The 72,089-nt window shown below is 40.9% G+C and overlaps 2 protein-coding genes and 1 pseudogene across 3 annotated transcripts; all 3 read right to left on the reverse strand.

Annotated features, from left to right (window-relative positions):
• Nucleotides 1-11,848: 11,848 nt before the first annotated feature.
• On the reverse strand, nucleotides 11,849-12,955 carry LOC148791525 (wall-associated receptor kinase 5 pseudogene; annotated as a pseudogene).
• Nucleotides 12,956-30,973: 18,018 nt separating this feature from the next.
• On the reverse strand, nucleotides 30,974-41,326 carry LOC148791526 (wall-associated receptor kinase 5-like). Of its 2 annotated transcripts, XM_088887328.1 has the most exons (7): nucleotides 40,361-41,326; nucleotides 39,269-39,430; nucleotides 38,112-38,782; nucleotides 36,371-36,529; nucleotides 33,605-34,456; nucleotides 32,453-32,617; nucleotides 30,974-32,296 (listed from the first exon to the last, which is right to left on the reverse strand). In XM_088887328.1, exons 2-7 carry the CDS (start codon nucleotides 39,274-39,276, stop codon nucleotides 31,110-31,112), a joined length of 3,042 nt encoding a protein of 1,013 aa, XP_088743454.1. In that variant the 5' UTR covers nucleotides 39,277-39,430; nucleotides 40,361-41,326; the 3' UTR covers nucleotides 30,974-31,109. The 2 variants fall into 2 exon arrangements, with proteins under 2 accessions (XP_088743454.1, XP_088743453.1); XM_088887327.1 differs by having other exon boundaries at nucleotides 38,112-39,430.
• LOC148791527 (wall-associated receptor kinase 2-like) lies at nucleotides 40,611-41,357 on the reverse strand. Its single transcript, XM_088888213.1, has one exon. It carries the CDS (start codon nucleotides 41,355-41,357, stop codon nucleotides 40,611-40,613), a length of 747 nt encoding a protein of 248 aa, XP_088744339.1.
• Nucleotides 41,358-72,089: the final 30,732 nt, after the last annotated feature.

Consider the following 72,089-nt stretch of genomic DNA (forward strand, 5'->3'; position numbering starts at 1 on the left):
AAATGTTGATTATTGGATTTGATGAATTCCATTTAACATTCCATTTTTCAATATTTTGTAAGTAATATTTATTTTTTTGTAAATAATAAATATGTTGTTATTACTTATTAATGTAATTTAAAATATTTTTAATAATTTATGAGAATACATTAAAATTTTAAGATACATATCACGTGAAAATTTAGAAATTTTAAGTATTAAAATAATTATCCAATAGTATTTTTTTGCATAAATTTCTTGATATTACAAATCATCCTTGTATATAAATACATATTTTATAGATTATTTATTATATTAATTTATAAAATATTATCTTTAAATATTGTTATTTTAAAATTTAGTTAGAATTATTAATGTGCTTTCTGTTTAAATTGCATACAGACACAAAATTTAACAAAATCTATTATTATATATTAAAATAAGGATGACCATGTTATATAGCCTCTCCTTTCTCCATGACCCAACAGAAAACTCCTAGAACTCTTCATTATACTGTTTCTTGCTCTCTCAGAAAGACACCTCATCAGTCCCCTCTCCCCTTCCCACCTTTCTCAAGTTGCCACCTCAAAAGCCTTCCCCACCTGCCACCTTCGTCACCAGCCGTAGAGACGGCTCCGACAAAAGGAGTAGTGGCGGTTCTGCCCGGCCAGAGGGGGTGACATCCGAACTGGCAGGGGCTCAGAGATAATCATGCCCGATCTGACAGAAGCCTGGAAGTGAGTGCGCGAAGTGGTTATAAAAGGCTCCCTACCCCCCAAGAACGAGGTATGCTAACTTTGCACTATTTGGCTTATCTTGCCTTTGAAGGATTCTAATTTGAGCTTCGTAGCCTTTACACCGGATTCTTCCCGGAGCTTCTTCATCTCCTACGTTTTAGGTCCCCCGCTACTCAATTCAGAGGCAAGATCGTTGACAGCTAAGACTGGCCGGATTGTGCATCATCAATTGGCGCCGTCTGTGGGAATAGCTTCAAAAAGCCTCCCTCCAAACTCTCATACCCTTTTCTTCATCTTTGAAAAACCCAACACCCATGGCCTCCTCCAGCAACGCCGGACGCGGCACGGAGACTAACACCACCGGGGAACAGCTTCAAGTTCCCGTGGTGTGCGTTGGGCAGTTCACCATCCCCCTTTCGATGGACGGAATCCCCAATCTGAATACGCCACAAGCAGTGGCGCCCGTAAACCTTCCTGCCACAAACATCCCCTTTCCTCCCCCCATTGAGACTACCTTTGCTGAACCAACCGCCGTCCCCCTGGCAGCTAGCCAAAACCGGTTGGACGACTTGATGCAGTGCATGCGGGCAATGCAAGCCCAGATGCAACAGTTCCAGCAACACCAGCTTCACCAGCACCAAGTGTTGCACAACATCTCCCAGTATCACTATCAACAGCAGTTCCCCCAACTGCCACTGAACCAACCACTACTTCCACCTCGCCACCTTGCTCCGAGACCGGTCAAGGCCTCTCCGCAGGATGGGCGCCCCCACCAAGGAAAGGCCTCCAGACCCCTGAACCCCCTAGCAGCCAGGCCTCGTCCCCAGGCCGAAGACAAAAAAAAGTCATCCCCACCTCGCAGCTCGCAGGCGGGTCGGGAACCTCGCCCGCGAGATCGGCACCTCGGCGCTCCAAACCAGAGTTCCCACTCACGGAAAACCAATTCGGCGCACAGGCAGCAGTAGACTACCAGCATCCCGGGCCCATCGAGCTCGGCAACACGGAGGCCAGCAGCGCCAGTACAAGACCCACTCAACAGCGAAGGCGCCGACGAAGTCGCCGAACCGCCAACCGTGTCCTGTCAGAACTCAGAGGCAAAGGCGAGACGAGCTCAGACGAGGTAGGAGTTGCCCCGATTCTCTCAGTTCCTTCCCCCCTCGCATCAGAACTCCTGGCGGTTCCCTTGCCTAGAGATTTCAAGCTCCCGCCTCTAGACAAGTATGACGGGTCCTTCGACCCCAACGACCACGTTGACGCTTTCCAGTCCCAAATGCACCTCACCAGGATCAGCGAATCATGCATGTGCGTGGCCTTCACCACCACCCTTAGAGGGGTAGCCTGCACTTGGTACAGGAACCTGGCCCCCGGGTCGATAAAGTGCTGGGCTCAGTTCGTGCAGGTCTTCACCTTACACTTTGTCACCAACAAACGATGCCCCAGAGCAGAGGAAAGCATCTTCGGAGTAGTCCAAAGGGAAGGAGAACCCATACGGGGCTACATCAAGCGATTCAATGAAGCATGCTTGTAGATACCACGGTTCGACCCCGCGGTGCAGCTCGCGGCAGGAAAAAGAGGGGTGACACACAAAGAATTCAAATGGCACATGGTAGCTAAGCAGCCCGCGACCGTGGCCGAATTCCTCAAGCTCACGGACAAGTTCATGAGGACGGAGGAAGAAATCAACCAACGAACTGAGGGCGGAAACGAGAAAAGAAAGAGGGATGGCGAACCCTCTAACTCAGTCGACCGGAAAAACCTGGCCCGAGATCCAAAGCCGAACCAGTCGTTCCGAGCTCCCCTAGCAGTTCGGACGGATTACACACCACTGAACACAAGGTGGACCGAGATCCTAATGACGATCAAGGACGCCCCATACGCGAAGTGGCCACCTCGCCTAAAGGGAAATCCGAACGAAAGAAATAAGAATTTGTATTGTAGTTTCCATAGGGACAATGGTCACAGTACCGAGCAGTGCAATAATCTCCGGGACGAGATAGAGGGGCTCATCCGTCGCAGACACTTGAGAAACTTTGTACAGCACAACAATAACAACAATAAGGCAGATCGGCCAGGCGAGCACGAAAAGGATGTCCCCGAGTCTAGCAGCAGGCCTGTCGAACCATTGCAGCGACAACCTCCGGTGGAGAGGCCAGTTCGGGGAACCATCCATGTGATTGTGGGAGGTTCGGTGGTAGTAGGGTGTACCTCGGCAGCAGCCCAGACTTCAGTTCGCGAAGCGGTGCTCGAGGAACGGAACCCTCCGAAAAGACCGAAGACCGAAGAACCAATCCTCTTCACGAAAGATGACGCGTGAGGAGTCTGCTACCCCCAAGATGACGCACTTGTCATTAAACTAAGGATCAGCGACTTCGAGGTCAGACACGTACTCGTAGATTCGGGCAGCTCGGTGGACATCCTCTTTAAATCAGCATTTGACCAGCTACAGCTACGGAGGAGCGAACTAAAGCCCGCAAACACTCCCCTGGTGGGTTTCAGCGGAGAGGAAGTCAGGCCCCTCGGAAATATAACGGTACTTGTGGAAGTCGGCACGTGGCCTTGTGTGGTTAGACTCAACCACGACTTCCTGGTGGTCGCGACCCCCTCCCCATACAATGCCATAATAGGCACGGCCGATCACGCATATCCTACGAGCGGTGGTCTCCACCTACTATTTGGCCATGAAGTTCCCACAGACTTCGGTGTGGGGGTAGCACGGGGTGACCAGCTCGAGTCCCGCAAGTGTTACGTGGCTGCCCTGAAGGGAAAGACCAAGGCAGCCGACGACCTCGATCTGGAGCGGCCTGCGGAACAAGGCGAGGAACGAGCTTCGCCCACGGAGGAAACAGTCGCAATCCCAACCTCGCCTACGGACCCAGATCGGTGCTTCCATCAAAGAACCCCTACAGATCGAACTGGTGAGTTTTTTACTTCAAAATTTAGATATTTTTGCATGGTCCGCGGCCGATATGCCCGGTATTGACCCTGGCCTTATAACTCACAAACTTAACACTGACCCTGTTGTTAGACCCGTTCGACAGAAGAAACGGAACTTAGCCCTAGAGCGTTGGAAGGCAGTCGACGAGGAGGTCGAGAAGCTCCTCGCGGCAGACTTCATAAGGGAAGTCCATTACCCGAGCTGGGTGGCCAACCCTATGCTGGTAAAGAAGGCGAACGGCAAGTGGCGCATGTGCGTCGACTACACCGACCTGAACTGAGCTTGCCCAAAAGACTGCTTCCCCCTCCCCAGAATTGACCGCCTAGTGGACGCGACCTCGGGACACGAGCTGCTAAGCTTCCTGGATGCCTACTCAGGCTACAACCAAATCCGAATGGACCAGTCCGATGAGGAAAAAACCAGCTTCATAACCGAGTTCGGTCTGTACTGTTACAAGGTCATGCCCTTCGGATTAAAAAATGCTGGGGCAACCTTCCAAAGGCTTGTAAATGGGCTATATTGGCCCCTGATTGGCACGAAGATAGAGTGTTATGTAGACGACATGGTCGTCAAGAACAGTTTTCACAAGAATTAATAAAAGACTTGGATTCTGTCTTCCAAATCCTGCGTCAGTTTAGCATGAAATTGAACCTCAACAAATGTGTCTTTGGCGTCACCTCCGGCAAATTCCTAGGCTACGTTGTCAATCGGCGCGGCATCGAGGCCAACCCGGACAAGGTAAAAGCCATCCTAGATATGAGACCACCTCGGAAAGTAAAAGAAGTCCAGAGGCTAAACGGCCGCATAGCTGCTCTAAGCCGCTTCATGTCCAAGTCAGTAGACCGCTGCCTACCTTTCTTCAAAGCAATCAAAGGCAAAGGGTTCGAGTGGACCCGAGACTGCCAGCTCACGTTTGACGAGCTAAAAGGTTATCTCGCCAGTGTGCCGATCTTAGCTCGGCCCGAGGAGGGCGAGGTCTTAGAACTGTACCTCTCAGCAAGCGACGAGGTGGCAGTTCGGTACTAGTAAAGGAAGCAGACCGGGTCCAACGACCCATATATTATGTCAGTAAAATCTTGCAGGGAGCAGAGACAAGGTACCCGTAGAAATAAAAGCTAGTGTATGCACTGGTGATAGCAGCGCGGAAACTCCGCCCGTACTTCCAGGCTCACACCATCATCGTCCTGACCGACAAACCTCTGAGACAAGTTCTACTCAAACCCGAGGTTTCCGGTCGACTGACGAAATGGGCCATCGAACTCAGCGAGTACGATCTCCAGTACAAGCCAAGAACTGCCATTAAGGCCCAAGCCTTGGCAGATTTTATCGCAGAATGCACGTTTAGCCTCGAAGCCCCTGAGCCGGTCGAGCCCGAGATCCCCAGTTCGGGCGAGCTCGGAGCTCCCAAGCCAGTCGAGTCCGAACCCCGTGAAGTAGCAACCAGTGTAGCATCTCTCTTGGTTAGACCAAGCGCGAACTGGGATGAGGAGCCCTGGATCCTTCACGTAGATGGTTCCTTGAACCAGCAAGGCAGCAGGGCTGGAATAGTGTTATGCGGCCCGAGCGGAACAAAGTTGGAATACGCACTATGCTTTGAGTTCGCGGCGTCCAACAATGAGGCGGAGTACGAGGCACTGATAGCCGGGCTGAACCTAGCGCACAAGGTTGGAGCAAAGCATGTAGTTATCTGCAGTGATTCCCAACTCGTGGTCAACCAAGTTACAGGCGAATACGAAGCGCACGAGCTCGCAATGATTGCATACTTGGCAAAGGTAAAGGAGGCTCTGCTCAACTTCCAGTCACACTTCATCAGGCAAGTCCCGAGGTTAGAGAACACTGAGGCTGACGCCCTATCCCGACTAGCCAGCACGAGCCACAACGCCATGAGAACCGTGTACGTAGAGGACTTACCTCAACCCAGCATTCTCGGTGGGGCAGAAGAGGTCGCTCCCGTCACTGAAGCAGAGCCGAGCTGGATCGACCCACTCGCGGGCTTCCAGATAGACGGAACCCTCCCCGCGGACCGCAACGCAGCCAAGAGGATGCAGCGCCAGGCAGCCAAATACGTCATGATAGATGAACGGTTGTACCGACGATCCTACACGCTCCCCTACCTGCGATGCTCGCGCCCAGCCGAAGCCGAACTGGTACTCCGCGACACTCATGAAGGCTTGTGCGGCAGAAACCTGGGGGGCAGAGCCCTCGCCCAAAAAGCACTTCGACAAGGATACTACTGGCCAACGATGAAGACAGAGGCCATCGAGCTCGTCAGAAGTTGCGACAAGTGTCAGAAGCATGCCAATATCCACCATCAGCCTGCTGCTGACCTCAAATACCTCACCAGTCCATGGCCCTTCGCCCAATGGGGAATCGACCTTCTAGGACCATTCCCACCAGTGATAGGCGGGAGAAAATTCCTAGTGGTAGCAGTAGATTACTTTACCAAGTGGATAGAAGTTGAACCTCTAGCAATACTTACCGCCCGAAACATACAGAACTTCTTTTGGAAGAACATTGTATGTCGCTTCGGGCTACCTCGAGTACTGATCTCCGACAACGACAAACAGTTCGAGGATATCAAGTTCTAAGAATGGTGCCAAAGTATGGGAATTAGTCAGAACTTCACGTCGGTCGCACACCCGTAGGCAAATGGCCAAACAGAAGTAATGAACAGAGTCATCCTCCGCGGACTGAAAGCACAACTAGACCGAGCCAAAGGGTTGTGGGCAGACGAACTACCAAGTGTTCTATGGGCCCACCGAACCACGAAAAAAACCGCCACAGGAGAGACCCCCTTTAACCTCACCTACGGCACCAAGGCGGTAATCCCGGCAGAAATCGAAGTACCTACGCTGCGACTAGAAGCATACGACGAATAGACAAACGAGGGCAAGTTACGCACCAACCTCGACCTACTGGACGAGGTGAGAGACCTCGCGCACATCCGAACTGTGGTCTACCAGCAAAAGGTAGCTCGGTACTATAACGCCAGAGTAAAGAAGAGGAACTTCCGTGTCAGTGACCTGGTTCTCCGTAAGATCATGGTGCCTGAACCCGGCGTAGGGAAATTTGGACCAAATTGGGAAGGACCCTATAGAGTAAAGAAAGCACTTGGGGGGGGCATACGAGCTCGAAACCCTAGAAGGAAAACAAGTACCCCGAGCATGGAACATTGTTAACTTAAGAAGGTACTACCTATAAACCACCAAGGCAAGTACCCCGAAGCCGAGGTAAAAAAAAAAAAAAACTAAAGGACCGAAATGGTCAGTTCGGCAACAAAACACAACCCGAAGACAGGACAACCAACACTTGAACAAAAAATCCATTTCATTTCAGATGATGAGGTTTACATTCAAAAAAAAAAAAAAAAGAGCCATCATCATTTCAGATGAGGAAGTGTACATTTCATTTTTACAAATCTGGGGCTACTTCATCATTATCAGAAGCTACTTCGACAACACCCGAAGGCCCTGCCTCCCCCTCGGAGTTCGATTCGGCATCCGCAGCATTGGCCATCTCTTGAGTATTGCGCGAAGTGGATATAGCGCTGGTGTCGAGCTCGGGGTACGTGTTCCGAATCATCCACCAGCTTAGCTTGAAACCCCTCCTGTAGGAGTCCACCATCAGATCATCGAAATCCGGCGAAGCAATATAATCGCTAACACCTTTCTTCTTCGCATCTTCGATGCCTTGAGAGAAGATCTGAGTCCGCTCCTTGATATCCTCCTGAAGATACTCGACCTGATGCTGCAGGTCGAGCTTCAATTCCGCCATATGCTTCACCACCACTCCCATGGCCTCAGCATCTCTCTGAGACCTCGCCTGCCTAGACCGCGCGAGGTGAGCAGCCTCCTCGGCAGCTCGCGCTTGCCTCGAGCACCTCTCCACCTAGTTCACCAAAAAGTGAATAGAAGAGTTCAACTACCAAAAGAAAACAAGTGATCAAAGGAACGAATAGAAGAATAAAAGCCGAAGAACTCTAAAGAAGGGAGATCACTTACCACCATGGCATGGGTAACGGCACGGCAAGCCACTTGGTGCAGAGGGAGCTCGGTCCACGCCGCGACTTCCTCGGGAAACATGGCCTCCTTACTCCTCTCAAGAGCGTGAATAGATGACAGCACACTCCTGAAGTCCCCCGGGGCCTCCGAGCTCGACGGCCCAGCTCGCGTATAGGCAGACCTGAAGTAAGTAGGAGCTCCTGTATGAGGGGCCCCCACCGGCTCCTGCATAGGAGGAATCATCTCGGGCTCCATAGGCTGACCCTCCGCAAGGTAGTCTGGAACCTCGGGCTCCGCACCCTGGGGCAGCTCGGCGCGAGCTCGCTTAGCCACCCGTTTTCTTCTCTTCATGCCCTGGAATAAGTGCCCACCTTGGGTCCCTCGAGAGTCCATCGCACCTGCAAAAAGAAGTTCGGCATCAGTAAAACAAGAAAAAGAAGAGCAAGACAGGATCGCCAGGGGAAGAACCTACCCGAACTCAGGCCAGTAGCAATAAGCTTGGCCTCCGTCAGATACTGTTGACACGTCAGCCCAAGCCGCGCCCATTGCCGGAGGCCCTTCACCGTCTCTTTATCAAGTGTAACGCCGGAGTCGGGAGCGGCCATCCCCCAGCTGTTCTGAAACGGCCACCCCAGCACACTTCGCACCCCGAAATAGTCCCGCTTCCACGCCGGGACCTTATTAGAGAGTTCGTGTAAGTGCTTGAAACCTAGGCGAGGAGACAGGTAGTATGCCCACCTACGCCCAGGAAGGGGACCCGCTTGCTTTTTTAGCACTAAAATAGAAGAAAAAATCTCCAAGTCCAAAGGAAAGTTCTCGTCGCAGAATAGGGAGATCGTCCCCACTAAATTCCTAATGGAGTTCGGGTGAAGCTGGCCGACCGTCACACCGAAGTGGTTCAGGACCTCGACAAGAAGAGGATGGAAAGGCAGCCGCAGCCCCGCAGCGAGCTGCTCCCGGAATATCACGATCTCATCAGGACCGTGTTCCCAAGGAAAGTTGCCCGTAGGGATAAAGTAGGCATACTCCCCGGGCAAGTTATAGTAAGTTATGAGGGATTGGAGTCCCTCAGGCGTCATGGCCGAAGGTCCGAACTGGTCCAGAACCCGACCTCGACGAGAGGTGGACGCAAAACTACCCGAAGCCCCTCGACCTACGGGTTCAACCTCTTCCTCAAAATCTACATCGGGCTCGCTAGAACTACCGGGGGATGCAAATCGGTTCGTAGAACCTGCATCAGACCCACTTGGACTGTCTGAACCCTCCGAGATAGACATCAAGGAATGGAAGACAGGGTTTCAGAAAAAGCACTCACCCGACAAGAAGACTGGAGTAGACCACGAAAGCTCGAACAAGCAGAAAGAACCTGGGACGCGAGCTGAAGAGCCTGGACGCGAACTGAAACTTAGACGCGAGCTCGAGAGGTACAGTGGTAGCGACTGGGGTCCCCCCCTCGATTTATATCCACAGCAACCGGAAAGCGACGGTCCAGATCGAAGCCAATCCAACGGACCACAGCCACGCTGACCGCACGTCCTCCGAAGCCGAGACGTGACCAGCGCACGTCTTTCTGAAACGGACGGCGCCGGCGCACGTCTTTTCAAAAACTGACGAGGCGTCATGCACGTCTTGCCGAAATGACGGGGTGCTGGCACACGTCTTTTCGAAACTGACAAGGTGTTAGCGCACGTCTCTTCGCAATAGAAGCGTCTGCGACACGACTCACAAAATTTGAGAAAACGGCTACCGACACGTCTCCCAAACGCACGCCATTTTGAAAAATCAAAATGCACGCCATCAGTTGAGTAAAATTCAAGGTACGGGCCAAAACCCTCCTGCTACCTTACGAAACTCCCCACGCCAAGACAGGACCCTTAGCGCAGGGAGTGGGGGGCAATTGATGAAGGGAAATTTGGCTCGACCTCGCAATCACCCGACACGTAGCAAAAGCGAGCAGCTCGAGGTAGCAGAGCGCCCAAAACACAGGCACCAAAGGTAACCTGCAGTCTAAGAACTCGAGCTCCCTACTAGGAGCCCGAGCTCCCTACTAAGAACCCGAGCTCCCTACTAGGAGCCCGAGCTCCCTACTAAAAACCCGAGCTCCCTACTAGGAGCCCGAGCTCCTTACTAAGAACCCGAGCTCCCTACTAGGAGCCCGAGCTCCCTACTAAGAACCCGAGCTCCCTGTAAGGAGCCCGAACTCTCTCTTAGGCCCTAAGCCTCACAAAGCCGTGACCCGAGCTAGTCCACGGCAGCTCGGAACACTCCCTAAACCGAACTCAAGACTCCATCTCGCTCGCCACCCCAGTACTTCGCCTCCGAAGCACCAGACTGACCAAACGTACCTGACACTAAGGAAGTCCGTATCCAAGGGCGGTGCGCCTGACTGATTTGGGATCTAACGCCTGACAGCCGCACTTCAAATGGTTTCCTGCCTGACACTGAGGAAGTCCGTATCCAAGGGCGGTGCGCCTGACTGATTTGGGATCTAACGCCTGACAGCCACACTTCAAATGGTCTCCTGCCACCTGCCACCGTCGTCACCAGCCGCAGAGACGGCTCCGACAAAAGGAGCAGTGGTGGTTCTGCCCGGCCAGAGGGGGTGACATCCGAACTGGCAGGGGCTCAGAGATAATCATGCCCGATCTGACAGAAGCCTGGAAGTGAATGCGCGAGGTTGTTATAAAAGGCTCCCTACCCCCCAAGAACGAGGTATGCTAACTTTGTGCTATCTGGCTTATCTTGCCTTTGAAGGATTCTAACTTGAGCTTCGGAGCCTTTACACCGGGTTCTTCCCGGAGCTTCTTCATCTCCTCCGTTTCAGGTCCCCCGCTACTCAATTCAGAGGCAAGATCGTTGACAGCTGAGACCGGCCAGATTGTGCATCATCACTAAAAAAAGTTAAAGGTAATAAAAAATACAAAAATAAAACAACCGTCTATACATTTTCAATAATGTGCAAAGATAAGAATAAGCAATTATTTGCAAAAAAAAGAAGTTTACAATGTCTTTCTTTTTATTCAAAAGGGACTCCAAAAAATTAAGAGGAAAGCAACCGAGTCGCCATCAATCTATCATTACCAATCATGACTTGATGCCAATAACTAGGGTTACCTTTGGCTGTTGGGGCCAAACAGAATAGGCTGTTGAGATAATTTCTGGGTTGGGCATGTTCTGGAAAGTTCACTTATTGAGGGTCATGTTTTACTTTTAGTCATGTTTTACTTTTAGTCAAAATAAATTAAGATATAATTACTAATTTATCCATTTTCATGATGACATAACATTCCCAGAAATTCTCTTAATAACATGGGGTGTTGACCCCAAATAGCTGCTAAAGTTTTTCCCCATCACTACCCATTATCGTACAATAGATTCTATTAGATATAAAAGCCATTGACGGTTTTATATAGAGTAGAGTACACGATTAATAGTAATGAATGATTGAGTCTTGATCGAGTTATTCTCTCCATCGTCTCCATTTCTCACAAATTAGCGGACTATCGTCTTTGAGCGGTACTTTGGCACTATGAGTTGACGGATTTTGTCCTTTCATTATTCTAAGAGAAATGGCATGCATCAAAAGCTTCATCGGAGCTAATGAAGTGATCATATTGGGAAAGAAAATAAGAGGGTATTTTGGGTATTATGTATTTGGGGCTTAAAGAAAAATATTTAAAATGATGTAACAGGAGTTAGTAATAAACAAATGATTAAATGATTATGGTGCGACAAACTTGCTGCCACGTTCTTATCTGCTGAGCCAATATTTCATACATGGACTAAATTGTAGAAATTCCACTAAACCTCTTTCCTCTCAAAGTTTACTTTTAGTTGAATAGAAATGCAAATATATAGAATACAAAACCTTTCTGACAATCTGACGGTTCAACATTTCCTATTTCATTTTGGAGAGGGTGTTACGAATAACTCTCTTTCAACATAAAGATAACACATATATACTCACGATTTTGTTGTATTATATTCAAATTTAAACTCTATATGGTTGTACTCACTTACATTTGGGAAAATTCACCCAAAACTCTGAGTTGTTTCACCCTCACATCAAATCTCAACTTAAAATAGATAAAATATAGAGGTAATAGATAAAAGAGAAGAGGTAAAATATAGGAGCACATTATTTTCAAATACCATGAACATAGAAAAAGAACATTATCCTTACGGGACACCATATCTTAGCGAGGGAAATTCATTGACAATATCATATCTTTTAGCAAAGTAGGTTGGTTAGATGTATCACCATCACCACCATGATATAGTTCTAAGGGTTTAGATAATAAGCTCACACTCTCTTCTTCCATTGGTTGAATCCATGGATGGTTTTTCGACTTTCTCAATCTTTGTAGCTCCATTGCAACTTCTTCCATAGTGGGCCTTTCTTCACCTTTTATACTGAGGCATCTTTTTGCTAGCTCAGCAACTACACAAAGTTCATCAACATTTTTCTCATCCACAAATCGATTTTCAATCATCTCGAAGAGACAATTTTCTTTCATTGATGAAATGAAATATGTAGCCAAGTTTCTTTGCTCTTGTGATCTTTCAAAACAAAGAGGTTTCTTACTTGTTAAGAGCTCTATAAGAACTACTCCAAAGCTATAAACATCGCTCTTCTCTGTTAATTGACTTGTGTGGAAATACTCTGGGTCCAAATAACCCAATGTCCCTTGAACCAATGTGGTTATTTGACTTTGATTCATAGGAAGTAACCTTGAGACTCCAAAATCAGATATTTTTGTTGTATAATTTTCATCTAATAAAATATTTGTAGATTTGATATCCCTATGAATGATTGGTGTAGAAACTGTAGAGTGAAGATAGGCAAGTGCACTGGCAGTTTCTGTTGCAATTCTTAATCGGTCTTCCCATGAAAGCAAGATGCCATTGTTTTGATGAATATGGTAAAAAAGGGTTCCATTAGAAACATATTCATAAACTAACAAAGGTACTTCGATCTCCAAGCAGCACCCCAAAAGCTTTACCACATTTCTGTGGTTAATTTGAGTGAGAATGAGAACCTCATTTATGAATTGCTCATTTTGGCTCTGATCCATTATTCTTGACATTTTAATGGCAACAGCTTGATGATTAGGTAAGATACCTTTGTATACTATACCTTGTCCTCCACGGCCTATGATACATTCTTCATTAAAGTTATTGGTTGCCAATTTTAACTCTTCAGTTGAAAAGATCTTTAAGAGCATTGAGCCTCCATTTGAAGTTAATTGTTGCTGTAGAAGGAAGCCACCATTTTGCCTAAAGTATTTCTCTTTCAATCTCATGAATTTTCTTTTCCTCGTGATGAAGTATAACCAAGGGATACAAATGAGTAAAAACAAGATGCAAAAGCTTGTACCTACATAGCATATATATAAATCAATCATTAGCAAACAAAATATCTATAGGAGAGAAAGGACTCGTACAAAATACTCATTGATATATTATAATTTTCTTACACAATTTCATAAAAACAAAAATAATTCCAAGGATCCGTATATATTCTTTTCTTCCAATTTAATTTATACAACATTAGGAATGTGCATGTATACAATAGATCCTATAGGATGGACAGGAGAAGTCCATTGTTGATGTTAATTCCAGTTAACTAGTAGTCCATATTTTGATTTTTTTTTTTATATTTTGTATTAATAATTTTTCTGTCCAGAATACTTGTCAGTGTTGTACTTGTTGTGAAATTGATGTAATGTTTATAGCTCACTCCCAAACCTTCAATGTAGAATTGCACAACATAAGAACTCATTTGGTTTTAAATTAATAGCAAAAACCATTGTACTACCATTAAATGATACAAAACATTATGAAAAAGGTAGACGTGAATATACCTTGAGTTTTCTTAAATTGACTTAAATGTACCCTGATTTTTTTACACATTCTAAAAGATATCCTGCACCATTTGTGGAGTCAATGCAATAAGTGTTGCGCCCACAGGCGTAACCAGTTGCATCTCTTCGTGCTTCCCTGCAAGTTTGGTTTCGAATTGCCCAATCCAATACTATGGAAGTATTGATCCGACCTTTAGAAGGTATTCAACGTTGTTTCTCATATCCCAGAGGTGTGAAACTTGTGAGTCAAATGTGTCCTGGTCGTTGGACATAAGAACAGCGAACCCACATCTACCAATATTCCAAGTGTTTGCGAAGTCGTTACGGCTCCTTATGATGCAGATATTCAGGGCCATTTGTTGAATTAGTGCAATAGGTGTTGTTACCATAGACAATAAAATTACTATCAACATTGTAGATAATCTAATCCTCCATGATAGGACGAAATACATTGAAGTGGATAAGAATTTTATTAGAGAAAAACTTATGAATGGAGAAGTGTGCACTCCATATGTCAGTTCAGAATAACAACTTTGTTGAAAAGCATAAAAGGTGGGCCAATCGGTGGTTCACCGAATTTGCAATCGATGGCCCACCAATGTGAGCCCACCATTCTATTCGGTGGCACACCATATTGAACAGTGGCACACCATTTGTTTGCTAATTATGAAGAAAATTTAAAAAAACCCCATTATACCCCTCAGCTCAAGTATAAATAGGATCCCCCCTATGTCATTTCAATATATACTCCATTTCATTTCAGTGTATAGTGTATACAGTGTGTTGAGAGGAGTATTGTATTTGGGTGTATTGAGTGTCGGGTACAGGTGTGATTCCGGTAAGGTCATCTTTGTATTTTCTCATGTTTATAAATAAGAAGGAAGATCCGAGTTGTTGCCCGTGGACGTAGGCATTTTGGCCGAACCACGTAAATCTGGTGTTCTCTCTTCTTGCTTTCTTTATTGCTATCTGTTTTTATTTTGTTTCTGTGCATGTACATATTACATTATTTCCGCTTTGCAATTCCAACAAACTTCCAGGCATCTTTACCAAATGTCTTCATCATGTGTAGCATAATGATTTATGTGACAAATTGGGCATGATTGACATCTATGCTCCAACTTGAGAGGGAGCGTTGAAATAATTTATTTTATTTTGTTAGAGTCTGTTTGGTTGGTTAAAGCTTTTTTATTTTTTCTATTATTGTACTTCACTTACAATAGGGACACAAAGGTCTTTTCCCTTTCTTTTTTTGTTGCCCTATATATTATAATAGAAGCTAGCGCCGTCAACACTATTCTATTGCCCCCAATCTTTCTTCTTCTCTTTTCTTCTCTTCTCTTCTCTTCTTCCTTATTTTTCAATCAGATTTATTGCCAAGATCATTGTCTTCTTCACTCAAGAGTCGACCTTTGGTGGTACTCTCCCCGACGAAACTCACCACACAAGAATTGTAACTTCTCTTCTAGTTTCTGTTTGTAATCTTCGGTCATCATTATTGTTCAAAGAAAAAGAGTTTTTAACAATAAATATAAACCATGCAATAACAAAAGTAAATAATCAAACACAAGGCAAATAATAGTAGTAGACACTAAATTTATGTGGAAAATCCCTCAATGTGAGGGTAACATTCTCATTTCACACATGCAGCGTAGCTATGATTTTATGGCCCCTGGCTTAAAGGTAAGTTATTGAAACGGTTTTCTAATTAACCGTTGTAATACCTCCTTAATTTTGACTAGGAAAATAAGAAATTGTGGCAAATTAATTGGGCGGGTTCTAAAACTTTTGGCAGCTTAGGAAAAATAAAGAGAAAATGAAATTACTCGCGCATTCCTTCTCCCACGTCTATCTCTCTCTCAACTCTCATAATCCCTCTTTCGTCTTCCATTCTCTCTATCTCTCTCTTCCCTCTTCTCTGTCTCTCTTTCTTGCTCTTTCAAGTTTAATTTTCTCATCATCATCAGTCGTCTGGGTTGCTGGTTCCAAGCATGCGATGGTACCCTCTCTAGTTGGTCTAGTGGTAGGCTTGACAGTAGGCCTTTACAACTGGTTTTCTTCTTCTTCTTCTTCTTCTTCTTCTTCTTCTTCTTGTACTCATCAGACACTTCATCTTCATTGTTGCCCTTCTCGAAATCGTCTTCATCGTCAATGGTTGATGGGGAGTTGTCATGGGGGTTTAGGGGTTCAAGCAGCGACGGACAATTATCAACGATGGTGTCGAATGCAACTCTACCACCATGGGCAAGTCTTTCATTAGGACAGTGACAAATGTGGGACCGATGAACTCAGTGTACAGAGTGAAGATTGAGCCCCTCCAATGCAAAGTTGAATAGAAGTTGGTTTCTCTGCTTATTTAGGCTTGTTTATTTGATGGGTCATCTTCTATATGTTTTTGTTATTATTTATTGTGGTATTTGTCAATGCTGGATTTTAATTCCTTTATTCGGTGTACAAAGGTTTGGATTTTAATTCCTTTTGTTCTATGTTTTTCTTTTGCTTAGAATACTTAAATAATATTGTCTTTGTAGTACAATGCCAAAGAAACCTCCATAAGACTTGCATATGAACCTCAGCCTCAACCAAGAGCAATTGCTTCTCTTACAGGAGAAACCATTGTCAAAGCTGCATGTGGAACAAACCATATAGGTTATTTCTCATTTCTTTCCCTTTGTTTTCCTCTATCTGCCTTCTCAACCCATGTCGTTGGATGCTTGTCTGTTTCATTTCATTTTTCTTAACACCCACTATTGTTTATGGAAGCCAGTTGTTGTGGATTCAAAATGATTGGTGCATACGTAAGCATCTGTTTCATTTCTTTAATTTACCCTAAATTAGTTTTGGTCGATTGGCAAACCGATGCACAAGTTCCATTGAAGAAATTAATCCTTTTTCCTTCATGTTGCATGTTCAGATGGGGATTTGGTGGCTATGGAAGGTTAGAATCTTAGCAATTGTTACTTCTTGTTTGTCATTCTTGTATTTGTTTTACTCATGATGTACCTACCATTTGTTTTTATTTGCGGTCATTTTTCATCAAGCACGTAACCATTCAGTTGGTGATCCTTGTTTGGCATGCTTTAGGAGAGTTAGTTCTGATGATTTCTTGATTCTAAGAATTAATTTTAAGTTTGGGTGTAAAGAGGTTACTGGAACAAATTCTTTTGATGGCTTAATGCTCATTCTGAGAATTGATTTGTTGACATGCTTTAAGAGAACTAATTTTTCCCCCGTTAATAGCTTAAAAAGTCCATTGTTTGAATGATGCTTCTTTGGAGCATAATCAAAGATTCCTTAAGTTTCTGAGTCTGTGTGTCCTCTTCCCCAAACTCAACCCCTGTACAACAACCAGTAGTTTCTGAAATCTGAATTGATGGAATCCCCTATACAAATAGGACATGAGAAGATGGCTAAAATGACCCCATTACTGCTTTTGTTCCTTTAATGCTGAAAATTTTGTGCTTGTTAACTTTAAGTTTGTTTTGCTATAGTTTTATGTTAATGTTAAGTCTTTTTCACCTCAATTGAGCTAAACTTGCTACTTTACAGCTTGGTTTTTCTATTGTTGGGGCAGGATTTTACAGGAAGTGCTGTCCATTGCTGGATTGTTCACCCGTCCCTGTTCCTTAATTTCACTCAAAGCTAGTTGAATCATTCAAACTGCATTCATGAATGCTAAATTGCTTGACTCAGGATGGCTCGTACTTAGATGGCAATGATATATGATGAAGTATGTTTTGGAATAATATTCCAAGTGGGTGGAGAGTAGCCCTATGGGTTGGTAGGGAGTAAACACTCTAACCTCATGAAGCTCCTTATTTTTATGCTTTTGTCTATTAAACTTTTAGTGGCAATTTTTGGATTATAGTTTTCTCTATTCAGGCTTCAATATCGTTTTTCCTTGGTTTTGATATCAAAATAAACTCCTGTGATTGCTCCTGGTACTGGATGCAACCTTTTCTACCACTTTTAGTGGAATTCAAATAATGTTTCATCTAGTTGAAATTCATCATTTTGGATTAATTGATGTGTCCTGTATGCTTTTGCATGATCACTCATTAAAAACATTTCAATTATCTTTCTTCCGTTCCTTTTTGAAAAAGTTGTTTCATATTTAATTTTTTAATAATTCATTGAACAATAGGGTGTTATTTATACTGATGGTGAAAAGAGTTATTCTAACTGCCTCTAGACTGGCCTGCAATCCAAGCAGGGGCAGCAAAGGTAGGTTCTGTTGAACTGTGGGAAGGGAATGGAATTGGTTTCATGAATAACCCTTGCAAATATAACTTAGCCCTAAGGCTTTGGGTTGGGGTTCTTTTGACAACTTTCTATCATATAAAATTCTGTTCAATAGGAGAAATTAGCTGAATTTTGCCTGAGATGATTCTTAGATAAAGTCACTTGTAGATGTTGTCTAATAGCAGTCCCAGAACAACTAGATCCGATGTGTAACCACAGTATGAATTCTTGCAGTTTGGAAATGATAGGAAGTAGCTTGCAGGGCATGTATTGGCCCCTCGTTATCCCTCTATTTTATTTGGGTTCCATTTTGTATGTCGCATGCATACCCTTGTGAATCTGAACCAAGTAGATCCTATTTTTTCTTTTATTTCTTCCTTGGCCGTGTACCAAGAGGAAAACGAATGAATCTGAACCACTGAATGTCGGCAGACCCTTGTGAGGTTTATACCCCTTTTTGTTTTCGATCGTGTGATCTTGTACCTGTGAAAGGTGACTGACTGTAGGTCACAGATGACCTGTTTTCTTTGCTTGTTGGCTTGATTTCATGTGTGTAAGGATCTATCTTAATGATCACTGCTTGTAGACCTTCTGGAAAACTAGTAGGTTGGGACTGTTATTCCATATAGGTCTGAAAATTAGTTTTGTCATATTTGTTTTTTGAAAATTGGTGTTGTTCTTGTGCTCAAATTAAGTCCACAACTGAAGTGTGTGGATTGGTCACTTGTTGTGTGTGGAGCTTTTTTTCTGATATAAGCAGGGATCCTAAGTTGGAAATTTAGATAAAAAATTCTGTGTTGACAGTCTAAACTAACTTGAATGGTCTAGGGGAATAAAACTCTACATTAGTGCTAGGGGAAAATAGGATACATCAATGGGAAAGTGAAGGAACCAAAGAATAGAAGTGGAATATGTTAGGTAGAACCAACAAAATAGTATGGTGATGTCATGGCTCTTGGTTTCCATGCTACCACAAGTAAGAAAGACATTTATGTGGGCTGAAATTGTTTGTGAAATATGGGAACAAACAAAGTTCACCTATTCAGAGCAGAGACACTATGCCAAGATATACCAACTGTAAGCTGAATCCTCTACTTGCAAGTAGGGGGAGAGAAGTCTCTCGGCGCACTATTTAGATCTGACATCGATACAGAAAGTACTTGATCACTATCAGAATGTGAATTGGAAGTTTGATGAAGATGCAAAGGTATACAAGCCACTTGTATCTTAGCAACGGGTATTTTCTTTTTTCTTTGGGCTAAATCCTTCATATGAGTCCACCAAGGTGTAGATCTTGGGAAGTAAAGACTTTCCATCAGTTCAGGAGGTTTATGCATTAGTTCAATCAAAAGAGAGTAGAAGAAGTGTGATGAATTGTATAGAGGGGGGGCTAGTTGCCCTAGCTGTCTGGGGAAGTTCAGATACTAATGTTAGAGGTGCTTTTAGAAAGGGTGAGTCTCAGAAGAGAACAAATGACAAGAGTAAACTTTGGTGCACTCTCTGCCAGAAGACAAGACACACCAGAGATACATGTTGGGACTTCATGGAAAACCTAAATAGGCATAGGATTTGGGTAAAGTCAACAACTGATCTGGTCAAGAAACCCAGTCAGCAGATTCAAAAAAAGTATAACTCAGCTAATATGGCATCTCAAGAGACTATACCCATGGTAACTCAAGAAAGGCATCCCAGTTTTGACCCTAAGGAAGAGATTATCAACTCCTTCTGTGACCATTTGGAGTTATATGGTAGGACTCTTTGCCATATAGATTCTGGTCTTACTCCTTCTACCTCTTTCAGATCAACATTAGGTAACCCTTCCACTACATTCCATGTGTCATCTCATACTTTTGATTCTCCTTGGGTAATTGACTCTAGAGCCTCAAAACCACATCATGACTAGTACGTTAAATTTATTTTAGGCATACAACCTTCTCTTTGGGAGTGATAAGGTGAGACTAGTTGATGGTTCATTTTCCGCCATAGCCGGCCAAGGAACCATATCTCTCTCAATTGACCTTACCCTTTCTAATGTACTGCATGTTCCTAAATTACCTATAAATTTGCTTTCCATTAGTAGTCTTATTTACTCATTGAATTGTTCAGTTACTTTCTTTCTGTCTTCATGTGTGTTTCATGATTTGGCCTTGGGGAAGATGATTGGTAGATGAAGCATAGTGGATGGTCTATATGTGTTGGAGAATAAAGCTGGTCTTATGGCTAAAGAGTCATTGAGTTCTTCTAGTGAGAGTCAAGCCTATTTATGGTACAATCGTTATGGTCATCTTTCTTTTGAGTCATTAAAAGTTATGTTTCCAAAGTTGTTTGAGTCTTTGTTAGTGAGTCAGTTGCAGTGTCGGACATGTTAATGGAGTAAACATTATAGAAGTTCTTTTCCTTCAAGAAATAAAAGATTTGAATTTACATTTCATATTGATTATTTTGATGTTTGGGGCCCTATGCGATCTAGAGATGAAGTCCCTAAAATTGTGAAAGACTTTCAATGCATGGTGTTCACTCAGTTCCAAACTGAGATTCATATTTTCCAGTCAAATAATGCAAATGAATACTTCCATAGTGATCTCACGGAATTCTTTGCTTCGAGTGGATTGCTTCAACAAAGCTCTTGTGCTAAGACACCCTAACAAAACAGTGTTGCTGAAAGGAAAAAACCGTCATCTTCTCAAAGTAGCTCGTGGCTTGTTAATCCATATGAATGTTCCAAAACGCTTTTGGATGGATGTTGTTCTGTGTGCTTTGTACATCATCAACTGTAAGCCATTTCGGTTACTAGAGTATAAGGTCCCACATCAGTTTTGGTTTCCTACAACTCCATTATCCCCCATTACAATGCGTGTTTTTGGGTGTAATTGCTTTGTTCATAACTTGTCCCCTACTCAGGGTAAACTTGATATCCGTGCTATTCCTTGTGTTTTCCCTGGTTACCCTTTATCTCAAAAGAAGTATCGTTGCTATGATCCCACCTCTTGCAAGTATTATATCTCCATCGACCTATCCTTCTTTGAGAATCAATCTTTCTTCTCGGTTTCTCCTCAGGAGGAGAGTAGGTTTAAGGAGAAACAGGCTCAGACTCAACTACCTCCTCTACCCGATCCTCCTCCATTCTGTGTCTTTCTTCGATACCACAAAAGCTAGTAGAGTTCAAAAGCCTTGGAACCTAACACTATGCAACCAACATCATCGGATTCACCGGAGCTAGATCCTTCTCATCAGCTAGGTACACTTGCTGCTATTGATATGCCTGTTCCTCTCAATGACACTATGCAACCAACATCATCGGATTCACCAGAGCTAGATCCTTCTCATCAGCTAGGTACACTTGCTACTATTGATATGCCTGTTCCTCTCAATGTTGATTTTCCTGTCATTATTGATCTTGATGTTCCTATTGCTAAGATAAAGGGTGTTAGATCTTGTACCACTAATCATTCTATCTCTTACTTTGTGTCTTATGACCATATTTGACCTTCATATCATGCATTCCTCTCTTCTATTAATATTATCTCTATTCCTAAGAATGTGGCATAAGTTTTATCCAAACCTGAATGGACAGATTCAATGAAGGAAGAAATTGATGCATTATACAAAAATGACACTTAGGAGTTGATGGATCTTTCTGAAGGGAAGGAACCAGTGGGTTGCAAGTGGATGTTCATAGTAGAACACAATGCTAATGGAACTATTAAAAGGTACAAGGCCAGACTAGTGGCAAAAGGTTTTACATAGGTATATGGAGTGGACCATGTAGAGACTTTTGCTCCAGTAGCCAAGTTGAAATCTATCAGGATTCTTCTTTCATTGGCAGCAAATCTTGTTTGTAATTTCATCAATTGAACACTAAAAATGCTTTTTTGACTGGTGACTTAGAAGAGGAAGTCTAGTAAAACACAATGCTAATGGAACTATTGAAAGGTACAAGGCCAGACTAGTGGCAAAAGATTTTACATAGGTATATGGAGTGGACTATGTAGAGACTTTTGCTCCAATAGCCAAGTTGAAATCTATCAGGATTCTTCTTTCATTGGCAGCAAATCTTGTTTGTAATTTCATCAATTGAACATTAAAAATGCTTTTTTGAATGGTGATTTAGAAGAGGAAGTGTACATAACCCAACCTCCAGGTTTTTGTGCCAAAGGCAGTGAACAAAAAGTGTATAGGTCAAAAAATCTTTATATTGGTTGAACAAACTCCTGTGATTGCTCCTAATACTGGATTCAACCTTTTTTACCACTTTTAGTGGAATTCAAATAATGCTGCATCTAATTGAAATTATCATTTTGGATTAATTGATGTATCCTGTATGCTTTTGCATGATCACTCATTAAAAACATTTCAATTATCTTTCTTCTGTTCCTTTTTGAATGTCTGATTCAGCAGTAAAAGATGTTTCATATTTGATTTTTTAATAATTCATTGAACAATAGGGTGTTGTTTCTACTGAAGGTGAAAAGAGTTCTTCTAACTGCCTCTAGACTGGCCTGCAATCCAAGCAGGGGCAGCAAAGGCAGGTTCTGTTGAACTGTGGGAAGGGAATGGGATTGATTTCACGAATATAACTTAGCCCTAAGGCTTTGGGTTGGGGTTCTTGTGACAACTTTCAATCATATAAATTTCTGTTAAATAGGAGAAATTAGCAGAATTTTGCCTGAGATGATTCTTAGATAAAGTCACTTGTAGATGTTGTCTAATAGCAGTCCCAGAACAAGTAGATCCGATGTATAACCACAGTATGAATTCTTGCAGTTTGGAAATGATAGGAAGTAGCTGGCAGGGAATGTGTTAGTCCCACGATATCCCTCTATTTTATTTGGGTTCCATTTTGTATGTCGCATGCATATTTTCTCTTCTTTTCAAAAGTGATCTTGTCATGTCTGGACTGAGTGGTATTTGTTAATGCTAGTTTTTATGGATTTGAGTCTTCGCAGTTTGGCGATTATGTTTCTAATTTGGTAATTGATATTATTTTATTCATTTTATGTTCTTAAACCGTTGGACAAGAAAATATTCCTTGGAATTATGTAAGAGATATAATAGTTGCCATTATAATCGGTGTGAATACTAGATTGGGGAATACTGGGCCCAGGGCCAAGTTTGTAATAGTATCACTTTCGAACCCTTTTATTAGTTTTGTCAGTCTTTAACTATTTCGTGGTTGTTTTTGTTTTTTGTTTTCTCAAACTTTTTAAATCTTTTGAAGAGTAGGGTTGTTACTACTCCTTTGCATCATCTTTTTTTTTTTTTGATTTTTTTGCTAATGATAGGAAAAGAAGATTGTAGGGTTGACTGGGCATTAAATCTGAATTTTTATGATTCCTCCAATTCAGGTTCATCATGTACATCTAGTTCCAGGAATTTGGTATTGGTCAAGAAGATGTAGCCCCACATGGAATGATAAAATGATAAAATGATAAAATGAACTGACACAAGAATTTAGCTAAATAGTTGGCTGAATTTCACTTGTATTGGCAATTCATTTTGATTATTTTTGTATTTTTCTTTCCTTTTTCACTCTAGACTTTTCTTTTTTACTTTAAAATTTAATTATCTTATTTTTTCTACATTTATTATTGGTGATGGTTCTCTTTCTTGCTGGGCTAGGCAATCCCAGTTTAAAGTGGAATTACTGATTTTTCTTTTTTCCTTTTTCTTCTAAACAGTGCATGATTAATGTAGCATATATGGGGATTTGGATCATAAGAGAAAATAGCTGAATTGAATGGATTAACTATACTTTACCTGGAATAGCCATTTTCAAATAAAAGACAAGTTTCATTAACATTTTGTCATTCCTTTTGAACACTAAGTTGTCTTGTGTCCAAATGAGTAAATGTTTATATTGGGTTTGCATTGTTTCAGTTTACTTAAATATGAAATGGATCTCCATTCCCTCTTTTGCAAGTAGGCTCATTATTATTCTTTTTTTTTTATATGATCATAATTTTTCTTTGTCAAAGAAAGTCCAACCCTCTTCTGTTGAGAATGTCAATTAATTTCTTATAAAAGAAAAGCCATTAGAAGAAGTACATATCACAATGTAGTTTTATTAATCAAGATATTAATGAATTAAATTTGGATCCGGGTATGTCCTATTTGGTCCTTTGAATCAAGTCTACTTATCTATATTGGTTTTGTAACATCACCCTTTGCTTTCTCTAGAGCTCAACAGTATTTCGATTGTTGAAAACTGCAGTGACCATACCAAGTGAAGCCCCATTAGTGATTGAAAACTACAGACCAAGCCCTGATATAGGCAGCCAATGGAACCATTGAGCTCCAAAACCGTAAGACCCGACAAACACTGTTTCAAGGAATTGTGTGAGTTAATCTTGATCCTCTGCTGCATGGAACTTGAAAAATTCAATTTCATAATGTTTTCTAATTGCATAAGCATAAACAGATATTTTAGATTATTGGATGGTTTTGACAATCCATTACTCAGTTATTAATTTTTGTAGATTCTTCTATTTTTGATATTAGGGATCTTGCATTCATTATAGAACCTTCCCTTTCTTTGTCTAAAAATTTGAATTTGGTTCTTATTAAGTCTTCTTGTCTACACAATAACAATTCCAAGCAAGGCAAAAGAGGTCCTGCAAAGAAGGATTTGAAGGTGGGCTGTACTGGTGTAGATTTCCTTTGTGCCAACCTTAGTTGTTGCAGATCTGGGAGCAGTATGATTTAAAATAATTTGATAACAAGAGCAAAAAATTCAAAGAACCTTCATTCAGACCCGAAAATCAACTGCAACAGAATGTAGAATGCTGCTACTTTTTCCACTTTACTATTTTTTATTAAATCAATGGTAAGTATATAATGCATATAAACTCTTACATTATTTAATTTATATAACTAATTATTGACATCAATCCTTATTTATTCATTTTTGTTGTATTTGACAGATCGAAGTTTATGATCCAAAGCGAAAGTCTTGAGTGTGATGCACATGTATATTTGCAATTATTCAGATGTGATGATGATAATTTTGTTAATTCTCTTTTCTTTTTGGGTGAGGAAAAGAATTTATAAAATGTGTATATTAAACAAAGACCATTATGGATATATTGTGTAAATGTGTACATGTTTTATCTGTAAAAACTTCATTTATCATACAGGTTTATGGTGAATATATATATATATATATATTGTAATAGCATTCATTCAAATTTAAATGAGAAATAAACATTTAATAACGGTTTTGACAGACCGTTGCTAAATGCTCCATTTAACAACAGTTTTACCAACGGTTTTTCTACCATAACCATAGCTATAAGAATGTTATAGCAACCACTAATATAAAAACCGTGGTAATATAAAAGAAATTTAATACTTTTAGTGACGGTTTTATCTAAAACCATTGCTTTTGCTAGTTATTCATCAATACCCCATATTCTATTGCCACGGGTAAAACCGTTGCTATATCAATTTTGTAGCAACGGTACATAATAAATCTGTTGCAATAAAGTTTTAAATTAGCGACAATTAAAAGTGGCTATATGTATATTTATAGCCACAGTGTACAATTTCTGTGGCTATAAGTTTTAGCCACACCAATATCCGCCACAAACAGAAAACCGTTGCTATAGCCTTTATCAATGGTTTTTGGGAGCTTTCTGCAACGGTTTTGTTCGTTGCTAAAACCAAATTTTCCTATAGTGCAAGGGTGGAAGCATAAGAAGGAACTAAGAGATGTTGAAAAAAGTGGATTTTTCTTCATTCCAATCCTTGTAATTTTTCTTCTTCTTCCCAAACCTTTTTCTTAGAAAACTCATTTTCTTTCTCTAATATTTTTCCTTAAAATGTCGTTAGAGTTGAGAGAGTAGAGAGTGAGCTATTTTTAATTAATTTGTTGGGTAGCCAAGGACATATTGCCTTGTAAGCCAATGCACAAAGTCTTTTCCCTTTCCAACCCTTTTTCTTTTGTCTTTTCTTATTTTTATTAGTAGGTCCCACCTCATAAGGAGGGAATTTCAATTATACCCTGGACCTTGGAGATAAATGGACAAAAATAGAAAGTCACACTTAACTTAGACTTAATTATGATACCCATTAGATCTTGGATTGAACTATCTTTGATATGCCAACCAATGAAATCCATTTAGAGTCAAATATCTGGGGTTTATTGGGGCAGTTTTGGAAATTAGCTAAGTGGGTGATCATTGTGATAAGGATCAACCCCTTTGTTAGACAAAGTGAATTTATGGTTGAATTTATACATTCTCTTATGGAAACCTAAACTACTAGTAGTAGATTTCAATTGTATTTGAAATATAATTTGAAAAATATATTTATATGTTATATTACTATATTATGAAAAATGTTTACAAAAAACTTTAATTACATGATCTATCAAAGTAGAGAGTGTCAGACAACATTTTGTAGTCAGGGAAAAGGTCATTTCATGCGAGTAATGTTCTAATGGTTATGAGCCAAGAGATTAGGTGTAAGAGACCATTATAGCCTGATGGTCTTTATCTTAAACAAATCTATTATCCTTGGGTCTTCATATGGTGGTTAAGTGCAAAAATCATTTATAAGTTTTGGGGTTAAACTCAATCCAAGATAATTGGGTCAGGAGTTCACTTCCCTTGAGTAGTGAATTCAGCCTAACCTCTTCCAAAGGTAAGGCCAAACCCTTGTGGACTTTTGTGAGACCTTTATGGATCCTATGCCATACAATATTCAGGGCCAAAGTGGCATTGCAACACCTTAGGACGTTAACCATTAACTAAAATGGGTATAAGGCCCATTACTAATGTTATTAGCTAAGAGATCACATGACAACTTGTCATGTGATTTGGGTTGAAAATGGGTATAGATCCACGTATGGAGAACCCATTCTCGTAAGAAGACAATGATTATTAATAAAAGATAAAGTCTTGATCAAGATTTTATTTGGATTAGCTCCTAATTAGCTTAGGAGAGTGCTCTATATAAGGGACTAAGAAATGAGGGGCGAATTCAATAGTTCTCTACAATCTCTTGCTCTCTTCTGTTCTCCCTAGCCTCCCAAAACCCTAATTCAACCCAACTATAATAGAGACTGATTTCCATCAATTCTCTACTATGTTTTTGCAAGAAAAACATTAGAGGATATTAGATTCACACACTTACGTTGATCTAAGAAAATTAGGAATTAGTCTTGTTGAAACGGTACTGTTGAATTGGCTTCACACACACACACACTACACCATCTTCAATTGGAGGTCAATTTTGGGACCGATATTAGGCATGAACTACCACTCTTGGAGTTGTACACTGTGGTATGTATCAGATACAATTAGTTTTAATTTGGGTTTCAAATCTAGTTTAGTTCAGTGCAACATCGGTCTTGAAATTTTAGATTTCAAAATCACCTAAAAATCGATTCCTGAGTTGGGTTCGAAAAATTTTAAAAATGCAGTCAACCACTAAACCTAGATTATCTATGTGAAATCTGATTTCTAACCATTCCAACACAAATGATTGTAGGGAGCACCACATTGATTGAGCTGTGTGCAACCACAACAGGGTTGCGAATGGGGCTGGCCGATGTTCCTTATTGCTGCACCCACTAGATTTTGACCTTAGCGATCACTTGAAGAAGTAGCAAGCTCACATGGGTCACGGCTCAACCCACTTGGGGTACTCCCAAAACCATCCACACCTCTCCTAGTTGAGGAAAACACACCCCAAGCTGAGGTCTTAGCACCAAAATATGATTGTAACTTCATTAACATCCATGCGATGCTTGGTGTTATTTGGGCCGAAATCAGGCAGGTGAAAGAAGGTAGAGTGACTACCTCCACCGGTCACCACAACTTGGTGAGTCACATGAAAGCCTTTTCTGATTCAATCACCATGGAGCCACTTCCAAAGGAATTTAAAGGCTTTGACTTTGGAGACTTACAATGGGATCACCGACCTGAAAGATCATCTAGAGAGCATCCATACCATCATGCTCCTCCATAGATTCTCTGATGCCTTTATGTGTAGAGCATTCTAGAAGACATTCAAGTGCGCTACTAGAAGGTGGTTCTCATGTCCCGCTCCACAGTCTATCAATTCATGGAACCAATTTGTAGAGCTCTTCCTGTCACGTTTCATGAGCAACTGACAATGCTAGAAAACTTTGATTGCACTCATGGTGATAAAGGAAAAGCCTAGTGAATCCCTGTAGATTTACATCCCATGCTTCAACAGTGAAGCGTTACAAGTCAAGGACCTTTACTAAGTGGTGGCCATTGCAGTTGATACAAAGACCTCCTATCATGTCCCTTCAACTTCTCCCTTGCCAAAAAATAACCTTGTAACATGGCTGAGTTATTGATGAGGGCTGAGAAGTACATCAATGCGGAGGAGATTGAAGCTAATAAGTGCCAACTGACCCATGACCAAATTGACACTAAGAGAAAAGATAGAGATAGCTTAAATGGCACGAAGGACAAGAAGCTAGTCATCATATCATACGATAGATACACTCAACTAAATGCTTCTCGAACTCACATCTTAATGCAAGTTGGGAAGCAGGAGTACATGAAGTGCCAACTAAAATGAAGAAAAAACCTAGAAGGGGTAACCGAGATAAGTACTGCAAAAACCATAGCGATGCCAATCATGACATGAAAGATTTTTGCTAGATCAAGAACGAGATATAATCCCTTATTAGACAAGGGCACTAGAAGGACTTCATCAAGGGTGAGACCCCATTGGTGTTGGCCTTGGAGCCAACTTATCCCCAACCTCACCGGCCCCTTGCAAGGGTCATTAGTGGCATCTTTTGAGGATTATCATCTAGTAGAGAAAGCTCCTCTATCCGAAAGGCCAATGCCTAGGGGTGGTCATTTTAGCCCGGCCCTGAAATTCAAGGCTTGGGCCGGGGTTTCGTAGTTAGGCCTGGCCCGGGCCCACATCAAGCCCGCAAATTTTAGTGTCGGGCTTGGGCTTAATACTTTAAGTCCGGTCTAGCCCGCATATATTTAAACTTACACATTTTGTGTATAATGTATACATATGTATACATGTTATTTTACATCATATTATATATTTTATATATAAGGATTATAACATGACATGTATAATTTGTATTATATAATGTATAAAATAAGTTTATATGCATATTTTGTCATTTAATATATAGATATGTAATGTTTTATGTATGAGTGACATTGGCCCGAAATCAAGCCCAACCCAACCAAGCCCGTATAGACCTGGACTAGGGCTTATGTTTCAGGCCCAAAACCCCATGCTGGGTCAGGCTTGGGCCTAAGCTATAGCCCTTATCATAAGTGCAAAGCCCGGCCCGGGCCCGGCCCATGATCACCCCTACCTATGCTCGATAGGTGCAAGTTGAATTCAGGCCACCAAAGAAATAGAAGCCAAAGGAGGTTATCACTTTCTTCGAGGATGATTTGAGAGGGATCGCCACACCCCATGATGATACATTGGTGGTCACTTTGATGATCACTAACTATGAAGTTAGAAGAATCCACGGGTAGTGGCTCTTTAGCCGACATCATGTTCTACAAGGCCTTCGAAAAAATGAAGTTGCCCCTCAATTGACTATAACCAACTGATGTTCCTCAAGTCGATTTCTTTGGGGCAGTTGTGATGCTAGAAGGGAAGATCACCTTACTACTAATGGTGGGGAATGAACCTTGACACACTACCTTGATGATTGAGTTTTTGATTGTCAATCAGCTCTCTATACAATGACATCCTCAACCAACTAACCCTACATACATTAAAGATAGTGGTATCCTCATACCTCCTAGTGATGAAATTGTTATCTGTCCATACAATGACATCCTCAACCAACCAACCCTGCATACATTAAAGATAGTGGTATCCTCATACCTCCTAGTGGTGAAGTTCCCCATGGAAACATGGCATTGGGATAGTTTGAGGTGACCAACAGGCAATAAGACATTGTTATGTAGTAGCACTAAAAGGAAAGAACAAAGAAGTTCTACTTGTAGAAGGGCTTAACCTTAGAGATGAACTGGCTAATTGAGGTCAACAAATGAAAGACCTTATCACCATACCTATAGACAAGGTTAAACACCAAAAAAAATTGTATAAGTCAGTTCTCTCCTTTACAACACACCTTATGAACAGGTTGAGAATGGAACCAAGCTATAAGCTGGTTTAGCAAAAGAAAATGATATTTGCACATGAACAATGGGAAGCTATTACTCAAAGCGAACTCTATAAAATAGGGGTACTACTCTGAGTAGTTAGCTAACGTGGTTATAGTAAGGAAGGCTAATGGAAAATAACAAATATGCATTGATTCTACAAATCTCAATAAGGATTACTCTAAAGATAGTTTTCCCTTGCCAAGTGTAGTTCGCCTCATCGATGTGACCTCGAGGTATGAATTTCTCAATTTTGCGGATGCCTTCTCCAACTACAACCAAATTAGGATGCACCTCGACAACTAAGAGAAGGCATCATTCATTACAAAGCATAACACATACTGCTACAAGGTGATGCTCTATTCGAACTAAAGAATGTTGGCACCAACTATCAGAGGCTATTTAACAAGGTGTTCAAGGATCGAATTGGCCACAATGTTAAAGCCATTGTTGGTGATATGGTGGTAAAAAGCCTCAAATCCATCTAGCACATTACAAACCTCAATGAGGTCTTCGACGTCTTGCAAAAGTACCAAATGAAGATGAACTCCATGAAGGGTGCCTTTGGGATAACCTCGAGAAAATTCCTTTGCTTCGTAGTCATATAACAAGAAATTAAGGCAAACTTTGGTAAGATTTAAGTCATCCTCAACATGTAACCTCTATGGTTGGCCAAGGAAATACAGAAGGTCACAAGCAATATAGCAGCCAAGGAATTTGCCCGAAGTAGAGCCAACCTTTATGAAGTTAACGGGTGTGGTCAAGGACACATGTTTCTTCTTCCTCATACCCGATCGAACTTCATATTTATCATCGTATTCAATGATGAGGCTGACATTCTTCTTACTTCCTTCACACGTTGGACTTTCTCTAGAGTATTCACTTCTTCAAATTAATACAAGAAAAAATTAGAGCCTTCTTCCATGTCTTGTATTACTGAATGTTGTTTTGGGGATATCTGGTTATTCACGAGCACTGTAATAGTGGAAGGTTGTGTGACATCTCATCAATAGGGCCAAGATCATGTCCAGCATTTGGGATAACTTGTTGGGCTAAATGTGTAAGAGTATTTTGATTTTAAAATATGAGAATAAATGTACCTATTTATTCATATATCTTATTGTTTACAATTCAACAAACATAAGAACATAATATTTTCATATACCATGAACTTAGAAAACACACAACATGAACCCTAAGGGATGTCTTAGATCATTTCAACGAGGGAAATTCATAGAAAATATCATATCTTTTTGCAAAGAAGACTGCTCAGATGTATCACCAACATAATGTCCTTGTGGTACATGGAGTTCTGAGTGCTTGGATAATAAGTTCATACTCTCTTCTTCTGTTTGTTGAATCCATGGGTGTTTTTCTAACCTCAATCCTTGTAGTTCCAATGCAACTTCTTTCATAGTGGGCCTTTTTTCACCTTTTACATTGAGGCATCTTCTTGCAAGCTCAGCAACTATAAGAAGTTCCTTCGTATTTTCCTCTGTACAAAGTTGACTTTCAATTAGTTGAAAGAGACGGTTCTCTTTCATTGATGCAATGAAGTATGTAGAAAGGTTTCTTTGTTCTTGTGATCTTTCAAAAGAAAGAGGTTTCTTCCCTGTTAAGAGCTCTACAAGAACGACTCCAAATCTATAAACATCACTCTTCTCTGTTAACTGGCTTGTGTGAAAATACTCTGGGTCCAGATACCCCAAGGTCCCTTGAACCAATGTGGTTATTTGGCTTTGATCCACAGGAAGTAATCTTGAAACTCCAAAATCAGATACTTTTGTTGTAAAATTTTCATCTAATAATATATTTGTGGATTTGATATCTCTGCGAATGATTGGTATAGAAACTGTAGAGTGTAGATAGGCAAGCGCCCCAGCAGTTTCTGTTGCAATCTTCAACCGGTCCTCCCAAGAAAGAAAGATGTCATGGTTTCTTTGAATGTGTTGAAAAAGGTTTCCATTGGAGACATATTCATAAACTAATAATGGTACTTCAGTCTCCAAACAACACCCCAGGAGCTTTACCACGTTTCGGTGGTTAATTTGAATAAGAATGACAATCTCATTTATGAATTGTTCAATCTGATTCTCATTCATCATTCTAGACATTTTAATTGCAACAACTTGATGATCAGATAAAATGCCTTTGTATACCGTACCTTGTCCACCTCGGCCTATGATGAATTCTTCATTATAATTATGGGTTGCCAACTTTAATTCTTCAGTTGAAAAGATCCTTAGGAGTTTTGAACCTCCAATTGAAGATAGTTGTTGTTGTAAAAACAGTCCACCATTTTTCTCAAAGAACTTCTCTTTTAATTTCATGAGTTTTCTTTTCCTTATGATGAAGTATAACCAAGAGATACAAATGAGTAAAAACAAGATGCTGAAGCTTACACCTGCATAGAATTAGATTACAGTTAATAGAAAGTAGAGGAGTCCTATAATATATTTATTGTCATGTTGTAATTTTCAAAGGAATACAGCACGAATGTGAATGAAGAAAATATGTTTATAGCACTTGGATTAAAATTGCAGTAGGACAAGAACATTACCTAGGATGACCTTAAATATATGGAAAACATTACTCTTGCAACCTTGGCCATCTTTCCTACCATCACCATAACTCCCCTTCGGGCAAGTGCAATGATAAGATCCAATTGTATTAGTGCAACGCCCTATACAAGGATATTTATTTGGATCTCCACATTCATTTATGTCTGGCAAGAAGACAATAAATGAAGCATTAGGTCAAGTATTCCATATAAAATAAATTTCACATCAAATCCGAAAATCTCGGAGAGAACATTATTAATTATTACTATTCAAACCCCATGTTAATATTGGTTAATGAATTTATTAGTCACATTTTAATTAAACCATATAATAAAAATATATAGTACCAATTAAACAATACTAATGGCATGTATTTGCTTTGGAGGGAATGGTTAATAATGAAAATTTTCCTACCAAGTAATGCAATGCTTTTTTTCATTATTTCAATGATATTATCACTATTTTAAATTCTTAAATTTACAATAATCGAAGCAAAAGCCGCAACAGTACGCGAGACATGCTGGGGTAGACTTAGAAAGGGGAAGGGGACGAAATGTTTCATCATAAATGTTTTGTCTTCTATCCTGGATTCGGTGGTTTATTCCTTTCTGTGTGCTTTTTTTGTTTTGGGCCAGGTGGGGGTTGTATGTCAGACCCAGGCCTTTTATTCAAGTTATCTTGGTTGTCTTGTCGTGGGTGTGGGCATTGGTTATGTCCGCTAGCTCTTGCCCTAGCTGTTGGGGTTCTTTCTTGTCTTCGGCTTGTGTTTGTTGGTTTTCTGGGCTCCCTTGGGCTGTGTTTGGCTTGAAGGAAAAGTAGAGAGAAAAAGGGAAAGATATAGAAACCTGTACAAGGTTGGTACTTGTCTTCCTTTTCTTTATTTTCATTTAATTTACCTTAACTTATACTAAAAAACAGTCTTACACTCATAAAATCAAATTTATATAAGTGATAGATAAATGTGAAACAAATTATAGAGTTTCCTGAATCCACTGAAGTGTCTATTAGAAGTGATCATAAAAATTATAAGCTTGGAAGGAGTAGACAATGAAGATAATTGATATGGTGCGGGAGTAGACTACCTTTTCTCATATGTTGATCTCATCTTAGCGTAAAGAATAAAGTAGAATGGTAAAGTTTAGAATAGTTACCTTGGCAACCATCGGAGAGGTAAGGGTTCCCATGAAAGCCTTTCTTACAATGGCAAAGGTATCCTGGGCCATTAATGGAGTTTGCACATTCTGTATTTTTCCCGCACGCATAGTCAAACTTTCCCCTCTGCACTTGATCGCAAGTCATGTTTCGAATTGCCCAATCAACAATCATTGTAGTTTTGAACTCACTGTTTACAAGAGTGTCCACCTTGTTTCTTAAATCCCACAGTTTATATGCATTCGAAAGGAACCATTCTTGGTCAGACAGAAAGGCAAAGCTGCATCTGCTGATATTCCAAGTGTAAGAGGAACTGGTGTCATCACTATACGTTTGAAGTTTTAGATTAAATGTACCAAGATCATGTGGTATTGCCGTCTGGCAGCATCCGATGCCATCACAAGATGACCCATTCACTTCTGTAGCATAAGGACAAAATGAAATGCAGCCGATGTGGAAGTATTTGTCATCGGAATCAGACATGATGCCAAGTGTGTTACAACCAATTGCCGTGAATTTGTTCCGGGTGTTGGAGAATCTGTATGCTTTTGGTAGATCGATGGTTGACGGGGTCCCCTGTAGGTCTTGATTCTCTCCCATGTGACAGGACGTAGTAGCCATCCGTGAGAATGTCAATTGGCCTTGTAGTGATATATTCAGAATGCTATGGTCATAGTGCCCATCGCCATAAATCGTCAAATTAGGAGGATCAGTGGCAGTGTTGCAAAACAACTTAAATTCATCTCTGTAACAGGTTGAATCATCACCAACTAGACCAAAGGGATACGGGATGCTAACATTCCCACATTTGTTTCGGCAGCCAGGTCTTGTCACTAATGATGTGGGCATTTCTGTTCCCATGCAAAAGCACCGTAAACCATTAATTGTATGTCAATTGTAACAATTAAAATGTATTTTCAATCTGCAAGTTGGTTGGTACTTGGTAGGGTCTCTGCAGGTCGTTGTAGAGACTTGGGTGCCTGTACCTCGGTTGGGATGCTAAAAAATTAAATAAAAATGTTTTTCCAATTTCTTTCATTTCAAGCGAACCCTTGTTAAAGCAGGGATATGGTGGAGGCGATGGTTTGGTTTCCGAAGCTCTGAACAAAAGATGACTATAATCGGTACGGAATGAAATAGAATGATCAGACCTTGAGATGGGCAGCTGTATGTACATTAATTGGGATCAATTCCGGTGGCTTTTTTCAGTGTAGTAGAGATTATTCCAAATCCACAGCTGTGGGTAGGGATGTAGGAACAGCTCTGGGGAGCTTATGCGTCTTTTCTTAGAAGTAAACTTAAAAAACGTTTATATGAAATAAAAGAAAAAAAAGGTGTTCAAGGGATTCACAGAAAGAAGGTATATTATAAATACCACCACAGTATGGGTCAGCGACAATTATCCCTCTGAACTTCCATGGGCTATAAAGGCCCACTCTACTATGGGTTATGGGTTTAGTGACAATTACCCTGGCGAATATTCATTTGCGACAAAGACCCTCCTGAACTTCCACTTTGTGACAAACGCCCCCTTCTTTAGAGTTACATCAATTAACTTCAAAAAAGATTCTCATTGAACTATTTAAATTTTTATATCCCCAAACTACCTTTTCTAATTTATTTGAACAGTTTATGATTTGATTAATTTTCTAAATATAATATTGAATTCCTCTCTATTACTTTAGTAGATTCTTCCAGATTTCTGACTGGGTTCAATGTTCAAATGAAATCATAGGGGTTTCTTTTTGATGGATATACATTTAGGCTATGTTTGGTTTGAAGGAAAATTTAGGGAAAGATAGAAAAACCTATACAAGATTTGTAAATCTTTCTCTACCTTTCCCTTTCCATACTTTTTCCTTCAAACTAGACACAACCTTAAGGTTTCATTTGGTTTTTCTTCATTTTTAAGAGAAAGGAGTGGATAACTTTTATATTTTAAGATGAAGAGAGAGATTTTTCTTAGTGAAATGAAGCAAGAATTTAAAGCAACTTTATTTTTCTCTATGCACGGTGCTGACTGGTTGGTTGTAAGGCCTCTTGCTGGGCAGAGGTTTGGGATCAAATCCCACCTGCACCTGGGGTTGGGGAGTTATGAAAAAAAAAACAAAACTTGTTTGTCTACACCACTAGAATGGCTCTTATTATTTTGACTGGTTTCTTTTAGGTTATGTTTGGTTTGAAGGAAAACGTAGGAAAATGAAGGAAAAGACAGGAATACCTATACAAACTAGGTTAATTTGTAAAGGTTTCTCTACCCTTTCCTTCATTTCCCTGCATTTTCCTTCAAACCAAACATAACCTTACAAAAAAATGGAGATATTTTTAAATCAGATTTTAAAAAAAAGGGTAAAGAAAAAAATAACAAAATCTCTAATGAGTATTTTTGTAATTTAACACATTCCGTTGTTTGACTTAATGGCCAGAAGTATTTGTTTCAAAGTAAAAGTTAAAAGGGAATCTTTTATCACAAATGAAAGTTTAAGGGAATAGTTGTCACTGACCGGTCATTAATGTAAATGAAAATTCAGGGTATAATAAAAAATCTTACCAACCACCTCAGAACCAATACTAACCATAAATCAACCACCGATTTGGAAAATGGGTCATATATGTTTTCTCTCTTTTCTAAGCTGGGGAATTATTCTAGAATTTTCCAGCATCTCTGTATAGGTGGCCATCTGTCAGTCACTCATCCATGCTATATTCATGACTGCTTTAGTTGAATATTACATTGGACCGAGCCAATTGGGACCGAGCCATACCTTGGCATCCATCAGGGAGATAAGGATTCCCACGGTAGCCTTTCATGCATTGGCAAATATATCCGGGGCTGTTGCTGGAGATGGAGCAGTCCGTGTTATTCCCGCATGCATAATTCATGGTTCCTTTCTCACATGTCTTTGCAATTGACCTGTCAAGGGCTATGTATCCAAAAAAAACATAGATTTTTAGTGGTGGTTTTTTTGTTTGTTTTTGTTTTTGGATTTAACTCAGTTTCACAGGAATAATGTAGAATGCAAAACTTTGTATTTTATATTATTTTGTATGTATTTATATTATATAAATTTATATTTATATTCTTACCAAACTGGGTCTAAATATCTAAATACATACAACAGTTGCTGTGCTTATTTGCAGCAGAACCCGGCTGCAATAGGTGAGCCCAAATTTACTGCAAACAAAAAGTGTGCTAACATTTATTCAAGACATGATGTTCCCGATGTATGGCCATGCCATGCCATGCTGTTAGCGTCTTCACAATTTTTGCTCGCAGCAGATCTATTCACCAACAAACAAATGTTATTATTCATTTCTTGCAATGTAAAGAGACCTTATCCTGAGGTTAGCCACTTGATTTTTCTCTGGAAACAATATGTGTAATGGGCTACTAATGGCCAATCAGAACAGACACATTAGTGATCCTTTCTAGCAAATCTGAACATCCGTTACGTTACTTTTTTATCCTTAAAGCTTTTAAGCATAAGAAAATCTTTAGGCTGTGTTTGATTTGAGGGAAGATTTTGATGGGATGGGATGAGAAAGGGAAAATGGGTGGAAGTTTTTCACATTACATTATTTACTTGTAAAAGAGAAAAGAGTGTGAAAATCAACCCAAATAATAATTATTAATTAATTAATTTGGTAATTAGTAAATTTATTTGTTACTTAATATTTAATTATCAATTATTAATTAGTTAATTAACTATAAGTTAAGAATTAATATCTGAGTTTTTAGTTAATATTTATTATGAATTCACAAAGAGTTTTTATATTTTAAAAGTATTTATTTTTTAACTAACATTTATTTATTTATTTATTAAATTAATAATAAAATAATTATTTCATTATTCATTAATTACATAATTTATCACTTAACTATTGACTATACTATTGTTAATTATTAAATAGTTATTATTAATAATTAATTAATTAATATTTAATTTTTAGTACTTTAAAAATTATTATTAATATTTATGACTTAATTAATAATTTTCATATATTTTTATTAATTAATAATTAATTTCTGAAATTTTTTATTGAATAAATATTTTTGTCAATTATTTCTTTTAATTTAATTAAACTATTTTCATTATATGTTATAAAATAATTAATAATTTATTAATGGTTCATGTGTCTAATATTAACTCCTAAAAATACTACAAGAATAGTGTTTTTTCTGTTAAACCAGCTTCCCCACCTTTCCCACTAGTTTCCCATCCCATCCCATCCCATCTCACGGCATCCCACAAATTAACCAAACATGGGAAGAGAAGAATATCCAAGAAAATTCCATTTTATCCCTTAACATCCTAGAAACTAAGCAAGAGTTGCTTTGGCTACTTTTGGTTTTGGAAAGTAAGATAGGGAAGGGTATTCGAGAAAATGGTTTAAAGTGCTTTTCCAAAATTTCAACTATTTTTATCACTTATATCTAAGGATTTGTAAGCATAGAATTTTCTACCATATATTCCAAATCAACAAATATACATTTGGGTTGCAAACCTTGGCATCCGCTTGGAAGATAAGGATTCCCTTGGTACCCTCCCAAACAATGGCAAAGATATCCAAGGCCATTTGTGGAGTTGGTGCAATAGGTATTGTTCCCGCAGGCATAACCAGGTATCCCCTCGCTTCTTTGAGCTTCCTCGCAACTCTTGTATCCGATGGCCCAGTCGAGTATTATTGGAGTTTGGATCCCAACGTTTAGGAGATATGAGACGTTGTTTCTTATACTCCAGAGGTGTGAAACTTGTGAGGCCATCAAATCCTTGTCGCACAGAAAGGCAAACCCGCATCTATTGATATTCCATGTGTAGGAGAAGTTGTGATCGTTTTGAATGTATAAATGAAAATCAGTGATACCCTTGGGTATAGTGGTCTCACAGCATCCAAGGCCCCGCCCACATGATAAACCTGTCACTTTAGTATCGTTCAAGCATTCTGAGGAGCAGCCGACGTAAAAGACCTCGCCATTGTAGTCATACAAATGGTTATATGTGTCGCAACCGACAGTCACCAATCTGTTTCTGGTGTCGGAGAGCTTGTATCTCTTTGAAAAATTATATCTAATACTATAGACTTGCAAGTCTTCGCTTGCCCCCATGTAACATTGGACAGCTCCCATAATGGAGGCCGTCAATTGGCCTTCAAGTGATATATTCAGAATGCTATGCCTATAATAACGATGGCCATAAATCGTCAATTTTGGAGGATGAGTATCAGTGTTGCAAAATAACATGAAGTCATCATTTTTGTAACAGGTAGGAACATTCCCACATTTGTTTTGGCAACCAGGTCTTGTATCCGGCGATATCAAGATTGCTGTTATCATCGTCAGTTTATTGCAGTAAAACAGATAGACGAGGTGAAACAAACAACAATCACGTTTAATTACCGTAAAATCATTACGGGATAGGTCACTGACAAAATGTGCTCGATGAAGATTCCATTAATCACATCTTAATGAACAAAGCTTCTAAATAGAAAATATAAATAATGAAAATAAAATACAGTAGAAATAAAAGAACCCATGAAAACGGTAGGAATGAAGGCAAGGTTGATTTATAGATACCCTGTATCAGATGGTTCATATTGGACAGACATAGCCAAGGTGGTGTGAAATTTCAGGCAAAATTCATAAAAGAGTGAAGAAGTCATACCTTGGCATCCATCGGGGAGATAAGGATTCCCATGATAACCTTACATACAATGACAATTATATCCAGGGCTGTTATTGGAGACATAGCAGTAAGTGTTACTCCCGCATGCATAATTCATGCTTCCTTTCTCACATGTCTTGTTTGCAATTGACCAGTCGGATACTAGGCATACAAAACAATATTTCAGTTGTTTCTTCACATATTGAGATAAAACAAGAAAAGGGAAAATTCTTAATTATTAGTACTCTATATTTTGGGCTTAGTGTCATTTTAGTTCCCTAATTTTAAAATGTGACAATTCAGTACTTAAACATTCAAAATGTATCAATTTAGTACTTATAATTAACTGGCCTTTAAATAGCATTTTGAAATGAAATAAATGTCTTTGAGTATCATCTAATTTTCTTTATTATCCATCCAAATATTGACAAAAATTGAATAGTTCCAAATCATTTTCTCTTTATTCAAAAAAGTTGGGGTCATATTTTAATGGGCATTCTGGTGACCCAAACGTTTTTTAATAGAATAGACAAGTATTTGAGACCATTCATTTTTTTTCCAACATTTGGATGGTTCATAAAGAAAATTAGATGTTGATTAATGACTGATTAATCGCAAGTACTGAATTGTCTGGTTTTGAAAGTTTGGGTGCTGAATTATCCCATTTTAAAGTTTGACTAGATCAAAGGTACAAGATACTAATAGGAAATTTTCCCATAACTGAAAATTCATTAGACCAATTATTTAACTCCAATACAAGAATTTCGCAATCTGTTGGAATCCTAAGATGCAGAGAAATCACATGCTCTACAAATGGTTCGGATTGGCAGAATGATTGCTCCATGTTAAAATATGTAGTAAAGAATTAAGGTCGTGATATGCTTGACGGAAAAAGAGGTAATGTAATTTGATCCCAATACCCTATCTTTCCATTTAGGCTATGTTTCGTTTAAAAGATAGGTAAAGGAAGGGAAAAACAAGGAAACCTATACTAAAGGTCTCCGTACCTTTCCTTTCCTTTCCCTATCTTTTCCTTCAAACCAAACATAGCTTAAAGGAAAAGAGAATTATTAGCTAGAGTATAATTCATACCTTGGCATCCATCAGGGAGATAAGGATTCCCTTGGTAACCTTCCAAACAGTGACAAAGATATCCAGGACCATTTGTGGAATTAGTGCAATAGGTGTTGTTACCACAGACATTATCTTCCATTCCTCCTGCGCCCTTGCAAGTCTTGTTTCGAATTGCCCAATCCAGTATTATTGGAGTTTGGATGCCAACATTTTCGAGATATTTCATTTCGTTTCTCATGCTCCAAAGGCGTGAAACTTGTGAGGCCATCTAATCCTTGTCACACAGAAAGGCATATCCGCATCTGCTGATATTCCATGTATAGGAGAAGTTGTAAAGGCTTCCTGTGGTAATATAAAAACCAGTGATGCCCTTGGGTATGGTGGTCTGGCAGCATCTAAGGCCATCGTCGCATGATAACAAAGTCTCTTTCGTATCATTCAAGCAACCTGAACTGTAAGCCACGTAGAATGCCTCGCCATTGTAGTCATACAAAGTTCCAGAGGTGTCGCAACCGACAGTTATGAATCTGTTTCTGGTGTCCGACAGCATGTATGATTCTGGAAGTTCCCATTGATAGTTGTTCCCCACCAAGTCTTTCTCCTCCCCTGCGTAACATTTGAAAGCCGCGAACATGGTGGTCGCCAGTTGCCCATGCAGAGATATGTTAAAAATTGGTTTAACATCGGAATCGGAATACATCATCAGCTGGGGATCACCATTAGTGGTGTTGCAGAAAAACTGAAAATATTTATTCAGAAAACACTTGGGATCATCGCCGATGCCAAACGGGTATGGGATGCTGAGGTTCCCACATTTCTCCTGACAGCCGGGTTTTGTCAGAGACAATTTTGAAGACGCTGCTGCTTTTGCTTCTTCCGTCGTCATGATCAGCAACAGTAGTAGGATTAGGTGAAGTAACATGGACCAAAGCATGGCCATAAGATATATGGGTCCTGGTGTGGTGAGAACTGGGAAGAACAGAACGCTGCTATACCGGAAATCATAACGAGACATGAATTCCACTATTAACATATATATACAAGTGTTGATCCACGCTTATTATGGTCAGGTCACAATTTAATTAATTAGCATGTCAACTAAGTTAATCACTCTCTCCATCATTTTCAATTCACAAGTCAATGAATTGAACTAAACATATTTTCCAATTCACTAACGTTAAACTAAGTTTTCAATCCTATAGCTATAGGACAAATGGAAGTACCTTTCTATTTTGACTGAAAAAGCAAAGATATTATTGTATTAGTGCTGGCGTATTGGAGTTTGCAGTAGACCGGACTCAAAAATTTTGTGCCTTTTAAGCTTGTTGGTGACGGTTTAACCCTTAATCGGTCTGGTTCGAATGATTTGCTGATCCACGGGATGTCAATATGTCATGAATAAATGAATGTACAAATTGAAAACAACAAATCACGGAAAACAAGAAACACTTAATCCAACTCGGCAATTCTATTTTAATATAGGTAAATTGTCTAAAATTCACAATGAGTTTTTAACATTTCTCTTTAACTCACCACAACTTTTCAAAATGTTTAAAACCCACTATGTCATTGACTTGACATTAAACAGACTAACGGGTGTTAATATATTAATAATTTAATTAATCTTCATAGAAAAATACAAAATATATACAAAATAAATTAAAGGGTGTAGATATATTACCATTTTAATATTTAGACATGAAAAAAGGAAAATGTTCAAAAAATATTTTCAAATATAAAATACATAAAAACATAGAAATTACAAAAAATATAAAATATTATAGAGATTACAAACAAAATAAAAAATTATTTTCAAATCATAGAAACTATAGAAATTGAAAAACAAAATCAGAAAATAAAAATTGTAGAAAAGACACCAAAAATTATATAAAAACACACAAATTGTAAATAAATAAAAAAATATAGAAAAATTTATAGATTGTAGAAAATAGAAAAATGTAAAAAAAAAAGAAATTATAAAAAACATTGGAAATTATAAAAAAACACTAAAAATGCGAAAAAAAACAATCTAATTGAAAACTGAAAAAGTTGTGATGAGTTTTAGATATTTTGAAAAGATGTGATGAATTTAAGAGAAATGTTGAAAACTCATGGTGAGTTTTAGGTAATTTCTCTAAATATTATATTTTGTACAATTATATTGCTAACTAGTCACCATCACCAATTCTCATTGACCCAAATGGTTCAACCATATTGGCCAAAGATAGGAATCTAATAAACTAAGCTACTTTTGAAACCTTATGAAATTAAGTATAATAATTTACAATCTATATTTCTATGTGAACATTAAGGCTATGGCTGTGTTTTGTTTGAAGGAAAAAGTAAGAAAAAATGAACTTTTCTTACAGTTTTCTGAATTGGAATCTGCTCTTTACAGAATATGCTTCACACCGACCTTAACATCACATCCCACCCTGTATTGAGAACATCTTTACATATATAATAAATACAAGCATGCATGTATAATATATACAAGATGTATGGCTAAGATGTGCCGTGAGATCGATCGATCTAAGGTGTGCTGTGCAGCTGTGGCACACACTTTTCCTTCAAAACCGAAACAAGAGTTTTAATTAAAATTGACGATTCTAACAGAAAAATCTCTGTCCATGCTTCTGTCTCGTACATTTGATATAATCTCCTCAAAGCGACAAGACACCTGGTGGTTGCTCTATCTACGTCTAAAACCATGTCTCGTCTACTCTTCCTCTCGCTTTCTGTCCACTAGAAAGACAAATGAGGATAGAAAAAAATGAAAGAATTAAAAGTCAATCTATTAATAAGTCTTCACGTCACATTTATAACTTGGCGTATGGAAGGAGCTGGGTAAAGGGTAATCTGATTTCAAAGTCATTTTTTATGAGTTTTTATAGTTCGGTGGGTCCACCCCTAGGGTAGAGTTAAGATTTATAAGGATGGACTCAGTCCTTTCCGTGGATTGATGTTAAATTAGAAGGGGGCTGCCATTTTCGTTTGGTTCAAAGATTTTATATCCAGTCATAATTTCACATATTCTAATTTCTAAATAACTCCCTTGAGGATATTTTGATTCTAAGTTTGGATGAGTTACGAACAAGGGCGTGTATAAAATTATTTCTGATCTGCTTTATGCATGTAAAATGAATTTGGATCTCTTCATCATAAGGCCCTCCTCACACCAACATTTTGCCTTAGCTCATTGAGCTTTCATTTCTAACAAAGATCACCCTGAAATTTCAGATCCAATATTTTTTCCTTTTTTTAGCATTTTGTCAATTAACTTTAAACAATATTTTCAAGTTGCTGTTTTATGTGTGTTTTAAATATCTCTAAAATATCGAATTACCTTTACATTATTTTATGAGACCATCTTACTCTTTCACTTAAATTATTTGTAAAATCCCATGTATATCATTGCTTTCACTTCTTCCTCAGCAAAGTCATTCTTGAGAATCGCTAGAGCAATTCAACAAGGCTTTCACAACCAAAGCATACTCCCAAAAAAGCTACGTACTTTTGAGAAAGAGTGGAGCAATTTAACAAAATATTCACAATAAAAAGAAAATTAAGTAAGGTTGTGTTTGGCTTGAAAGAAATGTAATGAACATGTGAATGCTATTTACACCTGTTCATGCATTGTTGTTTGTTTATTCCAGTTTTTAACTTATAATTTGAAAAAGTGTGAATGTAATTTAGCATTTCCAAGAATATGTGAAATGCAATAGTAAATCCTCAAACCCAAAATAAAATGGATTCTAACCTTTTTGTTTTTTGTAATCTTATCACTTAAAAATGGATTCTGATCGAGTAGCATCAGAATGGCGTCATCTATAGAAATGCACAAAAAGCCTTCCCGAAATCTCTCTCCATGCAATCAAGAAAACGATTAAGATGCCAAGAAATCATTATGAGCAATTAACAAGCCGATCCCCATCTCGGGAATCTTGCCACCGCAGTCCTCCACCCCAAGAAGCTCAGCAACACCCGGCCACAGTTGACCCCGTGCAATTCCAGGCAATGCAGGAGAAGGTCGACAAGATTTTCAAGATGATGTAGATCCTAGGACCCGCAGCACCACCCAACAAGGCTGCCCCGCCTCACACCCTGATGCACACGAAGGATGATCCTCATCCTAAGGACAACAAAGCACACCAGGCTAACAAGGGGATAGCACGGTCCAAACAGGAAAAGCAGGACACAACAAGAAAGTCTGCCCTCTCTGTCCGCACTCATGAACCTGGTAGCCCACCAAAGTAAGGCTTGGTAGACGGACACCGCCTCGCGTGGTATCCGTTGCTGAACCTAGCTCTATGAAAGACTACCTTGTGCATCCTAAGAGAGAAGGGACAATGCACACCACAGCTCCGAACCATAGGTATGTCAAAATCCAGGAACTCTGAAAGCACTTAAAGGAGTTGGAGTGAAGCCAAGTCTAGAGGAGCATGGCATGAGTCGTAGATCAGCCAGTGGAACCAACTGCTCATCTTACTCGAGAACCACTATTTACCGAAGAGATCGTGGATGAGGTGACTTCCGCGTGGTGGCGCGCCCCGCAATTCGATAGATATGATGGGAAAACAGACTCTTCCGACCACATCGACGCACTTAAGGCCTAAATGATGCTCCATGGGGCGTTAGAAGCCTTGATGTGCAAGGCACTGGTAGCTACTCTCAAAAGCCCGACACTTACATGGTTCTCATCCCTTCCGTTGTGCTCCATTGCGTCATGGGAATGGCTGGAGACCCAATTCTGGATGCAGTTCACAGCCAGCCAGAAGCATTGGAAAACTTCGGCTAGCCTCATGCAGGTGTGGCAGAGGAAAGGGAAATCTCTTGGAGACTATTTGGCAAGGTTCAATTCCGAAGCATTACAAGTCTGCAACCTGAACCAATCAGTAGCAGTCACTGCTATTCAGCATGGACTTTGCCCTTTGCCCTTCAACTTCCCCATCTCCAAAACCCCTCTGTAGACCATAGTCGCGCTGATGAAGCATGCTCAGAAATACATTACCATGGAAGAAGTCCAGGCTCAACTGAGGGAAGAAGAAGAGAAGTCTGATAAGAAGAAGAGGGACACAGACGAACGAAAGTCAAAAAGGTCGGACTGGGACCATAAGAGGTAAGATTGACGGCCCGACCATAGAGCTCAAACACCTCCGCCAACCTTTTGGAACTTCACGTTGTTAAGTATACCGTAGTCTGAAGTTCTCATGCAGATCTGCAACATCACGTTGTGCGAGGTCGACCATTGTGAACAAAAGAAGAGGCAAGATGATCCGATTACATTCACAAAAGACAACCTTCGAGGAGTGTAGATTCCACACAACGATGCGCTAGTAATCACTGCCGAGATAGCCAACTTCAAAGTATGCCGTATCCTAGTCGACACAGGTAGCTCGGCGGACGTCCTTTTTGAAGAAGCATTCGATAAGCTTGGCATCGACAAGGAGGATAACACTTCCCTTGTTGATAGGAGATGGTAACATCACAGCGATGACCATGGTGGATTTCATTGTGGCTTGTTGTCCATCCTCTTATAATGCCATCTTTGGCAGGGCAACCCCCAATGCTCTACAGGCCTCCATCTCCACCTTCTTTCTCGCCATAAAGTTCCCAACCCAATACGGCATGGGAGTCGCATGTGGGAACCAGAGGATAGCACGACATTGCTAACTGACCTCTTCCCGAGGACCACACCAAGCCACGAAAACACTGATAGCTGAGACTTACGATTTGCGAGATGAGGTTAGGACGCAATGTGATCAACCTATAGAAGACCTCATCTAGGTGTCGCTCAATGAAGAAGACCATGAGAAAATGGTCCAAGTTGACTCTCTCCTAGGCAATCACCTTTGGAAAGAGCTAATACAACTACTGAGAGATCACACTGACATGTTCGCCTAGTCAGCTACGAACGGATAACTCTGTATTTTGATACTGTTAGACAGTTTTGTATGCCCTTAGCTTCAATCAGAATGATGTACTTTATGAGTTTATTGTAAATGAATAAAGATGCATATTTGATTCATGTTCCCTTGGTATGTTTCTATGTAATACCCTTAAACTGGACACTTAATGAGACTCGTGTTAGTTTAGAATGTTCACAGCCAGTGAGTCGGTCTGGGGAGACCTATTCTGACAAGGCTGACACTATGGTGCCACCAAGTCGGTTGGGGTGGCCTGTCTCAGCTGCCAGGGTGAGACCCTAGGCACATACAGTGTGGGATTAATTGAATCTATGAACTGGACCAGATTTCCAGTATTGCCCTGGACCTTGGAGATTGATGGGCAAAACTGAAAAGTTACACCCGACCCCTAGACTCGATTATGATACTGCACTAGGTGTCGGATTGGGCTATCTTTGATATACCAATCAGTGAGATCCTTAGCAAGGGTCAAAACCTGGGTATGTTGGGACAATCCGAAAATTCATCTGAGTGGGTGATCATAGTGACAGGATCAGCCCCTTTGTCGAACAAAGGTAATGATCGGGGATGCACTCTCACTGATGGAAACCAAGACTGCCGGCAGCCGATTTCAACCGTTGAGATTTGTTTTGCAAAGTATATTTTGTATGAGATATAAAAGTATATATATTATGGTTTTTAAAATGTTTGCAAGAAGGTTTTAATTCCCGGGATCCATATGAGTGGAGAGTGCAACACTGTTCCTTGCAGCCGAGGGAGAGGTCCTCTCTTGTCGGGCAGTGTATGATCATTATGGGCTGAGAGGTTAAGTGTAAGACCATTGAGGATAATACCTGATGGGCTAATCTTGCATCTGCCCACAATCCCTGGGTGTTACAAGGTGGCTTGGCCCAGGGACCACTTGGGGTAAGTGTTGGGCCCATAGAGCCCATTCGATGTGTTTCAGGGGGTGCACTGTCTTTAACAGTGTATTCGGCCAGGCCTTGTAACAAAGGCTGGGCCGAACCCATGTGGCTGATGTGTAGATCAATGGTTGGGTCCCACGCCATACAAGGAAGCCCAACTGGGCAGCAGTTAGGAAGGTTAAGTGAGCACATAAGCTTAATGAGCCTAAAGCCCATTTCAAACTGGGTTGTTTATTTAGTTAATAAAGGGGCGAATTCTGAAGTGGATCAGCTAATAGGATTGGACTTAGACCCTATCCACTTAGAGAGTCCAAGATCTAAATGAGATTTAGATCTGGAAACCTCCTAATTAGATTAGGAGATGGCTGATCTGATCTCCAAATAAGATAAGGATTATCTCTTATCACTTAAAGGAACTTCTAACCCAAATATGATTTGGATTAGCAATTCCTAATCTGATTAGGAGCTGATCCCTTTAAGATTATAAAAGAAGAAGGGGGCGGCAGCCTTTAAAGACACACAACAGATTTTCTCTAGTGCTGAAATCAAGAAAGAGAGAATTCTGCTCCCTACGAATACTCTCTTGCCGCCTCCCTGTTCTTGCTGCCCTGTTTGCCAGTTCGATCTCCAGTTGTGGGAGAAGTCAAGATTGGATCTTGACATCAGTTCTTTGAGAAAGGATTGAAAGGAAGCTGTGCTCACGTACCATCTTGTTGATTCTTGCGAAGGACAAAGTTCTTGGAGTAGAACACTGTTGATTCTGCTCCACCTGCACTGTGTCATCTTCAATGGGAGCAGTCTTTAGATCCTTCCTTGGGCGTGAACACCTTCGTTGGGAGATTCTACTTCTCCGTATCAGGTATAATTCTCTCATACTCCTTTTGGTTCAAATCTGGTTCAGTTTAAGGTTCAAGAATGATCCTTGAAAATATGATTTTCTAAATAGGGAATATGATTCCCAGTTGAAGGGAGAGAAAAATTTTTTGAAATTCGCCCCTCATTCCGCAATCTTTGGGCGTCCATGGGATGGATCTCTCATCCCTTCAGATACCTTAAGGGCATCGTTTTAGGGTTATTTTAGAACTTAGAATAATCAAAATGTCCCTTTTCCTAGTTAATTTCAATATTGTGACCTCTGAGGGTCTTTAGGCAAATCTCGTGGAAAACTTGAGAAGTTTCATGGTTGAAATGCAGTATTTGGGAAGCTGGTGTGAAGACCAGCTGAGAGAAGTGGTGTTTTTATGAAAAACTGAGCACAGGAGGGCGCCTCCTATCTACTAAACATAGAATAATGCCCCTCCTACTGTATTAACATGCTCTCCTCTCCTTAGCAAACCCTAGGGTGCCTTCTAATTCATTCTTTTCATCCTTAACAAGCCATAGCCACCCCTAGCTACTCAATCTCTACCTTCCATCCCTTCTAATCTCTACCATTCATTATAGGGCACTCTCTTTTTAGCTTTCTATCCCTAGGGCACCACATCCTCACCATTCAGCCTTAACCATTAGATCTCATCCCTCCATTCTATTCTTTATCTAAGCCATCCACTTTAGGGCGTCACCCATTCCTTTTAATCTCCACTTTTCAGCCCTAGGCGTCTTAATCTCCACCACCCATTTCTGGGTGCCCAAATCTCAGCCCTACATAATATTGGGCACCCTCTCCTTTTCTTCTCAGCCTTAGGATCACCTTAGAACCATCCTAACCCTCCATTAGAAACCCTAGGGCATCCACATCTTTGCTAAAACACAAGTACCGCCTCCCTGTTTCTCTCTAATCCCAGTTGTTTCCACCCTTCTCTATACAAAGGACGTAATGGCTCCAGAGAAGGGGTTGGATTCTACCCCCAGGTAAGACGGAAGGCTGATCTTGAGAAGTTCAAGGGTAGAGGAAGGGGAGGACGCCCAGGCAAGAGGGGTTGCTTCTTGCAGTTCGCCTAAGCCATTACTACCACCTCTAGATTCAGATCCCAACCAATTTACACTAGCTTTCATTTTAATTTATGTTCTTTCATTTCCTGTTCCATTTTTTTTTCTTTTCTGCAATTTACTTTCATTCAGTTTAATTTTCATTTTCTTTTCTACAGATCTGGATTTCGGCCAGGTAAGACGGAAGGCTTAGCTTCAGAAGTTTGAGGGTCAAAGGAGAGATTTGGAGACTACTACCTCTGATTGGATTATAGACTTTTAAATTAGTTTCTTTTATTTATTTATTTCTGTTATTTATTAATTTTTATGCACTTTTCACTTTTAGTAGTGTTCAAATTTTGTTTTTAATGAATTCCAATTTAATTAATTAAAAGTTTGTGATTCTACAACTTCCCTTTGTGTTCTTCTATCCAGATTAAAGTTCATAGCGATTTTTCCCTTGTTTCCTTGTGGATACGACCCATTCTCACAATTTACTACATTTGTAATTGTTATAAGAAATGGAAAAATTTATAAATATTAAAACTTGTGTTCCGAAGTACTTAACGACACACTTTCGGACACACCAAGTTTTTGGCACCGTTGTCGAGGAAGCAATGGAGAAAAATTTTTATTTGCTTTGTTTAGATCTGTTTCATTATTTTTTTTTTTATTTTCGTTTGATTACTTGATCTGTAATCTCGGTTTAATTCCTGTTTCTCTTTGATTTTGTAGGACGTAATAATGAAAGGTAGGGTATTGGAGCATTGCCAGACTATGGAAGAAAAGAGAAGAGAAGAGAAACCAGATTGCGTTTCAAGTGTAGTCATTCCAATTTATTTTTTATTTTCTTATTTTTATTTTTGAACTGTTTTTTTGGTAGAATAGTGATTTTTGAATTTTTAATTAACTTTTTTTAGATCTGATTTATTTTTTAGTATTAATTCTGTCATTTTTATAGATCTATTTTTTCTTTCCATATAATTTCTTGAACGAATTTTTGTTTTGTTAGGATCATTTTTTTCAAAAGAATATAAAATTATTTTATTTTATTTTTTTTTTGCATAATCTTCTTTTTCTATATTTTTGGTTTAATCTTTTGAGTAGCTATTTTTTGTTGGAATTTATTTTGGTAGTTGTTAATTTTTTAGCATAATTAATTATTTTATTTTCTATTTGCAATAATTATTTGTTGATTTATTTAATTTCCTTTTTTATTTATTTAATTGAATAATTAATTGTTAAATAGGAAATTATTAAAAATTATGAATTTGAGTTTAAATTTCAAATATGAATTTAAATTTTAATTTTAATTTGAATCTGAATTTGATTTTGTATTTGAATTTCAAATTTCAGAAAAAATAATAAAATAAGTAAAAAATAAAAAAATTAATATTTTAAAAGTTTTGCAATTGCATTCCAACATTTAGAGTTTGATATGTTCTAGAGCATGCATCATATAGGGTTATTTAATTGTTGAAGTTATCTTGTTAGTTGTGAATGTGTTGGGTTTTTATTTTTTTATTTTAATTGCTCCTTTTGTTTAATTAGTTTGGCTTTGTTATTTTATTTTATATTGCTGAATTGAATATTAGGAATACTTGTTCATGCAATATAATTAGTTGCATTCATTTTGTTTGTTGTTTTCTTTTCATTAATCCATTTAAGGGCAATACAATTTAAATAAGATAAGGTGGGGATTTCATCACCCTTCCTTGGCCCAAAAATCACCATCCTTCATGTATAGTTCACCCTAAACCCTAATTTAAAATTTGGATAACAAGATCCTTTAGGGAGCCTCACATTTGGCTCAAAGGTGTGCTGAATTTTAGGGAAGCTTGTAATTACTTGCCATAACCGGCGTTTGGTGTCTAAGGAAAAGTTAAATGGTTAAACCCAAGCGGGTCTTGTGGTTACTTAATTAGGTCCTTGCGAGAGCAAGGGGAGCCTCCCACATCCCCACCTCTTACCTGGCTAACCAAAGGAAGTGGTGTAATTCCAAGTGAACCTAAGAGGATTCACATTGGTTGGACCACTAGTTTAGGAAACTCTAGGTCATCCCTAGGTCGTGTGTTTGACTTACTTGCTTGCATGAATTTAAATTTCAAAATCTGAATTTGAAATTAAATTTCAAAAATTTAAATTTCAAATTTCAAAGAAAAGAGAAAATAAAAAAAATTCAATGGCCGGAGTTTGTAATGAGAAACTACTTCCAACCTAAGCCACATATACCTTGGAACCATGTGTCTCGACAAGTGGGCAAGATTAACGAGATGGCCCAAAGACTTGACCAAGTCCTTGCATGTCATTAACAATTTAGCCCATTCCCAACCTTGTCATCCTGCCCAACATGTTCCATCTGTGCAAGCCCGGCCCCTCATGTTAGTCAATGCCCTGCTATGAACCCATGTCAAACGGTCATTATAGAGCAAGTACATGTAGCTAACAAATTCTTTTTCAACCCAATGCAAACCCATCCTTTAGTCCATATAACCCTGGGTGGGAAAATTAGCCCAATTTTTCTTATTAGGCCCATGCCTAAGAACCCACCTTGCTAGATGTGCACTCTTAATGGTTTAAAGCCCAAACTCGCTATGAATACAATGATTACCCTTAGACTCAACCAGTTCAGCCTTATTAAGTCGATTCCCTTGAAGATAGATTTCTATAGCTCCAACAGCTGATCTTAGCTTAGAAACAATCAATCCTAAGATTAGAGAGTAAAGTAATTCAGTTATGGAAGCTAATCTACACTGGGAAAATGATTTAATGCTTAATCAACTAGTTGTAAACCCAGATCTTACAACCTCTAATGTCCCATACTTAGAAAATGCTGACGAAATCTCAACTCTTCAAAGGGAAGAAAAGTGTGAAGATTTGTATGAGTTTGGAAGTCCTTCTACCTACCCAGAACAAGATTGATGTGTAATAAATGTAAACCCTGGAGAAACCGGACTGGTCGTAGCGGATGACCCGATGTAGGAAGCTAATGTTTTAACAAAGATTCCACACCCATTATAGTCTTGGCCTACTGTTGAACATCTCCTAGAGCTAAAGAATGAACCACCCATGCCTTCTCTTGAATCTCCTTCGCAACTAGAATTAAAACCCTTGCCAGTCTCCCTTAAGTATGTGTTTCTAGAACCCAACCAAACATTACCAAACCCCTATACAAGAAGAGAAACTGATTAATGTCTTAAAGTAGTAAAGGGGTACCATTAGTTGGTCGGTGGCTGACTTGAAAGGGATTAGTCCATCCATTTGTATGCACCATATTTATACAGAGGAGGGTGCCAAACCAAGTAGGGAAATGTAAAGGCATTTAAACCCAAATATGAGAGAAGTGGTCAAGCAAGAAGTAGTCAAGTGGTTGGATGCGGGTATTATCTACCCAATTTCAGATAGCAGTTGGGTAAGTCCTACGCAAGTGGTGCCTCAGAAGGGTGGACTCACCGTGGTCACCAGTGATCAAGGTGAAATGATCCCTACCCCACTTACCATGGGATGGCGAGTATGAATCGACTTTAGGAAACTCAACGTAGTCAAGAAAAAAGACCACTTCCCTTTGCCCTTTGTTGACTAGATTCTGGAAAAACTTGTAGGAAAAAATATTTCTGCTTCTTAGCTGGGTATTCTGGGTATAACCAAGTAGCCATTTACCTTAAAGACCAAGAGAAAACTACTTTCACCTGTCCATATGGAACATTTGCCTTTCGAAGAATGCCGTTTGGATTATGTAATGCACCAGCAACCTTCTAGAGGTGCATGATAGCAATTTTCTTGGAAATGGTAGGTGACTTTCTGGAAATATATATGGATGATTTCTCTATCTTTGGGGATTCTTTTGAAACTTGTCTCAAACACTTATGAAACTTGGTACTCATTTGGAAGAAAAGTCACTTAATGGTAGAAGAGGGGATTGTCTTAGGCCACATAGTTTCCGAACGAGGGGTCGAGGTAGATAAGGCAAAAGTTGACCTAATCTCTAAGCTCCCACCTCCTACTTCTATCAAGCAAATCCGCTCATTCCTCAGACATGCCGGTTTTTATCATAGGTTCATTGAGGACTTTTCCAAGATCTCTAGGCCTCTATGCAATCTTTTATTCAAGGATGTCCCGTTTAATTTCGACGAGGCTTGTCTTAAGGCTTTCGACTATCTGAAAGAGGCATAGACCAAAGCCCCAATTCTTCAACCTCCCGATTGGTCGTTGCCCTTTGAAATAATGTGTGACGCCTCTGACTACGCCATCAGAGCAATTTTGGGACAAATGGTGAATAAATGTCCTGTGGTAGTATATTATGCTAGCGGCCCTATCTGGGGATCAATTGAATTACACCACTACCAAGAAAGAATTATTAGTTGTGGTGTTTGCTTTGGAAAAGTTTTGCAAGAATTTGACCTTAAGATATTTGTTGTCTAAGAAAGAGGCCAAACGTAGGCTCATCAGATGGATCCTTCTTTTGCAAGAATTTGACCTTGAGATTCAGGATAAAAAAGGCTCTAAAAATGTAGTAGCTGATCATCTGTCCCGAATTCAAATTGAAAAGAGTGAGCCAATCCATGACTATTCTTTCCCAAATGAGCACCTCTTAGCTATCTTTCATAGCACTCCCCCGTGGTACGCTCATATTGTCAATTACTTAAAAATAGGTAAAATTCCCGATGGGTGGTCTAAGAATGAGAAAGACAGATTCTTTTATCAACTCAAATACTACTTCTGGGAAGATCCTGAGCTATTTCATATCTAATCGGATCAAGTGATCTGCCATTGTGTCCCTGAGTCTGAACAAGTGATCCTCAACTTTTGTCACACTCTCGCTTGTGAGGGCACTTTTTAGGAAAGAAAACCATGGCCAAAGTTCTGTAGAGTGGTTTTTACTGACCGAGTTTATTTAAGGATGCCCATATCTTTAGCCAAAACTACCTAAGAAGCCAATCTGTCAGAAATATGCCTCGTAGAGACATGATGCCACTCAACCCTATTCTAGCTATAGAAATCTTTGATGTTTGGGGTATTGATTTCATGGGACCATTTTCGCCATCATCTGGTCAGGAATACATTATGGTGGCCATTGATTATGTGTCGAAATAGATTGAGGCGATAGCAACCCAAACCAATGACCACAAAGTTGTAATGAAATTTATTCAAAAGAACATTTTCTCTAGGTTTAGGTGTCCGCAAGCAATCATCAGTGATGGGGTGTTGCACTTTACTAATGCGCAATTCCATGCTTTGATCTACAAATATGGAATCACCCATAAAAAAGCAACCCCCTATCATCCCCAAACAAATGGTCAAGTGGAAGTGTCCAATAGGGAAATTAAAAATATTCTGCAATAGTCCATTAGGCTTAATAGGAAAGATTGATCTGACAGACTAGACAACGCACTTTGGGCTTATCGGACTGCTGGCATGCTATCGTAGGCACTCAAAAATAAAACCTATACTCGTACAAATTAAATGCAGTAGTGCGAGTAAAGATCGTTCCCACAGAGAGTATCTAACCTAAGTTGTGTGCTGCGTGAACAAAGATGGAGGGGGTTGTATGTAACAAATACCAGAATTAAAAATAAAGAAAATCAGAATTAAAAGGAATGAAATTTAAATGGAAAACAAAGCGATTTAGAGTGCTGAGATTAATCAAAAGAACGAATCTTGGTCTAGGATAACATCCACCATCAGAATTTCACTACTGCTCATCGATGTAAAAATAATTCAATTCAGACTTTGAATATTCATCGTAGGAATTGGTTTCCTATATCTCCCTATCATAGTTAATCAGAAAACAAGCGATCCTCTTAACCCTTACTACTGAACAACCCCTACACAAGCATTAAAGATTTAATCCAGCAATAACCTTAAGCATTAGAGATTGATGAAGCTAAACAACACAAGCACAAGCGGTTGCATTTAATTCAGTTGAGTGTTCTTCCTAGGATCTTACAATTTCTAATGCAGCAAATCATTAAACCCTAGTTGCTTCGCAGATTAGAGGGATCAAACAATTACAGATTTAATATCTAATCTAGCAGTAGATTCCCATGAATAATAAACTAGTAGACATCCTAGTAATCAGACAAAACAATCATGAACAAGAACATAGAAGAACATTCGATATTCAAAGCATAAATCAAACAATAAAAATCAAATTAGATCTCACAGTTTGGTGGATTCTGAGGCTTTTGTTTCCTTTGATCAAGTATTAGAGTATAGCCATGCATGATCATGGTGAAAACTCAAGAAAAATCAGAGAATAGAGAAGAGAAGAGTAGAGGAGTTCGGCCGCCCTAATCTGCTTTCTTTCTCCCTTGCTTGTTGAGTTCTTGTCTCCAAGGTTGAGCGATGCCCCCTTGCTTGTCCGCCCCCCCTTTATATAGCCTTAGGAGGGAGCAGTTTCCAACTTTCTGAAGAGTCTTCTTCCAAATAGGAGTCTGATTCCTAGTAGATAATGCCTAATTCAGATCTGCTTTCTAACTAGAAATTTTAACAAAGATGGACTCTGACTCTTTTCCTTATTTAGAATTACAATAAGAAGCAGATCTGATGGGGACTCTTTAGAGATTAATGCCTCCCTCTCAGCTGAATTCTATTGGGAACAATGAGAGGGCCCTACTACTGCATGCTGAATTGGTCTGGTCTTCTCCAGCGAATTGGGGCTCTCTGCGAATTGGGCTTTGCTGCAATTTAGGGCTCTTTGTGAATTGGGCTTCTCTATGAATTTATGGAGAATTCGGGCCCAATTTTGACCTCGATGCCGTCCGAATCTATCAAAACTCAAAACATGAAAGTTGTAAATCTTTTCCCTATCTTCCCAATTCATCTTGAATCATCTCAATCAGAGTCCGGATGGAAGAGTTATACCCAAATTACCACGTGGTGCCGAAACTATGCAAAATTACCCGATTAGCCTTGTTTTTCACCTAACGCCTCCTTTCGTGCCCTAAATCAAAATATAAGAATAGTGAGTCCAATTAGGCACTAAATAAGTATAAAAGACTAAATATTAAGGGGTAAAAATATGATAATTTTCATTCTCATCAACTGCCTACAAAACTTCCATTAGAATGTCTCCTTATCAGGTGGTTTTTGGTAAAGAATGTTACATTCTTATCGAATTAAAACATCGGGCTTATTGGACCATCAAAAAGTTCAATCTAGATTTAGAACAAGTAGGATCCCACCAAGCCCTATAATGAAGTGAATTAGAGGAATTGCACAACGAGGCTTACGAAAGCTTATGCATTTATAAAGCCAAAACAAAAGCCTTCCATGATAAAAACATTTCAAGAAAAACTTTTGAACTGAATCAAAAGGTCAAGCTTTTTAATTCTAGGCTGCATTTGTTCCCTAGATGGAATGGGTCATTTATTGTGAAAAAAGTGTTTCCGTATGGTGCAATTAAAATTGTTGATCCAAAGAATGGAAGCACATTCAAAGTCAATGGTCAAAGACTTAAACCATATGTTGAAGGAGTCTCTAAGAGCGGAAAGGTTGAGAAGATAAGCTTAAGTGATCCAAAGAGAATGGCATCTGGTTGAAGACGTTAAACTTAGCGCTAGTTGGGAGGCAACCCAACGTAGTTTTTAGTGTTTCTGCTTTTAGGAATAGAGTTTTTCTTTCCACGATTTGATACCAAGTGGCATACCTTGAACCCCTCAAGAAAACCTATTAATTGTTCCCTATGGCCCAAGCCTTTTTTACATCAGTCTACATGCCATTGGGGACAATGGTATTTAAGTTGGGGGGTCAGGAAAGAGAGAAAAAAAGAAAAAAAAACTCAAAAACTAAGCCTTTAAATATGTAGAATTAAAATTTCACTAAGAAATTTAAAAATTCTTTCCTTTAAAAGAGATCTCCAAACAGAAAAATTGAGGAAACTGATAAAAGAATATTGAATTTTGTAGAAATTGGAAGCAAGTGATAGGAGAGAAAATTGGTCTTATTTGAATATTGTCAAAACTGTTTAGGAATTTGAAAATACTCCCAAGTTTACCCCTACCAAGATAGAAAGAGTAAGATTGAGAAATCAGACACAAAAATTCTTCAAATTGTTAGTGACAATGGACTACCCTAAACAATTCTGCAAAAAAAAAAAAGAAAGAGAGAGAATAAAAGGTCAATGGACACCTTAGACTTAGTAATTGAGTCTCTTCGCCTAAGTTAAGTGCCAAGATTCATGTCAAACGAAAAAGGGAAGGCCAAAGACACTTACCTAACACTTAGTAATTAGGTCTCTTCACCTAAGTTAAGTATTGAGATTCGCATCAAACGGTGGAAGGTAGAAATTGAAAATAAATGTGCACATCAAGTTCATGGGTAGAAATACATTGTAAAAAATGATAAGAAGAATACCCGCCTGATATTAAAAACCAATCTCAACTTATTAAGACAGTCTGCAAATAGAAGGGTATATAAGATTTTTAAGCCAAGTTTCAATAATGTTCAAAGCAAGACAGCATTACCCATTAAGCCCAATACCAATCTATACAAAGTTTGAGAACTCTGAAATCAAGATACTTGGCTAATTTTGTTAGGTATGATCTTGAAATGGGAATGATGTCTATACACAGTGTAATTTTAAGGCTGCATTGCTAAGGGACTAGTAATGTTTAAGTTGGGGAGTGTGAAAATTCTATATTTTGATGCCTTAAGGGCATCATTTTAGGGGTATTTTAGGCCTTAGAATAATCAAAATGTCCCTTTTCCTAGTTAATTTCAATATTGTTACCTTTTAGGCTCTCTATGCAAATCTTGTGGAAAACTAGGGAAGCTTTATTGCTGAAATATAGTTTTTGGGAAGCTAGTGTGAAGATCAGATGAAAGAAGGGGTGTTTTTGTGAAAAGCTAAGCACAGAAGGGCACCTTCTATCTGCTAAACCTAAAATGATGCCCCTCCTGTTGTATCAACATCCTCCTCTCTCCTTAGCATACCCTAGGGCGCCTTCTAACTCATTTTTTTCATCCTTAGCAAATCCCATCCGCCCCTAGCTACTTAATCTCCACCATTCATTCTAGGGCACTCTCTTTTCATCTTTTTAACCTTAGGGTGCCACCTAACTTCTAATCCTCACTATTCAGCCCTTAACCATTAGATCTCAGCCCTCCACTCTATTCTTTATCTCAGCCATCCACTCTAAGGCATCACTCTTTCCTTTTAATCTCCACCTTTCAGCCATAGGCACCTCAATCTCCACCACCCATTTCTAGGTGCCCAAATCTCAGCCCTACATATTATTGGGTGCCCCCTCCCTTTCTTCTCGGCCTTAGGATCACCTTAGAACCATCCTAACCATCCATTAGAAACCCGAGGGCGCTTACATCTTTGCTAAAACCCAGTTGCTGCCCCCTCTTTCTCTCTAATCCCAGTTGTGTCCACCATTCTCTATTAAAAAGACCCAAGGGCTCTTGAGAAGGGGTTGGATTCTGCCCCCAGGTAAGATGAAAGGCTGATCTTGAGAAGTTCAAGGGTAGAGGAAGAGAACGACTCCTAGGCAAGAAGAGGGGTTACTACTTGCAATTTTCCTAAGCCACTACTGCCACCTCTAGATTCGAATCCTAACCAATTTACATTAACTTTAGTTTTAATTTTTGTTATTTCATTTCCAATTCCATTTTTTTTTTTTGCAATTTACTTTCATTTAGTTTAATTTTCGTTTTCTTTCTTGCATATCTGGAATTCAGCCAGGTAAGACGAAAGGCTAGCTCGAGAAGTTCGAGGTTTAAAGGAGAGATCTGGAGACTGCTACCTCTTATTGGATTACAAACTTTCTAATTAGTTTCTTTTATGTATTTAATTCTATTATTTATTTATTTTTATGCACTTTTCACTTTTAGCAGTGTTCAAATTTTATTTTTAATGAATCCCAATTTAATTAAATAAAAGTTTGTGATTCTGCAACTTCCCTTTATGTTCTTTTATCTGTATTAAAGTTCGTAACGATTTTTCCCTCACTTCCCTGTAGATACAACCCATTCTCACCATTTACTGTGTTTGTAATTGTTATGAGAAATAGAGAAATTTATAAATACTAAAACTGGTATTCCGAAGTGGTTAACGACACGCTTCCAGACACACCATGGACATGCTAGGATTGATCCCGAAGTCATCACACACCGGTTGAACCTTGACTGTCACTACCGACCTATCAAGCAAAAGAATAGGAGATTCACTACAGAGAGGAGGTAGGTGATTGCTGACGAGGTATAGAAGTTGCTCGACATCGGATTTATTCAGGAAGTTAAATACCCTGACTGGTTGGCCAACATGGTGATGGTGAAGAAATCCAATGGGAAGTAGAAGATATGTATCGATTTCTCTGACATGAACAAAGCCTACCCCAAAGACAGGTTCCCTTTACCAAGGATCGACCAGCTCATCGACATGACAACAGGGCATGAACTCCTAAGCTTCATGAATGCTTTCTTGGGTACAATCAGATCCGAATGCATCCTTATGATTAGGAGAAAGTGGATTTCATTACCAACTGTAGATTGCATTGCAACAAGGTGATTCCCTTCGGCCTCAAGAACACCGACTCTACCTATTAGCAGTTAGTGAATGAGGTATTCAAAGATCAGCTTGGCCAAAATGTGGAGGCATACATCAACGTTATGCTGGTGAAAAGCAAGAAGGCCAAGCATCATCTTATCGACCTAAAGGAAGTCTTCAGCACCCTTAGGAAATACAAGATGAAACTGAACCCAACCAAGTGAGCCTTCAGGGTCAGTTCTAGAAAATTCCTGGGATTTATGGTGACACAGAGGGGGATCGAGGCCAACCTAGAGAAAATACAGGCCATCCTCGACATGCAATCACCTCGGACTCACAAAGAAGTGCAACGACTCACTAGGAGAATAGCCACCCTTAGCAGGTTCATGTCCAAATCTGTAGATCGGTGCTTGCCCTTCTTTAAAGCCCTCAAACGACCAAAAGATTTCTAGTGTACCAAGGAATGTGGCGGTCCTTCCAAGAAGTAAAGCAATACTTGAGGTTGCTACCTCTCCTTACCAAACCGAGCCCTGGGGACTAGCTATTGCTCTACCTCTCGGTGGGGGATGAGGTTGTCAGCTTGGTACTGGTTAGAGAGGAAGACTGGGTGCAGAGGCCGATCTACTACACCAGCAAAGTCCTCGGCGACATGGAAACCCGATACTCTTAACTTAGAAAAGATGGCCCTGACACTAGTCACCTCGGCCAAAAAGATCATACCCTACTTCCAGGCCCACAACATTTGGGTGCTGACTGACTAGAGGCCAAAAGTGTCTAGGCACCTAGTCAAGTGGAGAGTGGAGATGAGTGAGTTCGGCATTGAGTATGCTCCCGGTCCTGCGATCAAGGCCCAGTCCTTAGCCAACTTCAATGCTGAGTGCACATTTACCACTGAGGACCTGGCCCCTTTGCTACAAGTATGGACCTTGCACGTCAATGACTCATCAAATCAATAGGGCAGTGAAGCTGGCCTCATTCTCCTCGACCCAGACAACACAGTCTTAGAGCATGCCCTTGTGTTTGAGTTTAAAGTATCCAATAATGAGACCGAGTATGAAGCCTTTAGCGACTCTTAACTGGTAGTCAACCAGATCCTCGGCCAGTTTGAGATGTGGACACCAACCATGGTAAGCTATCTACAGAAGGCGTAAGATCTCATCTACCAGCTTGAACACTTTAACATCCAACAGATCCATCAAGCCGAGAATATGCAAGTCGATGCGCTATCAAAACAAGCCAACTCTCCAAAGTCCAACCTCAATGCCACAGTGTGGATAGACACATTGGCTCATTCGAGCATTGCATTAACAACCCTCCTCATCCTACCGATATAACACGGTTTGTCCTGGATGGACCCCATCATATAGTACCTTCGAGAAGGCATACTCCCAAAAGATCAGACAGAAGAAAAGAAGCTCCAGCATAGATCAAGCTGGTACTGCCTTATCCAAGGTCAGCTTTACTGCCGTTTGCATACTCTCCTAAACCAGAAATGACTCTCCCCAGCCGAGGCAGATTACATCCTCAAGGAGATCCATGAAGGGATTTGTGGAGACTACCCCAGTGCACGCACCCTGGCCCACAAGACACTCTGGCAAGGTTACTTTTGGCCAACGATGAAACAGGATGCAACCTAGCTCATTCGGAAATGTGACAGTTGTCAATGTCACTCCAATCTTCATCATCAGCCCATAGTGGGGGATGGACATCCTCAACCCCTTCCCCACTATGGTCACATAGAAGAAGTTCCTCCTGGTGGCGGTAGATTACTTCACCAAGTGGGTGGAAGTCGAGGCACTGGCACACATTACCATGCATAATGCCTGGAACTTTTCTAACAAGGTATTGTCTACCAGTTCGTAATTTTGTAGATTCTCATGATGGACAATGGGACACAGTTCACCAACTGAAAGTTTAAGTCCCTTTGCACTGACCTAAAGATCGACCACTGAACCACCATCGTGCATCAACCCCAGAGAAATGGGTAGACCGAGGTAACCAATCGTACTCTATTGCACGGCCTGAAGACCCTGCTCGACCAGGCCAAGGGGAGGTGGGTCAAATAATAGCCAAGCATACTTTGGGCATACAGGACTACTCCACAAACAACTACTGGAGAGACACCCTTTAACTGACCTATGGGGCCAAGGCCATGGTACCTGTGGAGATAGGCTCCCCGACTCTCCGAATCGAGCTCTTTGACGAAAATCAGAATGATGAGAATATTCGTGCAATGTTAGACTTTGTAGAAGAATCCAGGGACCAAGCACATGAGAAAATAGTAGCACAACAGTAGAGGATGGTGAGATACTATGATTCTAAGGTACAAAAACATGAGTTCATGATAGGCAACCTCATTCTTTGGAAGGTCATCATGCCCACGCCAAGAGATGGTAAGCACAGCTCAAAATGGGAGGGACCATATAGGGTCACCAGAGTCATCGGACTGGGCACCTATAGACTTGACAACCTCGAAGGCCGACTAATATTGAGGAATTGGAACTCAGGGAATCTTCGAATGTACTATCAATGAGTTGATGATCAATGAAGAATGTTTTATCCAAGCCACATGTTTGATTGTCCAGCACACCGCATGCACACACTGTGCCCAACATGACACTACACACACATTGCGTAAGCCGTACTACACAACTGCGCAACATTCATCGCACTACACTCACCTCACAACACATACACCACACAAACATGTTTGTAGGTTGACACACTTCACTGACTCAACTGATCTTGGAAAGGCCTAAGATAATGATGCATAGCTCAGTAGTGCATCGCCGACTAAGTAACTCGACTCGGCCATTGATGGCTTGAGCCTAAGGTGGGGAAGAATGCCCCCGCCCATCAAGGCCTGAGGACAATCATTAAACTCCACTCGCCTACCGACTATCAGTCAAAGCTAGCTGAGGAATGGCCAGTCCTTGAACAGCCCCAAAATCTCCCAAGACTAGAAACTGAGCGTCCCAAAGATGAGGGCTTGGAATATACTCTAGCCTCACTAACTAGAGACTAAAGATCTCGGTCAAACCCAGACCTCGGAAAAGGTAAGACCAAGGAGCCCAATGAAAGCACATGTATAACGAGTTTAGAACAAAAGAGTTTCATTAAGTGATAAGTATAGTAGTTAAAGCTTAGCACACCAAGCCATTACAAGAATAGGAAAAAATAAATAACTCCGTGGCACCTCAATCCTCGATGGGGAGATCAACAACCTCGTCACCATCCTCAGCATCTCCACCATCCTCATCCTCATTGACCTCCTCATCAGCAAGGTTGTCCATAGCGAGAGGCATCACGTCATCATAAAAGTCCCAAGACTATGCAGCCTCGACCAGCTCGGGATAGTGATGTAGTACTCTCTCGCGGTAGACAAGGAACCCTAACTCATAGGAACTTGAGGCATATTGGTCCCTCTCTTGATGGAGCTCTGCCAAGCTCTTGTACTGAGCTACCATTGCCTCAGTGGCCTCCTGTTTTAGCTGCTCCTACTTTGCCTTCAGCTCGGCAATTTGCTGCTTCAAGCTATACACAACATTGGTCTACTCCGCCTTTAGCTTGGCCACCGCCGCTTCTAGTGCGGCCGTCCTCTCCCTAGTTTCCTGGAGCTCAGTTAGCTGAGCCTTCAGGCTCATGTACTCAACATGTTCCTTCTCAAACAATACCTGCAATTCTTGCAGGCAGTCAACCAAAGCAATCGCCAAGCACACACTTTGCAGACAAGAACCGAGGTCAGCATAAGAGGAAATGACATAAGAGAAAGGATGCAAAAAGCCTACCTAAGCGATGCCTCGGATGAGAGAACACTCCACCACGCCACTGCTAGCACTCGCGGCCTCCTAGGTGACGGACATTATCATCATTCCCCAGAGCAACTACTCGGGGACACCAGGCATCTTAAGGCCATCTTCGCTACGAATCGACCATCGTAGCATATGTATGCCCGAGCTGCTACCCCCAGCCTCAGTTTGCGAGCGGGCTGTAGCTCGGTGAGCTTCTTCCAAGACCATTACCACCACATCCTCATCATCATTGCCTTGCTGTCAGACCCTTTTCTGGCGATGAGACAACCTATTAGAGAACTGTGGCTGGGGAGCCGCCTCCGAATGAGCCCCAATCTGGCTTTGTCTCTATCAATTTTCTTTCATCAAACGAACGTTCTCTTCATGGCTCACCATTTCCTCACTTGCACCAAAGAATTGCAACTATAAATATGAGAGCAAGAAAAACAATGGAGATTAGACAAAGTAAACTAAAAGCAGCAGAAAACATACTGGCCACCCCACACATTAGCCTAGTAACCATCAACAATTCAGAACAATTATACACCACCACATGTACTTCATTGGTCATTCTCAAGGCTGACCTCTCCTCCCAAGTGAGCATGGATGACTGAGGCTATGGCACTTTCGTCCTCAGCACTTGCAGCTCGGCTAGGAAGGGGAGGCCCTCGGGACAACGTACGAAGAAAAAGATCTCCTTTCAATGCTTCACAGAGGAGGGAAGCCCAACCAGCCGTTTGACATTCTTCCTAGTCGAGAAATAGAAATAGCCATTCTGGGGATGGCTCAACTAAAGGAAACTCACCATACCTTGTGTCAACTCGATGTTATTTACTACATAGTAGGACATGAGGCTAAGCAAGAATCGGAAGGAGTTCAACATCAGCTACACCGACAAAATGTTATGAGCCCGCGCGTAGGATCCCGTCACGGGTCGGTCCACGGTGAGAAAGCCATACTTCCCCTTGCGTCTCCCCTTGCGTGCAGACCCTATTGCAGAAACTGAATGGGTGATTTGTCCAAGAGACCACCCAAACTCTCCCTTGGGGTGATTTGTCCAAGAGACCACCCGAACTCTCCTCACTCTTTTCTTGGATGGAAAACTGAATAATGTTTTATTTCAATTCGTAGCTCCTTAAATAGGAGATTACAGAAGAAAATTCCTAATTAAACTCAAACTCCAACATGAACTCAAACTCCTAATTACCTACTCCTAATGGTAACTTACTCTTACTTAAGATAAGATAAAGATAAGATTAGATAAAGATAAGATAAGATAAAGATAAAGGTTAAGATAAGGAAGGCTGGCGGTGAGTTCTCTTTGACGTGTCTAGATAAGGGTGGGCCCACTCCTATGAGCTGTCATGTGGGCCCCGCTCTGCTACTGCTGCCCGGGTGCGTGCGCGCGGCTCATGGTGCTGCCGCTGCGCAGTGCGTGTGTGCGGTGCCGCCGCGCAGTGCGTGCGCGCGGCTCATGGTGCCGCTGTCATGCGGTGCCGGCTGTGTGCGTGGTGCATGCTGCCGTACGGTGCGCGCGGTGCGCGCTGCTGCCTCTGCTACTTCCGTGTGGTGTGGTGCACGCTGCCGGGCCGTGCGTGCGGCTGGGCGGCCCACTGTGCGTGCTGCTGCCTATGACTGCGTGATGCTTCCTCTACTGCTGCCGTGTGGTGCGGTGCACGCTGCCGGGTAGTGGCCCATAACAGGTGCGTGTTGCATGCTGCTGCCTTATGACTGCGTCGCAGTGTGCTTCCGACTGGCGTGCCCATAACATTACACCCCTCCCAGATTACGAGCTTGTCCTCAAGCTCGAATTCTGGATTCATGGCTTGGAACCCTGCGAATGGATCAAACGGCTGCACACTATTTCTCAGTCCACCAATAGTACGAACAACAGGGACTGCCCCGTAGCTCAGTGCATAAAGCTGGATTATTTGGTGCAGACCCCAGCCACCTTCTTTAGTTTCCAGCTCCCAAGCGTAACCGTGGCTTACAGTGACTATACGATCTGCTGTACTCAGGCCAGCCGCAAGGATATTGAAGTTTTTCCCACCTCCTGGGTCATATAGTTTGAAGTAGTTTTGTGGAAGATTCACATAACAAAAATCACGTATTGGACCACGGCCCTGATGTGCTATGTTGTGGATCACAGGAACGCACCGGGTATACTTACAGAAGGGAACCTCAAGAGCTGCCTTACCGAAGCGAACCATGCATTTTAAAATATCTTCTCGGCCTCTCCTATATATATTTCCCTCAATATTGCGAAACATAGGGTTGTCCATGAACGCAAAATCCATGCCATCATTATAAGCTTGGAAGAAAGTTACCTCCTTATCCTACCCGTCCCCCATATCTCTATTGCGCACTCCTGTTTCTTGGGCTTCTACATGGTTACAATACTGTGGTGCAGCAACCATAACTCCCTGCCGAGCCAAGGCCTTTGGTGACGCCCCAGGAACATCGCCAAGCCCACCTGTCTTCGTCAAAGGAGCGCATTTTGCAGGTTCTACTATAATGTTCGTGACATTGTCCCCGGCCAAAGGAGGAGACTTTACAGTTTCATCCTCCGTGCGCTGATCCTAGGGAATAACTGCGGCTGTAGGGGCAGCGATCTGTTGTTCGCTGGATACCTCTGCCCAGTCCGGATGGCGACTGTTTGTGTTGACGATTCCCACAGAACTCCTTTCCTTGTTGGAGAGGAATGTTTCCAGTAGGTGTCGCATCTCCCGGACATCTTCCTTGACTTCATGAACCTCCGTGCTGGTTCTTGCAAGCCTATGTTCCAGTTCGTCGACCTTGCATGATAGCTGCTCCATATCGCCCGTGACGTTTGGCTCTAATACCAAAATGTCATGAGCCCGAGCGTAGGATCGCGTCACGGGTCGCTCCATGGTAGGAACCTCAGATCTTTCCTTGCCCTTGGCCTTGTGTACATGCCCTATTTTGACTAACTAGGGGGTGATTTGTCCAAGAGATCACCCGAACTCTCCCTTGGGGTGATTTGTCCAAGAGATCACCCGAACTCTCCTTACTCTCCTTCTTGACTGCGAAAAATTGAATAATGTTTTATTTCAATTCGTAGCTCCTTAAATAGGAGATTACAGAAGTAAATTCCTAATTAAACTCAAACTCCAACTTGAACTCAAACTCCTAATTACCTACTCCTAATGGTAACTTACTCTTACTTAAGATAAGATAAAGATAAGATTAGATAAAGACAAGATAAGATAAAGATAAAGGTTAAGATAAGGAAGGCTGGCGGCGAGTTCTCTTTGACGTGTCCAGATAAGGGTGGGCCCACCCGTATGAGCTGTCATGTGGGCCCCGCTCTGCTGTTGCTGCCCGGGTGCGTGCGCGCGGCTCATGGTGCTGCCGCCACGCGGTGCGTGTGCGCGGTACCGCTGCGCACAGTGCTGTTGCGGTGCAGTGCGTGCGCGCGGCTCATGGGGCCGCTGCCATGCGGTGCCGGCTGTATGCGCGGTGCGTGCTACCGTACGGTGCGCGCTGCCGGGCGGTGCGTGCGGCTAGGCGGCCCGCTATGCGTGCTACTGCCTATGACTACGTGCTGCTTCCTCTACTGCTGCCGTGTGGTGCGGTGCGCGCTGCCGAGCGGTGGCCCATAATAGGTGCGTGCTGCACGCTGCCAGGCGGTGCGTGCGGCTGGGCGGCCCACTGTGCGTGCGGCTGCCTTATGACTGCGCCGCAGTGTGCTTTCGGCTGGCGTGCCCATAACACAAAACTCGGTACCATCCTGATGAAGCACAAAATATGCCCACCAATAGATGCAGCATAGGGTCTCTCCACTCCCTCTTGTCTGCTAAGGTGGCTCGGCCCGAGTCTAGTCTATGATACGTTGAGCTTATTATGCCGAGCTGTGAAGTCAAGCTGGGGGTCCGAGCTGAAATATATCACAAGGAAAGAGAAGGTAAGAGTGCCCAGGTAAATTTTTTACACAGGAGGACACTCCAATGCTTGAGTCAGTGCGTGATTTTATCAAGGAAATTATGAGAGAGTGAGAGCTTATGCATGCATACCTTAGAAGTCGTCTTGTCCTAAGGTCTTTTTATAGACTCTTGGGGCCTAGGTGTTGTTGGTTGGTTGCTTGGTAGATTTGTGCGGTGGTTATAGGTCATCAGCTATTCTTGAGGTAGTTACCTCGGTGGATTGCTCCTTGTGTTTTTGTTACAGCGCTCCCATTGACATTGTTTGTGGGACTATTTTGGACAAGTAAGTGAGTTGAGCTCACTCCAGCTCGATCGCATACCCGATACTGCTTGCCGTTAGCGAGTTGTTTCGTTATGCTGGATGTTGTGGGTTGAGTTCTCTCCAGCTCGGTCACGTATCTGATATTGACTACCACGTGCTGTTCTGCTGAGTAGGACGTTGTACTGTCACCATCATCCACATGTCCATCTTTAATGGGGTTGACCAAAATGCCCCTCATCACATTCAAATACCCTGGCGATACCTTCACTCAGAGGAAACCTCAACCCGACTTCCAGACTGTTCTCATGCATGCATATCTCGCTTGGCCGAGTATCTATTGGCATCTTGCTGGGCTGCGGACACCTCATCCCAAAATCCTCAGGAATGACATACATATCTCGGATCCGAAACATATCCCTAGGAGCCAAAACGCTGGGGATGGTTCTGAACCAATGACCAACCTGCAAGGGAAGCTCCACTTCTACCCTAGAAGGACCAACCTCCGTCTCCTCAACCACGGTAGTCTCAGAATCCCTGACCTTGGACTCATAATAAGAGCCACTAGAACTCGAAGAGCCAAAAGTGGAAGAAGAACAGGAAGAAGAGAAGAAAGACGAGGAATATATCTTACTGAGCTTAAAACTGCGGAATTAGAGACAGAACTCAAGCAATGCAACAACCCTCTGCCAAGCTATCCAGGCAATCCCTCTCGCATGTGGTGAAGTAGAAATGGCCATCCACCCCTTCTTATAACCCCCAAGAATGCGAATCGATGCCAGAATGATGGTGGGGATCAAGCGCCGCTCTTACGAAGCTTGGGAAGACCAATTGATGCGACTGTCACCGCACGCGCATAGCCTCAGGAACCGAAGAAACGATATTGACAAGCAACGATCAGGGCATTAATTGCCCTTGTTCGCCCTTCATTACTAGTCCAACCGACACCGTGGGTGCCCGAGGTTCACCCAATATCACCAGTCCAGTTAACCCCTTGGATCCCATCAGGACACCAACAGCAGAAACTGACCATAGGAGGCCGTGCCACTCCTCAACTAGGCATCCAACTCTTTGACTTTGGAACAGGGGGAGTGGTGTTTGGATTCTGAAATTTCTAAGACAAGTTCCTCAGCTGAAGAACAAAGTGCCCCACCTCAGCACATCACCCCGAGCATTGGAGAAGACCCATACTTTGAAGTTTGGCATCTTCCTTGACATAGCATCACTGACCGGGTTAAGCTAAACGACCATACAACAAGTTAGCCGAAAAACGAGGAGCCCTTCCTTGGCACCTTTGGGAAGACCCAAAACTCGAAGCCCAGCTCGACACCTCAGTGCACCGCCGAGCTATGCGACCACGCAACACCTCAATCGAGCACTCCCCCTACTTGGCTATAGAATTGGGAGAGTGTTTCGGATTCCAAACATGCAACTCTTGGAGTTTTGCAACTGACGATTAAAGGACCCCTCAATAGTAGCCCACATTGCACAGACCCCAAAATCTGGCAAGAACCGAGGAACAACAAGTGGACCAGACGCTCAACCAAACTTCAACTTGAATTTCTTCAGCCGAGGAATAAAGCATCCTGTCTGCCGCGGTACACCTCAACCGGACACTTCATGCCTCGACTTCAAAACTAGGGGAGTGGTGTTCGGGTCATGGTTGAGTTGGTCCTAGGAGACACGTGGCCGCCTAGTCATCACTCGGTCAGCTCGGCGATGTCAGCATAGCTCGGCCAGGAGAGTAGTATACATTGACTCCATGCCCTAGGCCGGGCTACGCTATTGTCATGGCCCCCCATCTTATCCTCCTAGTCATGTCAGCCACACGTCACGCAAATAAGCATAACTACAGATAAAGTGGAGCAAGGAAGACAACTCCGCAGGGAAATAGGACTCTATCCCGAACACCTCGGTGGCTTATCTCGTCCCGACGACCCGAGAAGCTCAATCTAACTAGGACATGGATCTTCAGCTATAAAATGGTATGTCATGCTTAAGGTAAAGGATTCGAACTTCTAGCACCCCTATTGTTACTTTGCTCAGACCATCTCTCTCATTGCTTGGCCCGACCATCCACAACCTCCCACTGAGTTGAGCGTCGGAGTATCTACCTAGGGATAACTCCTCGGGCCTCTGACATCCTTTCTTGATCACAGGTCTCGAAGCGTGGCTTCGTCCTTCCACCTGGGCTCTGCCCTATTGACAAGGACTATTTGACTGCTTTCTTTGAGTAGCATCAATTTTATTATCAAGGGAAAAGTAACCAAGTAATGAATCTTTTTGCATACTGATCTGAAGAAAGAATCCAAGGTCAGACCAATCATGACTATCACGTATCTTTCATACAGTTGTGGGGTAATTAGAGTGTAAATTGGACTGGATTTGATCCAATCAATTCAATCCAATGTGACTCCATTATAAATGGACCTGGTCCAATCCAATCCAATGAATATTTTGGACAATTATGGAGTGGTTTAATTCAATGTCTGCATTGTTCAATCTGTTTAAATTATTTTTTAATTTAGATTGGTTTCAGACCCGGTCCATTGTCACCTATATTCTTATCTTATATCAACTGAGCAGATAGTAGCTTTATCCAACTAATCTAATATAAATTTATTATAGACAGACGACGTTCAATCCAATCCAATGAACCGGATTTGTCCGATACAAAACCGGTCCATTACCACCTTTAGCCATTAGTGGTGTTACAGAACAACTGAATATCTTCCTTCATGAAACAGTTAGGATCATCCCCGACGCCAAACGGGTATGGGATGCTAAGTTTCCCACATTTCTCTTGGCAGCCGGTCTTCGTCAGAGACGATGCCGAAGATCAAAAACGTGAATTGTTAATCCAACAGTTAATACTGTTGTATTAGTTCTGTGAGTTGTTAATGTGTTGTGCTAAAAATACCGAAAATCAGAAAAAAAGAAAAGGTTAGTAGTGTATTAGTATTAGCTTATTGGAGTTTGCATTAGATCGATCGGACTAAAACACTGTGCCTTTTTGATAAAACAGTGAGGCGGCTGGTGACGCGCGGTTGAATTGTTATTCGTTCCAGTTCAAATGATTTATACTGTATTTTTATTTTTACGACTATATTTTATATATTGCTAATTAACCGGTCACTATATATCATAGAACCCAAATGGATGGTTCATATTGGCCCAAGATAGAATTCTAATAATGTAAGCTGCTTCTCGAATCCTACGAGATAGTATTGCCAAAGTGAACATCAAGGGCTTTAAATGGAAAATCTGGGTCGACGGTTTCGTCTTACTGGAAGAGACAACACAGTTGGTGGTTGCTGTATCTACGTCGAAAACCATGTCTCATCTACCCTTAAATCATCCCGCTTTCAAAAAACCAAAGAAAAACAGAAAGAAAAACTGAATGAAGCAAGACTTTGGGATGGTGATGGGAAAATGTTGACTAATTCTGTTAATAAATGCCGAATTCAATAAGGCTTCAAGTCATAATTATAACTTCGCGTGGAAGGGGCAGGGCTAAATGTGGTAATCATGGCTCGCATTCAATTCTAAATATTTGTAAAAGATTCTTTTTTTCTGGAATTTGTGGACCATAATTCATTCAGAAATCTGAATTGCAACTCCTCCTAGTCTAATAATAATCTCTCCTATAAACCGTATCCTGCTTGTATATTTGACATCAATTCATAGGAAAGATTCAATCCACTCCCAGAAATCTTAATTCTATCCCTTTTTTATCTGAAATCTCATTCACGAATTTTTCAATTCCTATTCCACCTCCTCTCTTGCGATATTATAATTCAAAGTGGCAAGCCAGGCACCACCCTAGTCATGAAGACTTTAGCTTCGAATTGATGAGGCTATCTCAATAAATTACTCAAACAAATACGTCCTGATCTTTTTTTCATTTCCGAAACCCATTGTGAGGCTGATAAGGATTTTACTATTTTAAATAAATTTTAGACTTATCAATACTTTGTGATGGATAACACTTTACACCGGTAGAGCATATGACTGTAGCTTGGGTGGGATAAATTTATCTCTCACCAAACAACGTATAATTCCCCTAATATATATCATCATGGAAAACATTTCCAATTTGTCTTCTCACTTCATATGGAGTCTAATTTGTGCTTACTTACGGGCATCCCATTGCATGCAAGAGATTATCATCTTAGATCAAATTTCTAATTTGATAATTCATGCTAACCACCCTGTTCTGCTAACTGGAGATCTAAATGTTGTGCTTAACAAGGAAATATCTGGTGAACGTTTGATCAATCTTAACCACTCTTGAGGTTTTACAAGAGCTGAGGTCTACATGCAACTTTGTTGACTTGGGATTCAAAAGCCCGAGGTTTACATGGTCCAGTGGAATTATAGAAGGGATCTTCATGATCTTGTTTGTGAAAGATTGGACAGGGCGTTAGCTGCTGTTGATTGGACTGAAAAGTTTAGCGGAGCTTGGGTTCGCCACTTAACTGCAACTGGGATTGATCATTCTCCCATCGTGGTCTATTCTCA

Source organism: Nelumbo nucifera, chromosome 5 (genome assembly GCF_055504915.1).
Source record: "Nelumbo nucifera cultivar China Antique chromosome 5, China Antique-T2T, whole genome shotgun sequence".
NCBI lineage: Eukaryota > Viridiplantae > Streptophyta > Magnoliopsida > Proteales > Nelumbonaceae > Nelumbo > Nelumbo nucifera.

What these genes read in the sequence shown, in the direction of transcription:
- LOC148791526 (XM_088887327.1), bottom strand. Translation starts at nt 38,940, where the DNA reads ATGATAACAGCAATCTTGATATCGCCGGATACAAGACCTGGTTGCCAA. An exon ending in TCTTCCAAGCGGATGCCAAG is followed by an intron (nt 36,530 to 38,111) that starts GTTTGCAACCCA and finishes TTGGATACATAG; the next exon opens with CCCTTGACAGGTCAATTGCA. An exon ending in TATATTTAAGGTCATCCTAG is followed by an intron (nt 32,297 to 32,452) that starts GTAATGTTCTTG and finishes AATTCTATGCAG; the next exon opens with GTGTAAGCTTCAGCATCTTG.
- LOC148791527 (XM_088888213.1), bottom strand. Translation starts at nt 41,357, where the DNA reads ATGTCTCGTTATGATTTCCGGTATAGCAGCGTTCTGTTCTTCCCAGTT.